The sequence below is a fragment of the Pan troglodytes genome, chromosome 11 (assembly GCF_028858775.2).
Source record: "Pan troglodytes isolate AG18354 chromosome 11, NHGRI_mPanTro3-v2.0_pri, whole genome shotgun sequence".
NCBI lineage: Eukaryota > Metazoa > Chordata > Mammalia > Primates > Hominidae > Pan > Pan troglodytes.
In genome coordinates, this window is record NC_072409.2 from 69343851 (window position 1) to 69415939 (window position 72089).

Below are 72089 nucleotides of genomic sequence, written 5' to 3' on the forward strand. Positions count from 1 at the left end.
TTATGTTTTTCAATTCACTCTGTCAATCTCTGTCTTTTAATTGTATGTAGACCTTTTACATTTAATATAATTATTGATATGCTAAAGCTTAAGTGTGCCTTATTGTTGTTGTTGTAGTTTTCTGCTTGTTCTTGGTGTTTCTTTTTTCTTTTTGCTTGTTTCTCCTCTTTCTGTTTCCTAACTTCTTGTGGTTTATTAAATATATTTTTTAGAATTCCATCCATTTTGATTTATTGATACTGTGTTGGAGTATACCTTTTGGTACAGTTTTTTGTTTTGTTTTGTTTTGTGACTGCTCTAGGTAGTATGTGATATATATGATTTATCCCTGTCTACTAGTTTTTAACATTTTATTAGTTTGAGTGAAGTGCAGAAGTTTTACCTCCTTTTGTATCCTTTAACTCTCTCATATTTATGATATGATTGTCTTAATTTAAAACCATATTATACAGTATTATCATTTTTGCTTCAGTCATCAAAGATACTTTAGAAAACTCAAGAGGAGATGAAAAGTCTTTTGTATTTACCCATAATGTTTGCTTATTGTGTTCTTTCTTCTTTCCTGACATTCCAAAGTTTCTTGTTGTATCATTTTCTCTCTTTGGAGAACTTCATGTACCTATTCCTGTAGGGTTTGCCTAATGATGACAAATTCTCTTAGTTTTTCTTCATCTGAAAGTGTTTTGATTTCTCCTTTATTCCTGAGGGATATTCAGTATGGGATTCTGGATTGGCAGTTCTTTTAGCATTTAAAAAATGTTTTGCCACTTCCTTCTGGCTTTCATAGTTTCTGATATTATTCAAAATTTTCTTCTGTAAGTAGGGTATTAATTTTCTCTGGTTGCTTTCAAGATTGTTTCTTAGTCTTTAGTTTGTAGATGTTCAATTATGATGTGTCTTGGCATGGCTTTCTTTTGATTTATCCTGTTTGGATTTGGTAAGCTTCTTGTATCTGTAGATCTGTGTCTCTTCAAAAATTTGAAAAGTTTTAGCTATTATTTCTTTGAGTATATTTTTATCCCTGCCCTCTTTTTCTTATTCTAGAACTTGCTGGCATGAATGTTAGATCTTCTGTTATAACCTCACGGGTGCCTGAGCCTCTGTTCATGTTTTCCTCCAGTCTGCTCTCTCCATTGTTTAGATTGGATAATTTCTCTTTTCCGTCTTCCAATTCAATGATACTCGCTTCTATTTCTTTTATTCTGTTCTTCAGCCCATCCATTGAGCTGTTTATTTTGGTTATTTTGTTCCTTAGTTCTAACATTTCCATTTGATTCTTCTTTATATCTTTTAATTTTTTACTAATAGGTTTATCCCTTGGTATTCATGAGGGATTGATTCCAGGACCACCTTCATATACCAATATCTGTGGATGTTTAAAACCCTTATTCGAAATGGTATAGTATTTGCATATAACCTGTGCAAATCCTCCCATGTATTTTAAATCATCTCTAGATTACTTATAATACCTAATACAGTGTAAATACTATGTAAATAGTTCTTATACTATATTTTTAAACTTGTATTATTTTTATTGTTGTATTTTATATTTTATTGTTTTTTTTCCAAATATTTTTGATCTGTGGTTGGTCAAATCTATAGATGCAGCACCCACAGATACACAAGATTTGTTAAGGCTTTCTAATTTTTCTGTTATTTCCTTTTAATTGCTTATTAAAGCATTTTTATAATGACTTCTTTAAAATCTCTGATGATTCTAACATCTCTATCTTCTCAGTGTTGGAATCTATTTTTTTAAATTCAGTTTGAGATCTTCCTGGCACTTGGAATGAGTAGTGATTTTTTTAATGGAAACCTAGATATTTTCATATTACATGATGACACTTTAGATCTTATTTAAGCTTTCTGTTTTAGGTAGCTTTCTCTGACACTGGTATGGCCTGGGAAACAGGAACATCACTTTGTTACTTCCAGGTGGAGGTAGAAGTCCAAGTTCCCCACTCAGAGTCTGTTAACACCTGAGGGGTGGGGACGGGGCTTCTTATTTCTTCTAGGTAGGAGTGGGTGTTTTGTCTCCTATGTGGTATTTACAGAGACTGTTGTGAGAGTGGCCCTATTAACAACAGGAGATGGGAAAATATTTAGGTCTCTTCTAGGCCCCCTGTGATACCACCTGAGTGGGGAGGTAGCCATGTGCCTTGTTACTAACAGATGAGAGTTAAAGTCCAGGCACTGAAGGTGGTCTCCACTGTCACCATGGTGGGGATGGTTTGTTACCAGCTGGTAGTGATCAAAGTCTTGACTTTCTACTTGGCCTCTCAAACTATCCTAGTAGGGGTGTTAAGGCTTATTGTGAAAGCCTTGCAAGGGTGGTTGTCTTCTCATTTGGCCTTTGTTAGTATAGATGAAAGATGGGACTACAGTTGTTTTTGTTTTTTACCCTGTGATGTTTGGCTGGTATAGAGTAATTATTGTCTCAAAGTTTTCTGTCTTGTTAGGATGTCCCTTTCTTGGTCTTTTGGCTGGAACCAGCAGGTTTTCATTGAGTCTTTCATTTTGTCTGCTTCCTTTGGCATTTCTGGGTTGATAGCTTCTTCTGCTTCAAGTCCTGGATATATGGGACAAAGAAAAGCAAACCCAGGGAACTCACCACCATGTTGTTACTCAGGCGCTGAGTAACAGTTTACCTTGTCTCCAACTTTCATAGTCTTCTTCTGTTTGTTTTATATGTAATTTCCAGGGTTTTTAGTTGTACTTGGTAGAAGATATGGGCCAAAGTATACCTACTATATCTTCCTAGAAGTGAGCATTTCTGAAACTCTGGCAAACATTTTTTTTCATCGTCCTATAGTTCATATAGAATCTTGGACTAATTTTTGAAAAAGTTTTTTTTCAATAACTCTTCCTCATTTATTTTGAAAGCTCAGTGTTTTCAGATGGAAGGATACAGCTTTCTTGAACAATGTTAGTAGTATTGTGATGTACCACCTTCAACTCACAGTTTCCTTAAAAGAGATATCTCTTGATTAAAACCACTGATGAGTGGAGGCGTTGATGTGGTAGAATCAATGTCATGGCCAGCCCAACAGGCTGGGATTAGATCCTGAAATGTATTCAAAGATATTTTTATAAGCATATTTATTGTATTGGTTTCAAAATAATGGAATCTTTAAGTTTCAAGGAACTTTGGCAATTGTCTAACTGGATGTCCCACTTATTTTACATCCTGGGCAGGTGAAGATTCATGTATTGCTTGGACACTTTAGAGTATTCTTTTGTCATCCATATGAGTAACAAGGACCTACAGGAATCAGGTAGGTCAAAGTGGTTAGGTGGGAATAGTTGCAGATTGGTCTGGGATAAAGAATATGCAGTGGTAATCCACACACAGGTGAAGACCATGTAATCTAATAGCTATAGATATGATTGGTAGTACTTTATACACCGTTTACTATTTTACTATTCAATTATTTGTATGTTACACGATTTGTTGGCTAGAGGCCTGAATATACTGTAACTCCGTTCACCAATGTTGCCTACCTTCTTCATATTTTTTAATACTCACAGTTGACAGTAATGAAACATCAAGTATATTACATAGAAACAGCTGGCATACTATATAATTAATTATATGACTTACTGGGGGATAATTCTTGCCAACAGTGACCTGATAGAAAAGCTGAGGACTTTAATGTAATATTAATGTAGTATTAAATAGTCATGCTTGTTTAAGGTGAACAAAAAATGGCATACTAGAATCATTATAAATCAGCCACTACTAAGGAATCTTTGATGGCATGTATTTTTTTTTTTTTTTTTTTTTTTTTTTTGAGACGGAGTCTGGGTCTGTCACCCAGGCTGGAGTGCAGTGGCGCGATCTCGGCTCACTGCAAGCTCCGCCTCCTGGGTTCATGCCATTCTCCTGTCTCAGCCTCCCGAGTAGCTGGGACTACAGGCGCCTGCCACCACGCCTGGCTAATTTTTTTGTATTTTTAGTAGAGAAGGGGTTTCACTGTGTTAGCCAGGATGGTTTGATCTCCTGAACTCGTGATCCGCCTGCCTCAGCCTCCCAAAGTGCTGGGATTACAGGCATGAGCCACCATGCCCGGCCTTGATGGCATGTATTTTAAAATATCCTGTGTAACTCCCTCTGAATTGAGGTGAATTAATGGGTATGTTCAGCTGGACTAGATTAAAATGTAGCTACTGGAGTCTAAGACATAGATACTATTCTCCGTCTTCTTGACTCCACCTAACTCAGATCTGGAATCCTGCAACTAAGATTTATTCACTTGAGAGCTCTGCAGGGGTAAACAGAAGACTTTTCCCACTTCTTTTCTTAATATATTTTATGATGAGTGAGACTGGCTGAATGACTCAAAGATGGAAATAGGCAAAAAAAAGTTATTAGTACTACATGAAATTAAATTATTGTTAGGGTGACTAGGCATACCTCACGGTTCACAGAGACAGTTCCAGTTTACAACTATTGTCTTGGCAAATTATTAATAGTGTCCTTTTCACTCTCAACGTTCCTGGTTTAGAGAATAAATTTTATGGTCACCCTAGTTATTATACTTTGTTGGTGTGTTTTTTGTGTGTGTTTTGTGTTTGGTTTTGACAGCCACAGATCCCATGAAAAACATTCAACATTTGGATAATGAGACTTATAATGAGCTTCTCATCATTCTAGCACTGATATGTACCATGAGATGCAAAAAAAAAATCTGCTTTAATCTTTTGGCTGGTATGTGGAATGAGAAGAGTTTGTAAAGCACATTTATAGATGAAGAGTGCCTAGAATCTATCTCTCCTACTAACTAAATGAAATGGAAGACAGGCTAATACCAGAATTTATTTACTACCAGTATTCTTAACTAGTTCATTGGTGTCGTTAACCCATTTAACAGTCTACAGAGCCCATGGAGCCCTTTTAAAAATGGAGCTATAAATATACATAGGAAAATATATAGGACTTCAAAGGAAATCAATTATACTGAAATGCCATTATGAATATTAAAATTGTGTGATATAGTAATAATGTGTGTCCTTCTCTATGCATCTAATAGCAAAATCTAATAGCAGCTTTAATAACAGCTATAATTTGAAAGAAGAGATAACATAACATAAAATAACATAAATGATGAGATATCTAGAATAACTGTAATGTGATGTGAGAACACCTGTAGTATCTATTGGTGACAAAGTCACAGATAGTGACAAAGCTAGTGTACTTTGTGGTCTACATTCATAACTGAATGAAATGTTAAATTGCAGCTGGAGAGTAGTGAAAATGAAAATGTATTGCTTTTCTACTCAAATTCTCAGACCCTCTGAATTATGTCAAAGAACCTCTGGGTGGGTGGGGTGTCTATGAGTCTCAGAGTAAGTATCCCTACTCTAAAATAATAGTAACTGAATTTGAGAAACGTAGATCATTTTTTATACATTTTAAAGGCTGTCACAGTAAAACAGCCCAAATAAAGTAGAAGCATGCCTCTCGATAGAGTATATAAAATCAGATAGTGTTATTTAAAAAAAGCTTTTCTTCATATGCATTCAAATTTACAAATTTATGTTTTTATATCACATACATTGCAGCTTATGTAAAATGTCCTCCACTTCTATACAGAGCTATGATCTCAGCAAAAGAAAATATGTAAGACCATCCTCTTTTCATTTTACTCAATGACGCTATTCTTTCCATTTATATCTCATTGGATTCACAAACTTGACAGACCTTCTATTGTCACGTGGTAACAGATTACATCACTCAGCTAATCATTTTGGTCATTTATTGGATCAATGGTTCATAGAGGTTTGTTTATAAACTTATGTATATTTTTCCCATTCTCAGAGTCAGGGTTACCCCTAGAGTGAATAGTAGCCACACTGCTCAGCACTAGAGGGGTATGTTCTCAAGTTCCTGAGGAACCAGAAGTAGCAATGGTAGATATTCTATGTTACCAAAAGAAGAGAGCCTCTGGTCCACATTAAATGTGGAATTAAAAATGTAAGGCAAAGTATCTGGACGAATGCAATTATAGGTTGGAAAGTGAAGCCTAATGCAGGAACCAGGGGACAGGCTCCACGCTTGATAACAAATGTGGCTGCAGGTATACGGGGTTCATCATGATTGGTTCCTAAAGACAGTGGTTCCAGGATCCAGTACTATTTCAAGCCAGACTTGCACAAGTCTTTCCTATCAGTTTTCTGTATCCAAAATGATCATTAGCAGGTCCATGTTCTTGCCTTTCTCTTTGGAATGTGTTCATTCCTTAATGGGACAGCTGAAGGTGGGTGGGAATTCAGCAAAATAAGTGAAACAACATCAGGATTCCTTCCCATTTGCCTCCCTTTTTTCAAGCCTGCCCGACTTTTAGGTTTGCTTGTAAATCTGATCCTCTCTGATGCTAGAATGAGACTGGGAAAAATCTGGCCAGGGCATGAACTCTATAACTGTGCATCATTTCAAATGGTTCATCTTCCCTCCCACCCCAGCATAAACAGAAGAGATTGTTCACTGCTTTGGCTGCCCAGCTTACCACTGTGAGGACCGGATACACCTCCAAAATATTCTCTTTGTGGCTGGCCACTCCCTGGTCCAGACCCAGGCTCCGTTCCCAGAGAAAAAAGAAAGAAAGTCATTTTGGGGCTCAGGATGTGGAAGTATGAGGATGTGAGAGTGAGTAAGAGCATGAGGGTGGATACAAAGGCTCACAGTTAAATCATTGCAATCAGCCATCTCTGCCATGACACACAGCTCCTTTGTAAGTTTCTCCAAAGGCTTCTTATTTGACTGTTCTCCCTCACCACATGCATCAAAAAAAGACAGGAATGACGATAAAAAAGGTGCTATCATAAGGCGTTTCTGCCATAAGTGAAAAGGCAGAGAAATCACCTTGCATATTCTGTGGTGCCAGGAGACGTTGCTTTCAGTAGCCAAGGCAAGAAAAGACGGCAAAGGGGCTGCAGGTAGCATGAGGCCAGGCATATCAGGAGTGAGGAGACATGCTCCTTCTGCCACTGCTGCAGAGAGAGGGAAGGGCCCCGCCCAGTGTCTACCTTTTGCTTCCTTGGGCTTGGGGACAATGTGGGAAGGCAAAAGGAGAAGCAAAGTAGTGAAGTGGTACAGCCCAGAGGGAGGGCTAAAAGCATTTCCCAGCCCGATAGATTTCAGTTCATCATTGTTGATTTTGGACTAAAACCTTCTTTCCAGCCAAGCAGGCAAGCAGAAGTGAATTTATCAGATGTGATTTTTATCAGAACCCACCGTATGTGGCGGCCGGCAGTCACCACGGGACCCCGGAGCCTGTGATTGGCTCTGACACATCCGACCGAAAGGGCTCTTATTCCAAGAATGATCTTCTTTTTCAGATGGTATTGAGTTGGGACTGATTTTGATAGCCAGTTTCACTCAAGAATCATAAAGTTATTGCACATTTAAAACCGTCGGTATGAGAATCATTCTCTCCCTCTTTTCTCTCTCATCATTTCGCTGGGCTGCAAGGTTACAGAAAGGTCTAATCAATTGTCAAACTCTCTTTTATCACCGAGAAGGTGGTAAGAAAAAAAAAAAACACCTCTAACTGCCCTACTGTAGGGGGTTCTTTGACTACACAGCACCCTTTTCCACATACAATGCTGCCGTGATTAATGTCCTCCCACCTCAGACCTTGTTAAAACCTGTTCTCTCAAGCAGCCAGTGGAGCACAGTGAGAGGAGGGCCGAGGTTGCATAAATCAACGTGTTCTCACAGCCCCCAGGATATCCATTATAGATGCCAGCTGGATGGCTGGAAGATAGAGAAAAATGAATATTGTATCCTGTGGCCTTTTGCCTCTAATGACCACTTTTCAACATTTTTGAAGGCATGATTAAATTTTGATAACTGGGGAAGTCACTCTGAGCAGGCTGAAATAGAGATAAATTGACGGAGGGTCTGACATCTCAGTGGAGAGCAGGCAACTAATTAGTGTGTGAAGCGCACTCTGAAAGAGATGTAAAAGGGAGGCAGGTTTAATCAGAGGAGCTGCTGAGGTACAGGAATAGTCAGAGATAATTGCGGCCTAGGTAGAAATCACAGGCTCAATGAGCGGCTTTTTCTGTCTGCTTGATTGGCAGCCGCTGACCTAGTGGCCGGCACCCTTGAACCCTTACAACAGCAACGGCCTTGTCAAAGCAATTTGCTTGCCGCTCTCCGTGACCAGTTATTTCAGCGGCAGAGCTGGGACACCCCGCTGGAGAGGGCACTCCGCTCGCCTGGCTGGCAGGGAGCTGGGCGGAACAGCCTCATTATTTCTGATGACTTTACTTTTGAACCCAGTCGCCCTTTCTTGCTCCCCAACTCTCCATAGCCCACTCACACAGAGGCGTGCTCCTGGGAGGGACAGCTTCTACAAAGACACAGTGTCAGGGCAATTTGGTTGTTCATTTGAGGAGTGGGGATTTCGGGTCACGAGGTGATGTGCCTATGGGAATTAGGTGGAAGAGGAGGGCCAGGCAGGGCAGAGGCCAAACCACAGGAGGATTGGCTGCTCCTGGCAATGGCTCTCTATAGTTGCCTGTGTTTCATGCCACAGGCAAGCCAGGCAAAGCTCGTGTGGGTACCAGGGTTTTCCCTGATGTATGGGAGCTCAGAGGCGGCCAATTGGACCCTCTTTCTTCTCCCCATCCCAACATCTTTTCCTGACTGGCTAGAAGGAATGTGCCCTCAGGCTAGAGCACAAGTGCATTCATTCCATCTTGTTTGATTAACTGTGTGGCATTTTGTTGATTGTAGAGAGTTTTTGGACTTAAAATTGTGGTTAGGGAGATAAGCTTTTCTATCTCTAAAAGCTGCATTAGCAACTAACATATGACTTTTTCCCTTTATTGTATTGTTTTTGGGGAAAATAAGGCTAGATGGAAGGGAGAAAGATTGTAGAGAGATGGGTCAGAAGCAGCCAGGAGACTGGTGTATAGGGTTTGTTCTTTTAAAGAAGGTAAATTAGTGTTTCTGCTCCTCCACCTCTTCCTCCTTCTACACCTGGAGCTTACCTTCTCTTTTTAAACTTATCAGCCACCTGCACCTGGAATAATACCAAAACCTAGAATACCTGATGTGTTTTATGTTTATAGCTATTACTTATAGTTTAAGAGAAGCCTAAATGTAGCTATACTTTTTTTCTATTTGTTTTGTTTCTTTTTTTAATAATATGGCATTTTTCCCCCATATAAGAATGAGGCCTTGTTGTTACTCATAGGACTTAAGTACATGCTTTGAGTGCCCTGGTCCTTCCATGTTTGCTATGTGGCTTGGCCAAAGGAAGCTTCTGTGGCTTGTACCACATGTATACTACCTGCCTGGTGAAAATGGATATTGCCTCAAATTCTTGCCCATTTCCTTGAACACACCTACTTTCCACTATAGAGTGTGTTAGATGTAGAGGATACACCGTTCTAACTTATGAGGCCTCCTTCCCAAACCCATTGTTCTCAGAGACTGGCTGCTCTAAGTGAAGACTGGGAATATTCTCCAGTTGCCTGGCCTAAGAGTTCCTCAGGAAGCTGCAAGGTTAGGGACATATGTACCTGCATCCAAAAGTGGCCTGGGCTTCTGAGGGGCCTAATCCCTGGGAGATGGGCATCTGCTATTTTCAACATTGTACTCCCCTTGAATACAATAATAATAGCAAAACAATTTACTTTTCCTCCCTTCTCCGTATCTCAGTTGGGATATGTCATGTTGAATGATAGAGAAAACAAAAACACGACAGTATCCAGATTGCAGACTTTCCCATCTTTGAGATTGATAATTACAATTACATCAAGATCAATAATAAATAAGGTAGTAAGAACCCTTAGGGGTGCTGTGGGAACAGAAGAAGGAATCTGAATTCTGCTTTGATAGCTGAGGAATGCTATCATCCCTGCATCCCTGATGAATGAGGAGGTATTTACCAGATGAAGATGGGATGGAAGGGAATTCTTGGCAGAGGAAAGAGTATGTGCAAAGCCATGGAAGTGAGAGGGTACTCCTTTTTTAGTGAGCACCTGGACATGGCTCAGGCATCCTGAGGAGGAAGTAATTCCATCACTAGTGAGGAAGATGGCAGTTAGTCTAGAAGAGATCTTGCATGAGGTCCCGGACATGGCTGCATCCACTTGACCACCAAAACTTGTATCATAACTGGCATATGATAGTGGCTTAAGAAATGAATGTTTAATGAATGAGTGGAAAAACAAAGGAATGAGGATACTAGACATTACTAGAAAATGTTATAAAGAGATTATATAAGAAAAGGAACGTAACTGTGGAGAATGGTCTAGATACTAATGGCAAGGAGACCAGGTGAAATAGACCAGGAAAAGGATGACAGGAAGGACTGAAGCAAAAATGTATCCTCAGGAATGCAAAAGAGCACACAGACTCCAGAGACCACTCTGGGGTGAACCCATGTGCTCAATTGGATGTGGAGGCTAAGTGGAGTGAGAGAGACTGAGAATGCATGAATGCATTGGGGGTGTGACTTGGGTAAAGTAGAAATGGCATGGCATGTCTAGAGGGAAATTGTGACAGCTGAAATCAAACGTAAATGAGGCATCAAACAGTCCAGCCAGATATTAGTACTGGAGAAACCTTGTGGGACTTACCAGAATTATCTCCCCTAAATACTCCACTGTGGACTTGTCAGTCTGTGTCCAGCTCAGCTGGCATCTCAAACTTTATGGTTTGCTATGGAATTTTGATAAATATATAAAATTATTTTCCCCTCCCTCGGAGTTTTAATACCATTGCTATGATGTCTGTTCTGCCAGGGGAAAATGTTGAGTTCAATAGATTGTCTTTACATTGTATGGATTCTGTGAGGTGGGATATAATTGATCAAGAGTAATAAATGAATAGCATCATATCAAGCTGATACGAAAGAAGATGGTACATATATTACAACACTAAAAAAATATTGCTTACCATGTACCAGGCATTTATCTAAATGCTTTACAAACATTAATTAATTAATTCCAGTATTCCCATAGGGAAGGTGTTATAATTAAGTATGTTTTGCTGATGTGGAAATTGAAGAACAGAGAGATTAGGTTACTTCTGTGAGATCATATAGCAGATAACTACAGAAGCCCAGATTTGAACCCAGCATTCTCACCAAAGTCCCTGCTCCTCCTCACCCTGAGGGTTGGCTTCTCTTGTTAAACTCTGTCCTGGGTGGCTGACAGCCAATTCAGGAAATGAGAGGCCCAACCTGAAGGTGAACCATGTGCAAATGAATCATTTCACATATGCTAACAACATGTTTAATATTTTGCAAGTACAAAATAGTTGAGAGCCTCTGAACAGAACCTTCCATTTATCTTGTTCACAAGTCAAGAAGTCACTTAATCCCATCCTGCTACTCAGGCTCCAGGCATTAGATACTGGGGGCTGGAGTCTGAGGAGGGTATATCTGTGAAATTGAGGAGGAACCTCAAAAGTAGTTCAAGAACTCTTCAAGTTTGCCTGGTGGTTGTTGCCTCTGCCTGAAGACTTTGGAGACACCTAATGGTGAAGCAAGAGAGATTCTGGAGTCAGACTGCTTGGGTTCAAACCTTGCCTATAGCACTTGCTAGCTATGTGGCCTTGGGAAAGTTACAGCTTCTTAACCTCTTTGTGTCTCAGTTTCCTCAACTGTAAAATGGGCAAATAATGGTCCCTGCCTTAAGGGGTTTATGCAAGGCTTGAGTTAGTTCACACTTATGATAAGCACTCAATATGAATCTGCTTGTATTGACAGTCTGCCAATAGCATCCCAGAAATCAATCTACCTTCCTCCCCAAAAATCACCTGATTCTCTCTCTGTCCACATCTATATAAATTGTTAATACAACAAAGATAAGTTATTTAGGGAGGGGGCCCATGACTTATTCCTCAAATGAGACTCCATACATAAATACAGTGGGGCATTCTGATGGAGACTTTTACCTGACCTACTCCTTTCCAAGTATGCTCATCGTGTCTATAATTAAAAAAAGAGAGAAAATGATTGGTATAGGAGACCTTTGTAAAATACCAGTATAGCTTTAATCTCCTGGTTTTCAAAAAATCTATAAGCAGTTTACTATTTAAAATACATACAGTATGTCTTCCAATGATCATAACTCCTTAAGTTAGTAATATTTTATTTATTTTGTTTCTCAGTTGTACTTCACATGCACAAAACTAGAGAAATCATGATCCTGGGCTCCTGACACACTGTAATTTTTAATCCATCCATAGGTGACTTCTCTTTTTACATTTTGTTGTTGTTAAAGCCGCATGCCTACAGTAAATTGCCCCAGTGATGTGCCTAAAACAGGGCAGAGGGAAATGTCTGGGCTTCAGTAGATACGCATTGTATCACTGGCATTGTTTGGAATTACAAAGACATGGTGATTAATAAAAAGAAGACTTGACTTTTGGCTGGTCTTATTACCTGGGTCCCATATTGCCTAGGTCTAGGCCCTGCCCTTGGTACACCACTAACGTGTACAAATCATAAGTGTAGACTTGATTAACTTTATATATGTATACACTCTTAGAACCACCATACAAATCAAGATGCAGAATGTTTCTAAACACCTCATAACGTTCCTTCATGCCTTTCTCCATCAATACTCAGGAATAACCACTGTTCTGACTTCTATCAACACACATTAGTCTCAAGTTTTCTTAAACTTTGTATAAATTGAATTATATAGTACATACTCTTTTGAGCCAGGCTTTTTTTTTGCTTAACTTATGTGCATACAATTCACATTTTTTGTGAATTAAACTTTGTATACAATTAAATTGTGAATTAAACTTTGTATAAGTGTTTAATTAATATGTATAATTTGTATAATTGTTTATTATATAATCAAACTTTGTATAATTGTATACAAAGTTTAATTGTGAATTAATGTTTGTATACAATTAAACTTTGTATAAATTGAATTATATAGTAAATACTCTTACGAGCCAGGCTTTTTTTTTGCTTAACTTATGTGCACAATCCAAGTCATTGCATGGAGCGGGGGTGTGTTTTATTTTACTACTGTGTGGTAACATTTGGATACTGGTGGGCGTTGGGTTGTTTCCATTGTTTTGGCTACTGTGAATGAAGCATCTGTGGAGGTTCTTGAACATGATAAGCACTCACTTTTTCTTAAGAATATACACAGGGGTGGAGTTCTTGGGGCATATGGCATGAGGCACAGGTTTAGCTTTCATAGATACTGTCTCTTTTTTTTTTTTTTTTTGAGGCAGAGTCTCAGTCTGTTACCCAGGCTGGAGTGCAGTGGCGCCATCTCGGCTCGCTGCAGCCTCTGCCTCCTGGGTTCAAGTGATTCTCCTGCCTCAGCTTCCCAAGTAGCTGGGATTACAGGCACCTGCCACTACCCCTGGCTAATTTTTGTATTTTCAGTAGAGACAGAATTTCACCATGTTGGCCAGGCTAGTCTTGAACTCCTGACCTCAGGTGATCCACCCGCCTTGGCCTCCTAAAGTGCTGGGAATGCAGGAGTGAGCCACCGTACCTGGCCCATAGATACTGTCAAAATGTTTCCCCAAGTGGCTTTGTCCACGTGGCACACTTTTATTTAATTAATTAATTTTTAATAATGTAAAAAGTATCCACAAACCTACCACTAAATGAAATAAGGTTTCTCACTCCAACTTTACAAATGAAGAAACTGATTCCAGAGAGGTTTGGTGCAAGTATGTATTGCACAGTTAGAAAATGTCATAAATGAGAGGGAGACCTAGGTCTTTTGACCTCAAGGAGAGTACTTTCTCTGTTATAGCTTCTTTATATAATAACTAATTTTAAAATATTGTGTTATCTGTAAGCAGAAAAGGGACTTGTAAGGCATTCCCGGGGACAAAAATAAAGAGAACAAATCTCAAATTCTGGCCAGAAAAATGTGCATCTCCCATTTCAGCCAAGGAACTTGCTGGCAGAGAGCAAAATGTCTGTCGGACAGGGAGGCTGGCATGATTCCCAGCACAACCCACCTGTACCTTGTTTGGCAACAGAGATTCAAGATTTTACGTGTCCACTGGGCCAATGCATGGCATCCCTTCACAGTTCTTCTGGTATTCATCACTAGAGGTTTTCCTTTATTAATAAAAGCTAACCTATACCCTTGCTAAGCAAAGTGTGGTCTAGGGACCAGCAGCAAGACATCACCGGGGAATGCAAAATCTCAGGCCCCGCCCCAGACTTTCAAAATCTGCCTTTCAACAAAATCTCCAGCTGATTCCTATGCTCATTATATTTTGAGAAGCGCTGATTTGTGCAGTTGTAGATTAAAGATCATTTCCTCCTGCTTTAGAGTATTTGGGAAAATGATCTTTCATCTCTGAGTCTCAGTTTCCCAATCTGAAAAATGAGGTTAACAATATGTACTTTGCAAGGTTGTAATAAGGATTAAAATATACAATATAAATAAAACAACTACAGTGATTCTAGATGAATGATTGCTGTCCAGCCAAGTGATAGCTGCTATCCGTTGGTGGGACTGTAAACTAGTTCAACCATTGTGGAAGTCAGTGTGGCGATTCCTCAGGGATCTAGAACTAGAAATACCATTTGACCCAGCCATCCCATTACTGTGTATATACCCAAAGGACTATAAATCATGCTGCTATAAAGACACATGCACACGTATGTTTATTGCGGCACTATTCACAGTAGCAAAGACGTGGAACCAACCCAAATGTCCAACAATCATAGACTGGATTAAGAAAATGTGGCACATACACACCATGGAATACTATGCAGCCATAAAAAATGATGAGTTCGTGTCCTTTGTAGGGACATGGATGAAATTGGAAATCATCATTCTCAGTAAACTATTGCAAGAACAAAAGACCAAACACCGCATATTCTCACTCATAGGTGGGAATTGAACAATGAGATCACATGGACACAGGAAGGGGAATATCACACTCTGGGGACTGTGGTGGGGTGGGGGGAGGTGGGAGGGATAGCATTGGGAGATATACCTAATGCTAGATGACGAGTTAGTGGGTGCAGCGCACCAGCATGGCACATGTATACATATGTAACTAACCTGCACAATGTGCAGATGTACCCTAAAACTTAAAGTATAAAAAATATATATATATTAGCTTAAAAAAAAAAAAGAAGTATTCTCAAGCAATGGGACAGTCTAATTTTTTTCAGTGGCAAAATGCAAGCCATTAACAATCCTAAACACTCTGCAAGTAGAACCCAGCCCTCCCATAACTGCACCAACACTGCAAGGAGATTGTTTGTAAATGTCAGGCCGGAGTTGGAGCTATGTCTGCAAGTTACCCAAGCATGAGGACCAAGTTCTAGGCCTGCCTCAGCTGATGTTCTTTGCTGACTGCTGCCTGCAAGCCATAGAACTTAGCTTAAAAAATGGAGAGTTGAAGTCATGGACTATGAAGAACAAAACACCTGCCAGGATAATAAGCAGGGTTTACAGTAGAAGTTTGTTAAATCATAGGATGGAGACATCCATGCAAGAGAAAGAAGGACAGATAATTGGGAGATGGGAGACGTGACATGTCAGAAATGCTATATGTATAAATATTACTCGTAAGTAAATTAAGTATTTTTTAAAACAGACAAGGAAAGGTTTTCCCACCTGAGCTGTCCTGAAATATGAGATATCTCTGAAGTACAAGTTGGTATATTTTTCCCAGTTGAATAGGAAAAAAATGTTTGATTGGACAAATGTCTTCAGCAATGATAATTACATGGGTACCTGAAACATTACCTGCCTGGTCATTTTCTGCAGGGTTAATAGTAGCGTAATACAAGTTTTATTTAATGACCTTTTCTCTCTTTTCCTGGTACTAGTTTTCCCTGTGTGATTTCTGACTTGGGTGTCAGATTGTAGAGGAAAGCATTTGAGAAAGTATGGGTGATAAAAACAGCCCTAATCAATTTTTATAGGGCCAGTAGTGGTGATGACTTAATTGCTACCTTGGTGAAAAGGCTGTGATTCTTATGCTAAATTATTTTAAAAATAGCTTTCAATGTAAGTGTTCAGAACTTTGTCCAATCTCTCAGCATTTGAAATAGTACCAACACAATGCAAATGCAGCAACGCTTAAGAAGAGCAAGTTCACAGCTAATTTGAAATACAGGATTTCAACAGCTCAGTGGAGCTGGGCGCTGGAGAGGGTGGAGCAGGCAAAGGGAAATGCAGGCTATGTACATAATGAGGGCAATCAATCCAACTTGGTAGCCAGCAAGCAACTGTTGTGTTTAAAATGGAGTATTGTGCCTCCTGTCATGGTGACATATTCAATTAAGCGATATCCTATTATTATTTCTCACCCTGTGTGATTTAACAAAAACATTATTGAAATTAGAAGAAATCATTCTACACATAAGCAAAAGAAAATTCTTTGATTGGAATTATAATGAAGTCTTTCACAATCTCTGACAGGTAAATTATGAACAGTTGCAGTAAAACTTTGCTGTATAATATTAATTTGAAATAAGTTCGGACTGTCTCCAGGGCTTTTATTTTTATAAATAAGTGTTGAGCTATTGGGAGGGAGGGAAACTACTGCTTCTTCTGAAAGGTGATGACTTTAGCATTTATCTTGTAGGTAGTGATAAGTAATACAAAGTAGAGAATGTCAGATTAGGACATAGTGCTGCCTGGAGAAAGCCCTATATGAACAGCCTTTCTCAGAACTCTATCTCCCCTAAAGCTTTCAAGGTGGGGTGGATGATTTTCACTTACTTAACTTACTCTGTACATCACTTTCCAAGCATGACATTTCCAACTGATAAGATTTTCTAACCTATTAGTCAATAATTCAGCATAAAGTTAGAGCAGTTGCTTCAAATTATTACTGTACCAAACTTGGGAGATTTTGAATTTCACTTGCTGGGTAAAAAAAAATGCCCAATGATGCAAACTGCAATATCAAAAATTGCCCAGTAATGCAAACTTCAATATTAAAACTTGAAAACAGTCATTGGAAATATTTTGCAAGGGAAAAGATGGGCTCAAAGGCAATGTCTTGGAATGCATCATTTCTGTCGCTTGCTTTACAAAGCCAAGAAGCTCAGACTCTTCCCAGGAATTTCTTATCTACAGAGCACGCAAGGAAGGCTTAAGTCTGGTGTCACTGTAGCTATTCCTCATTGAAATGAGTCACTGAGCAAATTTAAAAAGAGGTTCTTTGGAATGTTAGCAATGTTTTAATATGTTTAAACATTGAACAGAGTAGAGGATGGATGAAAAAATTCTATATCCAATAGAACAGTGAAAACATGCACTATTGTAAAATATGTAACCCGGGAGGCGGAGGTTGCAATGAGCCGAGATTGCGGCATGGCGCTCCAGCCTGCGAGACAGAGCAAGACTCTGTCTCAAAAAAAAAAAAAAAAAAAAAAAATATATATATATATATATATATATATATATATATAAAATATATATATGGTATCTAAAAACTCTAAATAGAGTCATATACTGATTAAAGATAAAAGAGCATTTGATGTTACATAATCCAACCCTAAAGCTCTATAGCACCTCAACAATTTTATTGTTCAATCTCTGCTTGAACACACAAAATAAAGGGAACTCATAGAAAGCCCACTCTATTTTGAATATATACCAATTTTTAGAAAATTTTATTGAACCAACCTCCTTTTCTCTATTGATTTACTTTATGGTCAGGGATCTCCCTCTACAGTCTCATGGAAACATTCTGATCTCTTTGCTACAGGACATAATTTTATAAATACATAAAAACTTCCATATTACCCTGAAGACTTTCTCTTTCTCCTTCAAGCTATTCATACAGTTATTTATTCATGCAGTCACTCATGCAGCCAGCCGTTTAGTAACATTTACTTAGTGCATATGTATACAATGGCCATAAACTGTATTGGACACAAGAAATACAATATTAAATAGAATACGTAAGAACATTAAAGTAAACTCACAATGATTTAGAATTTACCATATGTCAGGCATTGTTATTGGCATTTTATATGCAGTATGCCATATAAGTCTCAATAATCTTATCAGTGAAGTACAATTATTCCACCCACTTTACATATGTAAAAACTGAAGATAGGAGAAAGTAAATTCTAATATCCATAGTCTAAACTGGGAGATAGACATATAAAAAATTATAATATAATTTAGTACATACTATATAATGGAGATAATTAAGGAAACATAGAAAAAGATGGCTGTACGTCTGACTCCTGGTTTCAAGAGCAGAGAATTCTTTGAAGAATATACCCATGAAAAAAAAGTAGGACAGCCAGAGAGAGGAGCACGTAATATACAAAATAGATGAGCATGAAAACTTAAGGTAATGACACTAATGGAATAAAAGGTACAGGGAGAAATGGCTGGAGATGTCAGGAAATCATTAGGAAACCAGGGCTCAGAATATGGTAAGCTGCAAACACCAAAGAGGTTAGAAAGCAACCCTTGGAAAGTGACGGGAAAGTGATAACAAGAAGTTGATAATTAGATCCGCATTTTAGGAAATTCTTTCTCGCAGCATTTTCAAAGTTGAAAGGGAGGAGGCTAGACTGGAGACTTGGAAAACAATCATTCTGGGGGGATATGATACAAAGGAATACTCTTGAGTCCATCTACCACTGCTATTACCATAGGAGGAAATACCATCCTCCAGGTGTGCTCAAAGCAGCTTTGCATCACAGACTATGGACTTTTGGGCCTATTTGTGTTTATCTTTAAAACTGTGCTTTTTAATGTCATGGGGCAAGGACATGAGTATCCTAAATGAATGGCCTGCCTTTGTTGCTGGCCAGTATGGCTGGCCCACTTTGCTGCTTGGCAGCCATTAATGGATATTTTCTATTTCATGAGAGCCTTGCTGTGCTGGCTACCCCTTGTGTATTATCAACTGCCCGTTTATGTTTCTACCAATTAAGCCCCAAAGATAACAGGAGCAAACTAATATGTGATTCAATAGAATCTTTGCAATATTTAAAAGGTCTAATATTAAGTGCTATATTGGGTTATTGAGCATTCAATTAAAAAGTCTCAAGTGTTTAATTTAGGATTTTCCATAGGACAGGTATTGTTTGTTAATTAGTTAATTAAATAACAAATGATTATTGAAAACATGCATTAGGATTAAGCAAGCTGCAAGAGAGATAAAGATATCTCCAAGGCAATTAGCTCACTGTAATTTTAATGATAAATGTGTAATTAGACTCTTATTCTAAAGAGATTGTTTGGAATGGTTTTCACAAGCATTAAACAAGCATGTAACATGATATTTACTTATACAACAAGCAAAATGTAGTTCTAATTCTTATTAAGCATCAGCCAGTGTATTCAAATGATACCTAATTTGCTAAAAGCAAAAATTTTACAAGTATTGGTACTTATAAAAATATAATCCATTAAAAGCTTATATAACTAACTTAATTATATTACAACTAGATGTATCCCCAAGCCTATTTATTTCACTTCCTAGAAACTTACCTGAGAATTTCCAGTGTGACATAATTTAACAACCAGCATTTATACTTTTATGTATCCAATACTTGAGGGAGTTACTATTACATCACAAAATGAACCCCCCTTGCAAAGAATAAAATACATTTCCTCTTGGATATCTAGAACCTACCACAGTTCCTGGCACATGGAACTCTGTAAACGTCTACAAAATTTATTTGAATGAGCAGAAAACATCCAGAAATATCCAGACTTCCTGATTCTGCTCATTCGAATTCTGTTTCTCCCCATTCTATCGCAAGCTCCTGGCTGCCATCTCTAAAAATGCAGCTCTTCTATTATTCTCAGCAGCCAGCAGCCTAGTTGAATTGAGCTGGAGAAATCATGTCTCCAGAGGACTAGCATGGGTTGTGGGTGTCTTGGGAATTATAGTAATGATGATAATCATAAAAATACCGGAAAACACTTATTAAGTGCTTCCTATTTGCCAAGCACTGAGAGAAGCTTTTTCCATTGATAACCACTGTTTATATTTTCAGCAACCTTGTAAGAGAGATCCTACTATTATGTGTGTATTTCAAATGAGGGCATTGAGGCTTACAGCAGGTATATAATTTTTCCCAGGTCATATGGTTGATAAGTAGTGGAACGAGGTTAGAATCCTAGGTATCCTGAAGTTAGAGCCCATTCTTGCTTTAGGTAAGTTTCTCTTGAAGCAGATCCCCAGATGCAGTTGCTTGTGCAGCTGGTTTATGAAGCCGTGTGCTCAGGAGAGACCTGTGAGGGAGTGAGCCAAGAAAGGTAAAGAAATGGAATAAATTAGGCAATTATTCAGTTGAAGTTCAATTAAAGTCTTGCCTCAGTCTGATCCTACAAGGAGCTCTGGAATGTAAGTAACCGTACAGAGTAGTCCCACCTTAAGGCATGGGGGCAGAAATTTGTACCCTAGAATCTATCTCTGGTGGGCCGTTGACTGCCCCTGAAGTAGAAGACATAATCTCACAGGTATGTTCCGGTGGGAGGTAGCTTACTTTGTGGAGACCTGTTACCTGGACAAGGTTTTGAGCTGTTGCAGCCAACCCTCACAGAAGGAGAGAGAGTGGGGATGCCAGCCAGGTACAATAAATCAAACCAAGGCATCAGTAGCATGTACTACAGAACCTGGTTCCATAATGTTGATCTTCACTTCTAAGCTACCATGAAGAACAGAGGATTTTTGTCAAACAGGCTGGATTTTTATCCTGTTCTGCCACTTCCTAGCCTAGTGGCTTTGGGAAAATTGCTTCTATGTTCTAAGTCTAATTATCATAATCTATAAAATGGAAGTCTTAATACTACTGGTCCCATGGGATTATTATGTTGACCAAATGAGAATGTATGTGAATGCATTTTATAAGCTAAAACAGAACATGAATGGTGTATGTGGGGTTGTTATTGCCATGTCTAACTTTCCAGGCTCAGGGGCTTCCAGGGGGTGGTGGCCCATGAATCTATGGAAGCCCTGGTCCAGATGACACTTATGATGAACATAAGTATAAGGTCACTGGTGTCAAAATAGGAGATAAAAGGGATACAGACAAAACAGAACTTGAATGGAAGATGATTGACCGTCTAGGCTGTCTCATGATCCTGCTGAATATTGATAATCTTAATTAACACTTTCAAAGACTGAGGGTCAGGAAAAGTAATGTACCTAAGTTGCACAACCAGTAAATGGCATACCTAGGACTCTGCCTCAGGTCATTTGAAGCCTAATTTCACAGTATTTTTCAGTTATACCATACAGCTCTTCTGCCTTCAATATTGGTAAATCCCAGTGATTTTTTTCAAAGGCATCTCCTGTTCTCTCCATCCCAGGGATAATGTTCCCTCTCCTGTATCAAGACGTTCCCATCCTGACCATCTTGTGCCCTGGCCTTTTCTCCTGAATCCTGGATTGCAACTAATAATCACAAAGTCTGAATGTAGCGTAGAGAACCATTTCTATTTCTGATTTCTGTTTGGCTCACAACCAGCACTTAGCCCCAAGAGGCATTTGGAGCCTTATCTGAAGCTTAAAAAGGCAGCAAGTTCACCTTAACAACATACTCAGTGGAAGTTGGTGTGGAAAACTGGCTTCAGTTTCAATAGTTGCACAGCACTGAAGTCTTAATGGAGGACCATAAAGCCAGTTGATGTAGAAACTATGGATTTTGCTAGCAAAGGAAAGATAGATAACTGAACAAAACTGGGGTTCTGTTAGGAAGAATGAAGACAATAGATAATGGATTCGCACTTGGCAATGTAAACAACAGATAATGAAGATGATGTTATATCTTAATCCTCCTATTAATTGTTTAGAACACTTAGAAGAGGAAGAATATAAGTTCTGTAAGTAGCACCCACAAATCCCCCACACCAACTTACAGAGATCTCTTTCTTCCTAATGAGAGTGAATGTGTCCTAAAGCTTGAGGCCATGGAAGCAAATGTGGAACCACCTTGCTGGGAAATTTCCATATGGCGTGAGATCCCCTGTGAGTAATTCTGCAAGTGTTGTAAACATTTCTTTGGCAAAGGGAAGATAATAAGCTTCTTTCCATAGCCTGGCGAGGGAGCACAGGTTTTGAATCAGGCAAATATTTGAATTCTTGCCCAGTAATTTTTAATCACATTAGGTTATTCTACACTTCACACTCAGTCAGCTCACTTATAAGAAGGGGATCATAATTCCTACTATAGAGTTTTTTGGTGATTCAGTGAGGTAAAATATGAAAAAAAAAATCTTGATCCTTTTGTGCTGATAGGATGATAATACTGTCAGTTCTTTTTTATTGTAGGCATGAGAATGGGGTGAGCATCGTGGGCACCACTGGTTAGTACGTAGGAGAAATGCTACCCACCTTAAATACCTAAGATTTTATCTCAGGTCCCCAGCAGTAACACAGGGTGGGCAAAAGAAAACTGAGGTTTGAGGCAAAGTCAATTGTGTTATGATTTTGCTGTGAGATCTGGGAACAATTGACCTCAAAATTTCATCATCTCAGCCATGTTATTTACTTCTTGGCTTTACAAAATAATATGTGAAGACATCCAATGAGAAAATTTCCAAGTGCTTTGAGCTTTCACATGGTCTTTACACTGAAACAGACATCATATAAAAATATATGCAGGTTGGGCGCAGTGCCTCTCACCTGTAATCCCAGCACTTTGGGGGGCCAAGGCAGGTGGATCACAAGGTCAGGAGTTCCAGACCAGCCTGGCCAACATGGTGAAACCCCGTCTCTACTAAAAATACAAAGATTAGCCGGGCGTGGTGGCAGGCGCCTGTAATCCCAGCTACTTGGGAGGCTGAGGCTGGAGAATCGCTTGAACCCAGGAGGCAGAAGTTGCAGTGAGCCGAGTTAGCACCATTGCACTCCAGCCTGGGGGACAAAAGAAAGAAATATGTTAAAAATAAGGCTTAGAGTCATTTGACACATGACATATTATTTTGGAAAAAAATGATATTTTGACCCTGGGCAAATTTTTTTTATTTCCATTACACAACTGGCTTAATTATTTTAAAATTCATCTTCTTAAGGGATTTTCCTCTAGAGACCATTGCCATGCTTGGAGTGACAGCAATACTTATTTTAGTTTCTTCCAGGCATACTTAACTGACTCTCCAAATCAAACTTTTGGTGTGGCAGCTCCAAAGGAACTCTCCTTACAAAGCATTTTAAATAGCATTTGTGAAAATCTCTTCTCTCTGAAAGTCAAAATGTTCTGCATAAACAGTAAAACAAAATGGAGGCATGGTCTATTAAACAAACAACAGTGATAGACTCCAATATTTCACAATATTACTACTTGCTTAATAGGGTGCAAGCAACTTAAAAAATATCTGAAGTCATTTCCTAATTATTTCCATTAACTGTTCAAATTTGAGCTTTTTCACGATGTTGGTTATGAACAGTAAAAGTAAATCAAGTGATACTAATAATAATTTTCAATTAAAAAACACAAGATAGAAATGAGCTGCTGGCTCGGCCCACTTATTTGAGAAGATAGACTCCCTTTCGGTTAAGGCAAGACCTACTTAAATAAATGGGGGTAATTTTATTCTTGAATATAAAGGCGAGTTTTCCCAAGACTCAAAAATTTCCAGGCTGGACTTTCTCAGTACTGACCTCTTGTCCCAGCCTCCTTGTTCCTTTATTCCTTCCCTATTGAACCCTCACCATTTTTGTGTGTGTGTGATTTTTGGGCTTTGCAGGGGGAAAATCAAAGGTAGTGATACGGTTTGAATATTTGTCTCTTCCAAATCTCTTGTTGAAATTTGACCCCTAATGTGGGAGGTGGAGCCCAGTGGGAGGGGTTCAGGCCATGGGGGCAGATCCCTCATGAATCCCTTAGTGCTCTCCCTGTGGTAATGAGTGCATTGTTACTCTATTAATTCATGGGAGAGCTGGTTGTTTAAAAGAGCTTAAGGCCAGGCATGGTGGCTCACGCCTGTCATCCCAGCATTTTGGGAGGCGGAGGTGGGTGGATCACCTGAGGTCAGGAGTTCAAGACCGGCCTGGCCAACATGGTGAAACCCTGGCTCTACTGAATATACAAAAAATTAGCCAGACGTGGTGGCACACACCTGTAGTCTCAGCTACTTGGGAGGCTGAGGCACAAGAATGTCTTGAACTTTGGAGGCAGAGGTTGCAATGAGCCGACACGGCACCACTGCACTCCAGCCTGGGTGACAGAGCAAGACTCTGTCTAAAAAAAAAAACCATAAAATATAAATAAATAAATAAATAAATAAATAGCTTGTCACCTCCTCCTCTCTCTTGCTTCCTCCCACCTCACCATATGACACATCTGCTCGCCCTTCCCCTTCCACCATGATTTAAAGCTTCCTGAGGTCCTGACCAGGAGCAGATGCTGGCGCCATACTTCTTGTACAACCTACAAAACCATGAACCAAATAAATCTCTTTTCTTCATAAATTACCCAGCCTCAGGTATTTCTTCATTAGTGATGCAAAACTGGCTAATTACAGTAGGTTAGGAAGAGGGAGGGAATTGCTTTCAGCAAAGTAGGCATTCCAGAACAGTATGTGCTCAGAGCTCAGGAATGAATAAATCCCCCAGAAGGGAAAACTGAATATTCCTGGTCCAGTATTATTCCTCTATATGTAAAGAAGAAAAATTGGCAGGACAAACAGGGAAAAGCTGTCTGGCACCTATTTTTTAGCCAGGCTATGCCTTTTGGAGTTGCTTTCTTCAAATGTCTATCTGCTTCTTGAATTCAACTAAGGGAGAAAGGGCCATGGAGATATTTTGTACCAAGGCTTGAAAGCCAATGATTATAGGCTCATTAAGGGTTCCACATGCCAAAATGTAAAGACCATCGAGAATAGGAAGAAACTGCATCAACTAACGAGCAAAATAACCAGCTAACATCATAATGACAGGATCAAATTCACACATAACAATATTAACTTTAAATGTAAATGGACTAAATGCTCCAATTAAAAGACACAGACTGGCAAATTGGATGAAGAGTCAAGATCCATCAGTGTGCTGTATTCAGGAAACCCATCTCACGTGCAGAGACACACATAGGCTCAAAATAAAAGGATGGAGGAAGATCTACCAAGCAAATGGAAAACAAAAAAAGGCAGGGGTTGCAATCCTAGTCTCTGATAAAACAGACTTTAAACCAACAAAGATCAAAAGAGACAAAGAAGGCCATTACATAATGGTAAAGGGATCAATTCAACAAGAAGAGCTAACTATCCTAAATATATATGCACCCAATACAGGAGCACCCAGATTCTTAAAGCAAGTCCTGAGTGACCTACAAAGAGACTTAGACTCCCACACATTAATAATGGGAGACTTTAACACCCCACTGTCAATATTAGACAGATCAACGAGACAGAAAGTCAACAAGGATACCCAGGAATTGAACTCAGCTCTGCACCAAGCTGACCTAATAGACGTCTACAGAACTCTCCACCCCAAATCAACAGAATATACATTTTTTTCAGCACCACACCACACCTATTCCAAAATTGACCACATAGTTGGAAGTAAAGCTCTCCTCAGCAAATGTAAAAGAACAGAAATTATAACAAACTATCTCTCAGACCACAGTGCAATCAAACTAGAACTCCGGATTAAGAATCTCACTCAAAACTGCTCAACTACATGGAAACTGAACAACCTGCTCCTGAATGACTACTGGATACATAACGAAATGAAGGCAGAAATAAAGATGTTCTTTGAAACCAACGAGAAGAAAGACACAACATATCAGAATCTCTGTGACGCATTCAAAGCAGTGTGTAGAGGGAAATTTATAGCACTAAATGCCCATAAGAGAAAGCAGGAAAGATCCAAAATTGACACCCTAACATCACAATTAAAAGAACTAGAAAAGCAAGAGCAAACACATTCAAAAGCTAGCAGAAGGCAAGAAATAACTAAAATCAGAGCAGAACTGAAGGAAATAGAGACACAAAAAACCCTTCAAAAAATTAATGAATCCAGGAGCTGGTTTTTTGAAAGGATCAACAAAATTGATAGACCGCTAGCAAGACTAATAAAGAAAAAAAGAGAGAAGAATCAAATAGACACAATAAAAAATGATAAAGGGGATATCACCACCGATCCCACAGAAATACAAACTACCATCAGAGAATACTACAAACACCTCTATGCAAATAAACTAGAAAATCTAGAAGAAATGGATAAATTCCTGGACACATACACTCTCCCAAGACTAAACCAGGAAGAAGTTGAATCTCTGAATAGACCAATAACAGGAGCTGAAATTCTGGCAATAATCAATAGTTTACCAACCAAAAAGAGTCCAGGACCAGATGGATTCACAGCTGAATTCTATCAGAGGTACATGGAAGAACTGGTACCATTCCTTCTGAAACTATTCCAATCAATAGAAAAAGAGGGAATCCTCCCTAACTCATTTTATGAGGCCAGCATCATTCTGATACCAAAGCCGGGCAGAGACACAACCAAAAAAGAGAATTTCAGACCAATATCCTTGATGAACATTGATGCAAAAATCCTCAATAAAATACTGGCAAACCGAATCCAGCAGCACATCAAAAAGCTTATCCACCATGATCAAGTGGGCTTCATCCCTGGGATGCAAGGCTGGTTCAATATATGCAAATCAATAAATGTAATCCAGCATATAAACAGAACCAAAGACAAAAACCACATGATTATCTCAATAGATGCAGAAAAAGCCTTTGACAAAATTCAACAACCCTTCATGCTAAAAACTCTCAATAAATAAGGTATTGGTGGGACGTATTTCAAAATAATAAGAGCTATCTATGACAAACCCACAGCCAATATCATACTGAATGGGCAAAAACTGGAAGCATTCCCTTTGAAAACTGGCACAAGACAGGGATGCCCTCTCTCACCATTCCTATTCAACATAGTGTTGGAAGTTCTGGCCAGGGCAATTAGGCAGGAGAAGGAAATAAAGGGTATTCAATTAGGAAAAGAGGAAGTCAAATTGTCCCTGTTTGCAGACGACATGATTGTATGTCTAGAAAACCCCATTGTCTCAGCCCAAAATCTCCTTAAGCTGATAAGCAACTTCAGCAAAGTCTCAGGATACAAAATCAATGTACAAAAATCACAAGCATTCTTATACACCAACAACAGACAAACAGAGAGCCAAATCATGAGTGAACTCCCATTCACAATTGCTTCAAAGAGAATAAAATACCTAGGAATCCAACTTACAAGGGATGTGAAGGACCTCTTCAAGGAGAACTACAAACCACTGCTCAAGGAAATAAAAGAGGATACAAACAAATGGAAGAACATTCCATGCTCATGGGTAGGAAGAATCAATATTTTGAAAATGACCATACTGCCCAAGGTAATTTAGAGATTCAATGCCATCCCCATCAAGCTACCAATGCCTTTCTTCACAGAATTGGAAAAAACTACTTCAAAGTTCATATGGAACCAAAAAAGAGCCCGCATCGCCAAGGCAATCCTAAGCCAAAAGAACAAAGCTGGAGGCATCACACTACCTGACTTCAAACTATACTACAAGGCTACAGTAACCAAAACAGCATGGTACTGGTACCAAAACAGAGATATAGATCAATGGAACAGAACAGAGCCCTCAGAAATAACGCCACATATCTACAACTATCTGATCTTTGACAAACCTGAGAAAAACAAGCAATGGGGAAAGGATTCCCTATTTAATAAATGGTGCTGGGAAAACTGGCTAGCCATATATAGAAAGCTGAAACTGGATCCCTTCCTTACATCTTATACAAAAATCAATTCAAGATGGATTAAAGACTTAAACGTTAGACCTAAAACCATAAAAACCCTAGAAGAAAACCTAGGCATCACCATTCAGGACATAGGCATGGGCAAGGACTTCATGTCCCAAACACCAAAAGCAATGGCAACAAAAGACAAAATTGACAAATGGGATCTTATTAATCTAAAGAGCTTCTGCACAGCAAAAGAAACTACCATCAGAGTGAACAGGCAACCTACAAAATAGGAGAAAATTTTCGCAACCTACTCATCTGACAAAGGGCTAATATCCAGAATCTACAATGAACTCCAACAAATTTACAAGAAAAAAACAAACAACCCCATCAAGAAGTGGGCGAAGGACATGAACAGACACTTCTCAAAAGAAGACATTTATGCAGCCAAAAGACAGATGAAAAACTGCTCATCATCACTGGCCATCAGAGAAATGCAAATCAAAACCACAATGAGATACCATCTCACACCAGTTAGAATGGCAATCATTAAAAAGTTAGGAAACAACAGATGCTGGAAAGGATGTGGAGAAATAGGAACACTTTTACACTGTTGGTGGGACTGTAAACTAGTTCAACCATTGTGGAAGTCAGTGTGGCGATTCCTCAGGGATCTAGAACTAGAAATACCATTTGACCCAGCCATCCCATTACTGGGTATATACCCAGAGGACTATAAATCATGCTGCTATAAAGACACATGCACACGTATGTTTATTGCGGCATTATTCACAATAGCAAAGACTTGGAACCAACCCAAATGTCCAACAATGATAGACTGGATTAAGAAAATGTGGCACATATACACCATGGAATACTATGCAGCCATAAAAAATGATGAGTTCATGTCCTTTGTAGGGACATGGATGAAATTGGAAATCATCATTCTCAGTAAACTATAGCAAGAACGAAAAACCAAACACCGCATATTCTCACTCATAGGTGGGAATTGAACAGTGAGATCACATGGACACAGGAAGGGGAATATCACACTCTGGGGACTGTGGTGGGGTGGGGGGAGGTGGGAGGGATAGCATAGGGAGATATACCTAATGCTAGATGACGAGTTAGTGGGTGCAGCGCACCAGCATGGCACATGTATACATATGTAACTAACCTGCACAATATGCACATGTACCCTAAAACTTAAAGTATAATTAAAAAAAAGCAAAAAAGCAAAAAAAAAAAAAAAAGAATAAGGGTTCCAGTATATTATCATACCAAGCCTACAAAATTTAGGGGCCATTGTTGAGATTTCAGTGTTAAGCTTCCATGTTTTTGCATAGTCTAGAAATGCCCTTAAATATATATCTGCATATTGGATACAATTTTATATAATTTATGTAATTACTATAATGTAAAATTATACATGCATATGAAAAGTAATGATAAGGCAGGTACCAAAATGATGATAAATGTTTTGTTTGTTGAAAATGGAAGAAAAAATTTCACATTTTCCCCCAGTTACTCAACTTTTAACAATATTTTATAATAAAAAGAACTAGGAAGACAAATATGTATGAATGTCTGAAGAATAAAGTCTAAAGGTGAGATGAGCTGCATCTTAGCTCCACATGGCTTAGCTCACAAGAAAACAGAGTCAACATTTGGCAGAATATTCAGCGAACATAAAAACTGTAGTAGGAACCCACCAGGGGTTAAAATCCTACTGAGGGTGTATGATGTCACTATCCTTTCTTCCTATACTGGGAAGGGTGGCTATAGTTTACAGCAATATATTGTACATTTCTAAATAACTGAAGGGGAGTACCTGAATGTTTGTAGTATAAAGAAAAGATAAATATTTAAGGTGAAGAATATCTCAATTACCTTGATTTGATCTTTACACATTATATAAATATATAAAATTATCATACACCCATTATGTATCAATAAAGAATAAATTTTTAAAAAGTTATTGATGTTGTAGAAGCAAGACCATTGGAAATATGAATTCTTGTCCTGAGTTCTAGCAAGTCTTCTCAACCTGGCTCAGTGCTAGGTCACTTAAGAGTAAAGATACAAACAGACTAAATCCAGTATCTAAATGATCTTACTCTACTTAATTCAGAATGACTCACACTTCTCAGGGGATCTTGATCTGTAAAATGCCTGAATAATAACCTAATTTCAATTTTACAGCATTTTTGTTTTTGTCTAATCTACTTAGGATCATGAATTTCTTAAAACGTAACTGCTGCTTGGTTGAACTTCATTGTACTCAGGGAAGGCAAATATTTGCCATCATCACCCTTACTTCAAACATAGCATCATTGCTTGTTTATTTCAGCATATTTTCCAAGTAAGTCTGGATTCTACCCCAAATCCTTTTTGACTTTGAAAAGATTGGAAAAGGCAAGCGGGTCCATCCCAGTCCTCCAAGCCCTTTCTGCAACTAATTTCTCACACAAGCAGTTCTATCCTGAAAAAAGGAGGTATGCAGTAACAAAATATGAGCACATATTTTTACAGCATTCCAGGGGGTAGTGTTGTTTTCCACCAAGACACGTGTTTTGATCTTCATGGTTTAGCATGTAATTTATCTCACATATTCAGAGATCATCTGCATTGATGATTAAATGACAAGTGGTCTGCTGTATTTCTTTGGATGAAGAAAAGAAATTTGCATTCAATATTCTAAAAGCGCAGCCAACTATTTGGTCTGTAAAGCAATGTGGACCATTGAGTACGTGCACAGTTTAAAAAATTCCATCCTCTGAAATCTTAGTTGAAAATATCGGAGTTGAGTTGCAATGAGCCTCATCTGAACAGAGAAAGCCCCCAACCTCACTAATAAAAGTTTCAGATTTTTTGATTGAATGCCATTTGAAATTACCTTCATCACGTTAACGTGCAGTAGATAGTATGCAGTCGGGTTGCCTCTCGACATGACCCTATTAGAGATTGCCACTTGTAAGGAAATCTATTCAAAAGCAGAGGCTGTATTAAGCTGGATACCAGGTCAAATGACACTATTTGGGGGAAAAATGGAGAGGTACTTCAGCCTAACGATTTGTGAAAAGTTAAGTAACAACAAATTCCATGAATATGAAATTGTGGAAAGAATGCTCTCATCACAGCTTTTATCCCTCAGCACTCTATGCAGACGGTAGCCAGGAGGAATTAGAAATGGCACCTGCTGGTATGCCTGTCTCTCTCTGAAATGATGCTTTTTCAGACTATGATTTTAGAGCTTGTGAGATGGAAAGGGGAAAATTCAGTTTGGGGTTCTGAAAGTTCAGTAAAACGGGAAGGTAGGAAGCGCAATATGAGTATTCTGACATTTCCTGCCTATTTTTGCTTTCAAGAACCTTGTATATTCATGTGGTTGGCTGTAGAGAACTTTGACAGTTTTAGTTGGAAGCTTTGGAAATATCAGGGAGAAGCAAACTCAGTTTCTGCGTTAATAAGTGGTGGAAATAGATCTGGGATTCTATACTAATTTATATTTGTTTTTTGGAATTTTAATTTTTATAAACATTTCACTGGAATATAATAAAATATATGTTAATATAGTGAAATATATAATACAATGTAAAGTATTATACAGAGAAGTATGTCTGTCATAAATGTACAACTCACTGAATTTTTACAAACTGAATGCATACCTGAGTAAAAGCCCTAAGATCAAGAAGTAAAACCCGTATGCCTCTCTCATGACCCCTTTCAGCCTCTAGTCACTCTCCTGTCTTCTAGATTTGTTTTGCCTTTTATGCAGTTTGCAAATAGGGAATTATACTATTAGTGCTCATTTGAGTCTGGCATCCCAGACTGAACATCATGTTTATAAGGTCCACTCATAACTATTATATTTCAGTTTAATTCATTCATCCTCACTGTTGAATGTTTTTTCATTATGGGAACTTAGGCTGTTTTTTTTTGTTTTTGTTTTTGTTTTTTGTTTTTTTTAATGGGAACTTAGGCTGTTTTTCACTACTATGAGTAATGTTATTTTGAACACTCACGTGTGGATCATTTGAAGAAACATACATACATATTTTGGTTGGGTACATACTTTGGAGTGGAATTGCTAGGTCAAAGGGTATGGAAAAGTTCATCTTGAGTAAACATTCCCAAACAGATATCCAGAGTGGTGGTTATTTCCACCCCTGCCAGCACTAAATGAAGTTCCAGTTGTTTTACATCTCACCAGATTCATATGCCCCTCCTTTGCCTTTGTGTCATTCTGGTGGGTGTGTAGCTGCTGGCAATTTTTGAGGTCCTTGGGAACATTGTTGTTTCCTTGTTTACCTCGACGTTCAGAGCACTGAGCACAATGATGGCTTTTGATTAGGTTTCCAGATTACTTTCAGGTGTAATAGCACAAATGGATCAGTGAGCAGAGGTATAGTAGAAACAAAACTAAGGTGTACCTTGAGTCTGGAAGTCTGATCCTTAGGGGAAGGAACTCGATGGCACTCTGGTAAGCTTCCCTTCAGTGGCTTTTGTTGGGCATACATGGATTCTAGAAGACCTTCTATTATGACATATAGCATGAAAATTGTTTCAGACTATACAAGTTTTTTCTCACTGCCTATGTGTATAGAATTTTATATTATAGTTGCTTAAATTTTATAATATCAACCCAGATGTGCAAAAAGGCAATTTTCTCTACTAGTCTATATTTGCTCTCAACATGTACACTGTTGTTGAAAAACTGTTTCCACTATCTGTTTAGTTTTAAACCCCTGTCTCTTTTGTGTAAATGTTCAGTTAATTTAAAAACTTGCCCCTCCATTTCAGCATTTTTCTTTGTCCCAAGACATGATCAGTTACCTCACAGGGCATTGAATGAAAGGGTAGGGTCTGGTTGCTTCTTGGGTTGCCTCTGACCCCAGTAGCTTCCAGGGCAGGATGGCTTGATCTGCCTGAACTCCGCTGTGGCTCTGGCTGTGAGGCCCATATGCTTTGCATTTTGTTGTTCAAACCCAGGACTTTCCTAGTTGGTGGTCCTCGGAGCCCCTTATCTGGAGGGTCAGGATTCTCAGCTACTGTCCTGTGCATCTCTGGGGTATGAAGGACTTTCTGGAGTTTCTTTCCCTTCAAGAGCATCTGCTGGAACACTTGCTTCAGTCATTACCAAGTTGCTCCCTGTACATTCAGTTGCCTCCAGCACTATGCACAATCTCAGGGATTTGCTTGCAGATATGAAATCTGCCTGAGATAAGCTTTGGGGAAATCAGCAGTAACTCCACTGTTCTGGGATGTCTCATACCCACACTGGATTTCTCTCTCATTTCGCCATCTTTGATTTATGGGTCTAAGAAGAGTTTGGGTAAGGAACTGATCTGTGGCTCATAATACAAGCACGAGTTGCTTTATTTCAGCCTCCCCACTGAAGTTTTCTTTTGAAGTCTACCGGTTGAGCACTTATTACCTTTTGGGGTGGGGGAGATAATTTCTCCATTCACTGTGCACTCTTCTGTATGGTTTCTAGTGTGCACTGTCTGCTCAGTATTCTAAGCTTGGTTATTGATATTTAATACCATCTTTGGAAACTCTGAGAAACCATAAGTCCTCCTTTTCTCTCAGTAAAGTCCAGCTATTACCCAGACGACGTGTATACTCTTCACACTTTATCTGCTATGGTTTTAAGAAATATATTTAAGAACTGAACTTGGATTTTGGTCCTTGGTGTGGTGTCTGCCCTCCCTCAGAGGACAATACTTACATGAAGCTAACATCACTGCTTGAATGGGAAGGAGAAAGATAGGAGTGAAGGCAATGGAAACACATAGCTTTATAGCAAAGCATTATCTCTATTACCTTATGTAGCTGCTTTCAGTGTGTGTATTTAGGAGGTGAAACTTGAAGAAATCAGAGGATTTGTTTGCCCAGGGAAGGTTTTTAACATCACCATGTTACAATCTCTCTTCATTTTTCTTAAGAATATAAAAATAACAAACTGAGTATTAAGCAACTTTGCTAAGATATTTGGGCCTCTTTCCAAGAAGATAAATTATACATAATATAATAAGAGAAAAGAAAATGTCATGTTAGTGAAACTTCCATGAAAATTCTCATTTTGCAAAAAAAAATTGTTTTTATTTTTTGTTGTTGTTTTTTTTTTTTTGCCAGATCCCCAAATGAGGTAATAATATCGTGGCTGGATGTGGCAGTTCATGCCCCAGAGGAGGTAATACAATGGCTAAGAATATCTTCTCCTTTTTGAAGCAGCCTCCTTGTTATGCCAGGAAGTTAGTCTAAAACTAGCCCCTTCGTTGTTCACATAGAGAGTCAAGTGAGGAAAGTCAGCCTACATTTCCTACTTTGTTTGGATGTTAGAAGGAATTCTCTTTCAGCAGAAAGGTGTCATGCAGGACTAACAAAAACCATTTTGATTGGTCGCTTTTTTCTTGAAGTTCTAAAATTTCCATCTCATGATGATCAAAGAATGCAACTACGTTTGAGTATATCTTGCCCAAAGGATGGCAGTCCTAATTTTGAATTTTCTGTATTCTAGCTATGGATTAAACCCACTTATCTATAGAGCTTTTCTTGCACTTCATAAGTGTGAAGACCCTTCTGAATGGGTATCACAAGAATTTTTTGGAGATATTTACCAGATATTTACCAGAAATACTTTCACTCACTTAGCCCAAAGCTACATGTTCATTTATCCAGTTATTCTTTCATTCATCTTATGTATTCTATACACATTATGTGAGCACATGAGAATATAGAGATGAATAAAACATGATCCCTGATCTTTTTTGTTTGTTTGTTTTTTGTTTTTTGTTTTTTGAGATGGAATCTTGCTCTGTTGCCAGGCTGGAGTGCAGTGAGCAATCTCAGCTCACTGCAACCTCTCCCTCTTGGTTTCAAGTGATTCCCCTGCCTCAGCCTCCTAAGTAGCTGGGACTACAGGCGCTTGCCACCATGCCCAGCTAATTTTTGTATTTTTAGTAGAGACGGGGTTTCACCATGTTGGCCAGGATGGTCTTGATCTCTTGACCTCGTGACCTGCCCACCTCGGTCTCCCAAAGTGCTGGGATTACAGGCGAGAGCCCCTGTGCCTGGCCCAATCCCTGATCTTAAGGAGGCCACTGTCTAGTGGTAAAGGTAGCCATGTAAACACAAAGTACAATAAAATGTTTCTGGGGCTGGGGTAGATGAAGTACAATAAGGCAAAAATGTGAGAGTAGTTTTCCATGCTGGAAGTGATTAAATATTTTTTATTTAAAAAATTGCATAATTGGGGTTAGAAATAGAAGTAGATATACAAAAGGTGAGTAATGCAGAAGAGATATTCCCATCAGGAAATGAAACAGACACTGAACTATGGAACCACAGAATCACATAACATTCTAGAGACCTGTGACTAGGGTGAGAGTGTGGCGTACAAGAGCTGGAAGCATGAGAAGAGTGGTAGAGGTTCAGAAGGTCAGATGGTGGAGGTGTTGGTGTGCCAAGCTAAGGAGATATTTTAGCCCCTAGCTGGAGATTGCAATGGAAGCAAGCATGCAATCACATTCTTCATCCACATGCACAGCCTGCATGTCAATCATTATGGCATTCTTCTTGCCAAGTCCAATGGTGTTCTCTGAATCCTCTGAGCATGGGTATCTTGGCACCACTACCAAGTGATGTTTGCATATCTGATGAAACTTGACATCACTGTTCTAAGAACTTGGGAGTCTTTGGAGGGTTTTAAGCTTGGATGTGGAGCTGCCAGGTATGAAGTTTAGACAGGAAAAAAAAAAAAAACAAAACCAAACACCTCACTATTTTTGTGCTGTGGAGGGAAAACTAGAGGGAGGCAAACTAGCACCAAAGAGAATAGTTGCAACATGTGTTAGTTTGCTGGGGCTGCCATAGCAAAATTCCAGAGTCTGGGTGGCTTACACTGAAATTTATTTCTCACAGTTGTGACTGTAAGTTTGAGGCTAAGGTGTTGGCAGGTTTGGTTTCTCCTGAGGCCTCTCACCTTGGCTTACACATGCCCCCCTTCTTGCTGTGACCTCACATGTCCCTTTGTATGTCCTAATATCTCCTTGTTAGGACATCAGTCATATTGAATTAGGGCCAACCTCAAAGACCTTATTTTAACTTAATTACCTCTTTACAGGCCGTATTCCAAATACAGTCACATTCCAAGTACTAGGGGTTTGGGGCTTCAAAGTAGGAATTTGGGGGAAACACAATTAAGCCCATAAAAGGACACTATTAATTTCTTTTAATATTACAGAAATGGAATATGAGGCCTGCACAAGGGTCATGGCAGTGAGATGAAAAAAATGAATATGAGAAACTCACTGGGTCTATATAATTTTGAGGTTTTCAGATAGTGTAAGAAGAAATAAGTGATGCATTCGCTGAGACAGATAATTTTTGTTTGCGGCGAGGAGACATATTATTAATTCAGCTTTAGCTAGATTGAGTTTTAGACACTGTAAGATTTTTGAGTTTATCTAGTGAGTAGTTGGCTATGTGAATGTGAAACTATGCAATACTTTAGCACTTATATTTAGTATTTTAAATAATTCCATTGAGTTTCTTCTTGTAAGTGGACATCAATCAATTATGCATAGAAAGAAAAGAGTTTCTTGGAGGATAAACAGTCACGAATCTTTATGATGTTTCGGAAAATATTTGCTTCTTCCAATTCTTGTTTCTTTCGAGAAGCTCTTGAAATGTCTTTGCCTCAGTTTCTCATGATGTGTTTTATCAAAAATGCTTGAAATAAGTGTTGCCTTGTTAGTAGAAACTATGTTGGAATGAATGAAACTAACATACAATGATGGGGGGTTTTGATATCAGAGAAGTTTTTAAGATTTGACAAGCTAAACCTTTTGAAATAGCAAACATTAACAAAAGTCCTGACTGCTTGTTACAGATGGATGACTTTCCAAATGTGACTTTGGTAAACAAAGCTGCATTTGAACTGCAAGAGAGAACAAGGGTCAAAGAAACAGCATTACTTCCAAGAAATAGGGATGGGGCTGGCAGAAAATCTCTGTTTTGTTCAAGGGCAAAGATACCTTATGCGATGAATAATAATTGTAGCTAAGTGTGTAAGCTATCACAGAACGGTTGCAATGTGATTTTTATATAAGTACTTCAGTGTTTATTAAATTTCTCCCATCTAGTTCATATACCTTCAGTTTACATCAGTTGTTCTGAACAGGGGTGATTTTACCCCTGGGGGACATTTGGCAACGTCTGAAGACTTTTTTTTTTTTTTTTGGTTGTCACAATGTGGGATTGGGGGTGGTTATTTCTGGTGTCTAGTAGATGGAGACCAGGGATGCTGGTAAACATCCTATAATGTACAGGCAGCCCCTCACAACAAAGAATTATCCAGCCAAAATGTCAACAATGCAGAGGTTGAGAAATCCTGGTATCTAACAAAATAAGTGCCATTTGCTTTAAAAAGCAGAGAACCAATCTTATGAGTCGATTTTCAAGTTTGAATATAATTCTTCGCTAAACAATTACATGATGGGGTGGTAGTCGTGGTGGCACTGGTGGTGTGTGTGCATGTGTGTGCGTGTTTGTTTTTGCTTGGGAAGGTTGTTCTCTTTCATTAACTGCATTTCATACCTTACACTTCTGTGTTTAAATGGAATTAAGCTATATCAGTATTTTATTTTTAACCTTGTTTTTCACATATATAAATTGCTGGACCTCACTATAACCTCGAGCTCCTGGGTTCAAGCAATCCTTCCACCTCAGCCTCCTGAGTAACTGGGACTACAGGTGTGAGCCACCATGCTCAGTTAATTTTTTGTCTGCGTGGAGATGGGATCTCACTATGTTGTCCAGGCTGCTTTCAAACTCCTGGCCGAAAGCATTCCTCCCCGTCAGCCTCCCAAAGTGTTGGTATTATAGGCATGAGCCACAATACCTGGCTACAATCAGTGTTTTATAAGATGTAAGCAAATAACACAAGGGTTCCTGGGCATGTTTAGTAGGAAGTGGTAGGAGATAAACATTTTTACTAAAACATCTCCCATATATAGGAGCTATGCTTTCAGTAATGAACAAAAATTATAAATTCAACATGTTCCAACAACGCTAAAAATAAAATTTCAGTCTATTAATATGCACATCTTTGAGATGATTGGATCTATTTACCAAGATAACTTGAATTAATCCCCAGACATAATTTGTAAAATTCTACCTTGAGTCTCTAAGTGCCTAGAAAAGAGACAGATTTTTTACTGCAATATGAAAGAATTTCATCTTCTTCATTAACAGCAGCAATCTTAGAAGTAACACACAAGAATCCTAAGAATGTTCACTTCACAATGAGATGCCACTTCACAGACGATAGAATGGCTATAATTTAAAAAGACAATAACAATTCTTGGTAAAGATATGGAGAAATTTGAACTCTCATATATTGCTGCTGGAATTGTGAAATGGCTCGGCTGCTTTGGCAAATTGTTAGGCAGTTTCTTAAAATGTGAACTATATTTATATATTTGTAGATATTTTATATCATCTAGCAATTCTATTCCTAGATGTTTGACCAAGAGAAATTAAGATGTTTATCTACATGAAGACTAGAACATGCATGTTCATAGCAATGTTGTTCAGAATATCTAAAAGGTGGAAATGACACATATGTCCATCAGCTAGTGAATGATAAACAAAATGTGGTATATCCATACAATGGAATATAGTTGGCAATAAAAGGGATTGAAATATTAGTACATTATATGATATTGTTGAACCTGAAAAAGATTTAATTGAGAAACTAAACATAAGAGATTACATTTATCCTGTTTATATTTAATAAATTTATTTATTAAGCCATGTAATCCCATTTATATCAAATGTCCAGAAAAGGTGAAACTAGAGAGTCAGAAAGTAGATTGCTGGTTGCCTGAAGCTGGAGATGTGAATGTGGAGTGACTGCAAGTGCATACAGCATGTCTTTTTAGGTGATGGAAATGTTCTAAAATTAGATTGTGGTGATAGTTGCCCAACTCTGCAAATGTATTAAAAATGGTTAAAGTGTGCTCTTAAAACAGTTGAATTCTATGGCGTGGAACAAAAACAGTATGCCTCATATAGCTACTTTTTAAAAAAGAAGGTGCTTTTCCCTCTGTTTACTTTCCTTGAAACAATATAGAGGCAAAAAGGACAGCTTAGCTTAAAAGACCAATACAGTGTGAGATTGTGAATGGAGAGACTTCATGATGTCCTTGTTTCTTTCCTCGTGGTTGTAATTCATAAAAAGAATCAAACCTGTGCTAATTTATAGAAATTCCCCACCAGTGCAATTTGTATTGCATCCATTCCCTCTGTCCACAGGCCAGCTCTCTTGGTTCTTTCTCTCTTATTTTATCATCAGGTTATCATTTGGTGGCATTTAGAGCAAGAGTGCAAATGCATTTTCTGAGATCAGATTAGATCAGGCGTGTTCAGGGTGGTATGGCTGTAGACAAATGCATTTTCTGTATGTAAGTTTTAAGAGTTTGGGGCCTCTGCACAATGAAAGAACAAAAATTGAGGAAGATCCTTATAATAAGATTCATGGAATCTTATCACCCAGGCATAATGGCCTCCCATTTCTTCTGCTCCCTTCAGTGAAATCACCTGCAATGAGGGAGAGCAGAGGCTGGATTCCACTGTCAGACTCCAGCTAAATAGAAGTGAGTGGTACTAGCCCACCTGCCACAGGCAGAACATGAGCAAAGGAGGAAAGAGATTTAGAGCAGACAGTTGAAAAGGGCAAGAGAGGCTGACCAGTTTCAGTTATTTTCCTGAGGTTGCTTAAGATGCCAGTCTGCTTATAAATTCCTTTTTTTTTTTGAGATGGAGTTTTACTCTTGTCACCCAGGCTGGGGTGCAATGAGGCGATCTTGGCTCACTGCAACCTCTACCTCCCAGGTTCAATCGATTCTCATGCCTCAGCCTCCAGAGTATCTGGGATTACAGGTACCTGCCACCATGCCCAGCTAATTTTTGTATTTTTAGTAGAGACGGGGTTACGCCATGTTGGCCAGGCTGGTCTCGAACTCCTGACCTCAAGTGATTCACCCGCCTTGGCCTCCCAAAGTGCTGGGATTACAGGCATGAGCCATCACACCCAGCCTATAACTTCTCATTTGAAGCGAGACCAACCTGACTCTCACATTATGCTTTTCCTCCCCTGCCCCTGCCATGTGGACCCCTGCCCATGCCCCAGCCTGTTTTCCCTTGCAATACCCAGAAGTCTGCCCTTTGTATAAGTGAGGGACCAAATCAAAGCCAGGAAATGGAATGTGTAGGTTATTTACGGATTGTTGCTGAGCAAATGTAATCACCAGCCTGCTGTACCTCTATCATCATTTCCCTTGACGAGAACATCACAGACTTAAATTTTGCAAAGGAGGGAGAAGTGGCCATAATCCAGCTATAACAGTAACAGCCAATTCTGCTGTGATGGGAAGAGGTGCTGTATTAGTGCCAATACATTAACCAACTTTTCAATTGCAGCAGGGAAGCTGATTGCCATTATAATTCCCATGGCACTTCTCCACAGAGGTAACAGAACTGCTTGAATAAGCATTCATTTCCAGCTCTGCTGGTGTGTGCGTGCGTGTGTGTGTGTGTGTGTGTGTGACAGAGAGAGAGAGAGAGAGAGACTGTCTAATGCAAATGACTGGCTAAGACTTGAGAGTATGCATGGTGCCAGACCTTTCTGAAAGATTATTCTACCACTAGATGTATGATCTTGGGTAAGTCACCATGCTATTATGAATCATGGATTGCATTTGCCAAATGCAATGTCTGGATACAGGCCTTAAGGAACTGGAAGCTTTTAATTCCTGACTAGGATGCAGATTGCTCTAACTTTCACCAAATGGTAACCTTGTGATGAGACTAAGAGAGAAAGAACAAAGAGAGTTGGACTGTTGGAAGAGGGAATTGATGCCATCCAAATTGCACTGGCAGATAACGTCTGTAAATTAGAACAGCTTTGATTCTTTTCCCAAAATAACCACAAGAAAAGAAACAAGAACTTCATAAAGTCCCTCAACGTACCATCCCATATTGTACTGGTCTTTTAAGTTTCCTGCTCAAGAGTTCTAAGTGGCCACTTAAGAAGGCTGACTATGCTAAAACTACAAAGCTGGAGAGGCTATGTCAGCATTTCAACTGACTTCCTTAGCAGGGCACATTCTTCCGGCCATCCCTGGCACCACACCAGACACAGTAATGAAGACATCTTTAATCCTCCAAATAAGCCTACCCAGCAGCTGAATGTCCCACGTGACTTCAGCTGATACACGTGGAGCAGAAGAACTTCCCTGCTGAGCCCTGTTCAAATTTCTTACCCACAAATCCATGAGGTATACTCAGTTAGTTGCTATTTTATTTTATTTTATTTTTTTGAGATGGAGTCTCGCTCTGTCTCCCAGGCTGGAGTGCAGTGGCACGATGTCGGCTCGCTGCAAGCTCCGCCTCCTGGGTTCACGCCATTCTCCTGCCTCAGCCTCCCGAGTAGCTGGGACTACAGGTGCCTGCCACCATGCCTGGCTAATTTTTTGTATTTTTTTTTTTTAGTAGAGACAGGGTTTCACCGTGTTAGCCAGGATGGTCTTGATCTCCTGAACTTGTGATCCACCTGCCTCGGCCTCCCAAAGTTCTGGGATTACAGGTGTGAGCCACTGCACCCGGCCCAGTTAGTTGCTATTTTAAGCTGCTAGGCTTTGGAGTAATTCCAACAAATAACAAAAACACCTAGAGCAAAGCTGTTGAAAAGATTGAGTGGAATAATAAAAGTGCTCATTAAATAGTAGCTTTTAATGCTGCTTTAATAATAATGATGATAATACTAATAAAAATAAACATACTGTAGTTTCGTCTAATGGGAAATCTGACCTCTCTTAAGTAATTTAGAGATCTAAAATCCTTGCTGATCTGCAGTTTTTATCTTTAACAACAGATGAGATGAGTACTTGACTTGAAGACTTGGAGAGTCACATATATTAAGCTAAAGAAAGTATTTAGTGGATACCTCCAATATGCCAAGCACCAATAAACGTTTTTCTCATTTAATCCTCACAGCAGCATTACAAGGTGAGCATTATGGATCCACAACTTACAATGGTCAGAGACGTTGAGTAACTTGTCCAGTTTTACACCTAGGAACTGATAGAGCCAAAATCTGAACTGTCTGCCTCTATGGCAGAGAAGAGGCCTGAGTTGAGTTGGGTCTTGAAGGATATGTAGGTATAAGAAGATGAGGAGAAAGGCCTGGAGATATTGTAAGGCATGGTGAGAAGATGAGCTGTGGTCTTCTGTGAAAAGTAGGGAATAATGAGTTCCTATCTGAAGAATCTTATTCTCAGAGCTGAAAGCAATCTCCAACTCTCTACTTCTCACCTCCAGCTTGGCCCTGATGAAGAAGGGTCTGCTAATGGGCCCTAGACAACCAGGGTCCATGCTAGAAATCTGGAAGAGGATGATTGAAAGTTCAAATGTTGTTTCAGGGCTCTGTGTCTGCTTTCTTTTCCTCTCTTGGCTTGCAGAAAAACAAATGCTAACAGAAAACAAAGAATGCTTCCTTTATTGCTTGGGTGATGAAAGCCAACATCAAAGTTGATAAAGAAACAGATTGGACTTGTTTAGGTATATTCTGAATTTCTTGCTAAATCATTTTCTAATATAACCCCCCCATTGAAACTTCTAGTAATCCTTGCTTTCAATCTTCTGTGAACAATAAGACTTCCCGCATGCTCTAGCAGTTCTGGATTGGGCATGTGGAGTAGGAGGTTCTGGGCTGACAAGAACTAAATTCCAGGATCACTAGTAGGTTTTTGTTTCCCTTTTGTAACACAGAGCCCCGTGGTGTCCTTGGTTCCTCAGATTATTCACCTTATCTGTGATATCTTGACTTTCTACCTTCCCTAAGTGCCTTGACCTTAAAAGTAGTCTATGGACCTTATCAAACTTTCTTCTCTAACCTAACTATTGGGCTGTTTCCTTTGTTTCACTTCCAGGACAAAAGGGGAACATACCCCAGACCCTCAGACAGGCTGGGGATAATGTTACAAATGTGCAAAAACTAGGAAGTACTCATGCTAGCTTCTCCCCGTTTCCAGCTTTGGGGCAATAAGTAGGAATAGCAACTAAAATGAATGCACAAGCCATCCAGTGCAATTGTGTTAACACCAACAAAAGTCTAGCTGAATTAAATAAGTACTCCTAGAGTAAAAGCAACTTTCCTTCCTCTGGAAGCCCTCCTAGATTATTACAAAGAGAATTTTGAAGGAGATGGACTTGGCAATGCTGTTCATCTCATACGTTTGTTGGCAAAATAAATCCACAACACATAACATTGTTGTTAAATAGAATGAATATTACAAAGCCAATTTAAATCTGGAATAAAAGCTATTTAAAAGGATGATCATTTAATAGCTCTTGAAAGCAAGTAACTACTTTCTCTGTGGCATAGTAGAAGAACTCGTTTGAGGGAAGTGAAGACTGTGTTAGAATATCTGGGCCTTCCTCAGAATTTCTGAGGAAATGCTATGTGCAGTTATTTAGCCATATTGTTCCTCAGTTACTCATTTGAAAACTGGTATGAAAATAACAGTAGCTATCTCACAGGGTTTCTGGGAGGACTAAAGTTACCAATGTGTGAAAAGTTCTTAAAATACCTAGAATTTATTAAATAAACATGTAATAAATGGTAGCAATACATATAATTATTAAGTAATACTGAGGATTGGTAATTTGGAGATAAATATCTAAATATCTATGGATCAGATACTTTAGGGTTAGGATGATGGGGATCACAAATGCAAGGTGGGACCATGAGTTGATCCTAGGCCTTATGGAATCTGGGCGTGTAACCTTAAACACTGTGTTGTTTTCCTTCAGGAACTCAGGAGGGGGAACCTGCTTTGTTCCATCAAATACTGCCATTACCAAGCATGTATCTTCATGTTGGTGCCTAGCTTTATGCAAACCTGGTACTTATAGTACCTATTATTCACTTTAAGTGCTTAGAAGTTGCATTAGGGCTAGATTTACACATGCAGTAGCAGAATCATTCCAGAGACTTTCAATATCTTGTTTCATGACTGGAATGAGCCATACTTCTGGGTCTTAGGAAGGAAGTCTGCATCGATAGCAAGACTTTGTCTTTTGTTCTTTAAAAATTATAATACCCCACTGTCATCTACCAAATGAAGATAGCCATTATTTATTTAAATTTGCAATGCTTTCTCTCCCCAGTTGCTTTGGAGTATAGAAGCATCTTATTGTCCTTGGTTCATTGCTTTTCCCATTTTGTTTTTCCCTGGTACAACACATATTCCTCATTCTGCTGAATTCCTCCTTACAGACCAGAGATAAGTTATTCTTTAATGAATAAATGGAAGAAGACAGACACAACTGACAGCAAACAGCAGAGATAACTGGTGTCTGTTTTCCCCTATAGTCTTCTTAGGACATCATTTTGGACCTTTCGCTAGAGCTGTAGAAAAAAATGAAAACATGAGTGAGCATTTGAGTCATTCTTCTAAATAAGTAATTGTTTCCATTCCTTCTTCCAACCTATATGTCAGCATAAAGTCTCCCTTGACCCAGGAATGAAGAATTATATTAGTGATCAGTAAATGCATCACCATTTAGAGGGGAAAAAATGATTTAATGTGCCAGAGAGAAGAAAAGTCATCTGAGAATTGAGGAGGGTCAAGGGACTGACTGATTTCATCGGACCAATACTTATTTCCTGGGCTGATTCACACTCTCTGCTGGGCATCTCAGTACTAGAAAGACAGGCTTTTATTAGTAACAGTGTTTCAGGGCCCGGGGAAGAAAGAAGCCAAGATAATTTTGCTACAGAATGAGTCCTGTCTAGCTTCTGAAGTGGTTGTACAATATTATTTAATGAAGAGTGAAATAAGAGAAAAATATGTGTTGCCCTTCCATGTCTTACACAGGTAAAGAAAAGAAAAACTGAACCATGGGTGCTTAAGAGAGCTAATGCTAGATGATGAGTTAGTGGGTGCAGCACACCAGCATGGCATATGTATACATATGTAACTAACCTGCACAATGTGCACATGTACCCTAAAACTTAAAGTATAATAAAAAAAAAAAAAGAGATCTAGATATAAGAGTCTCTCGACTCTGAGTAAGAGAGCACAACTTCTAGACTGGCTAGGTTGTAGGAAACAATGATTTTATACTGCCTATATTTGGATAGGTATATTTCCATCCAAGAAAACACGTATGTAGAGTTTATATGTAGTACTGTTTAGGTTGCAGAAGCAAGGCATGCAGTTTTGAAGCATACAGGTGCTGGTGCTCAGCTGTGATTATGCACTCAGCTTGGCTTCTTACTGTGTAATTCCGAGTTGCTGGCTTAAGTTCTCTGAATTTCTTTAGCATTACAACGGAGATATTAACAGTTATTCATAGAGCTGTTGGAAGGATTCAATAAGTTAATAAAGTATCTGGAGTAGTAATAGTGTCCGGCACGTAATGAGCAGTCACTGTTAGAGCCAATAATTATCATCATTGTTACTGTCCCATACATACGAGCCCCCACTCTGAGATGTCAGTCCTACAGAGAATAGGCCATACAGAAGCAATCACCATTATCCACTGTGTGTGTCACTTTATTCTTTGCCAAGTACTTTCTCCTCCAGTTCATGATTATGCCCTGTGCTCGGGTCTAGTATGTCATAACCCCAGCTGTGAATCCTTGCTAAAGTATTTAACCTCTCAGAGCCTCAGTTCATTCATCTGTAAAATTTACCCAATGCCCATTCCATCTTTACAAATTTAAAAGAGGCTCACATCTTATGTTGCCCTGGAGTCAAATCTAATTTTGTTTTTAAAGAAAGTAACAAATTGGCCGGGCGTGTTGTCTCACGCCTGTAATCCCAGCACTTTGGGAGGCCAAGGCGGGCGGATCACGAGGTCAGGAGTTCAAGACCAGTCTGACCAACATGATGAAACCCTGTCTCTACTAAAAATACAAAAATTAGCTGGGCATGGTGGCGGGTGCCTGTAGTCCCAGCTACTCAGGAGGCTGAGGCAGGAGAATCGCTTGAACCCAGGATGCAGAGGTTGCAGTGAGCCAAGATTGTGCCATTGCACTCCAGCCTGGGTGACAGAACGAGACACCGTCTAAAAAAAAAAGAAAGAAAAGAAAAAAGAAAAGAAAGTAACAAATAAACAATCTCTAGTGGAAAGAATACCCTCAAAGTGTCACCACTCCATTGCTCCAGAACCACACCTCCGCCTGAAGGGAGGGAAAAGGGTTACTAGGACAGTCTTATACAAAGGAGTCTTCAATAAATTTCATGGAACAAATGATGTATGCAGTGCACACCTGCCTCTTAGGATTAATTCTCAGGTTACAGTGAAGCTCAGAAAATTGCTATTTCTTGACCTAAAAGGAGGTTAAAACACTTTCAGTAGAAATCGATTCACTTTAAGGTATTTAGCACTGTTCATATTTTGTAAAAGTCTCTATGACAAGGCTGGTTTCAATTGACACTTTATGTAGCAGTTGTAGGAAGCCCATCACATAGAGAGTGGAATTTGAATGAGTGTTTTACAAGATGGGCTGTTTCCTTTGTTTCACTTCCAGGATAAAAGAGGAACATGGCCCAGACCCTCAGACAGGCTGGGAATATTGGGATTCTTATCTGTGTTTGCAACATAGGAAGTTGCAAAGTGATTGCTGGAAAAATAAAATTAATTTTTTCTGATTCTTCTATTTTTCTTTTGCAAGGGGAATTTATGTTACACTTGGTCAAATAACACTATGTACAATGAAGGAAATGAGGTGTGAGGGAATCATCCAATAAAAAATGATAAATCATAAAAGATCATTTAGAGAAAATGCCGTTAGGAAGAGTTTGAGAAGCATGAAGATCTTTTTTTCATAGGATTTTAGGAAATGCTGTCACAGGAAATTGCACAATTTATACAGTTGTTCTTCTCTTCCTTGAAAAGATAGTAATAAATTTCAAATAGAATTAAGAAATAATGCAGGCTGTCAGTCATGGCCTGAGACTGGTTGGGGAAAATTGCTTTCTGAGGAGACAAATTATAATTATAGTCATAGTCATGACCAACAAATCAGAAAACAAAACCCAAGTTATGCAAATGATTTCAAGGACTAATATGTGACCAAGGGGAGAGAAAGAATATCCGGATAAGATAAACCAAGGGGTCAGGAGGATATGGAGAAAAAGAAACCTTTATGCACATCTGTAGAAGGGAAAATGGTGCAGCTATTTTGGAGAACAATTTGGCAGGATTGAGGGAAATTGAATATGTGCATATTGTAACACCCAGCAACTGTACCTTTAAGTGTGCACTTCAGAAAATGTCTTGCCCAGATACTGAAAGAAACACATATGAGAATGTTAATAATAGCATTGTTTGAAGTAGCAAAGACTTGAAAACAAACTAGAAATCCATAAATGGGAAAACAAAGTGTAAAATTTTCATATGAGGGCCTACTACACTGGACCCAAAATAAATGAACTAGTTGTACATGTAATAATATGAATAGATCAAAATGCTATTAACAATAAGCTGAAGGGTCATATAGCTTAATGCTATTTACGCAAATAAATAAAATATATTAAAAGTGTTGCTAGGTATTGTATGTTGACATACATATACATAAAAAGTAAAATTTGTGAGAGGTGGATTGGGAGCAGAAGCATGCAAAAAGGCTGACTTTGAAGGGGGAATATCTGATACAATAAAACATGAAAAGAAGACATGTTTGAACCAATGATAATATAGTAATAACACAATGTTACAGATGAAGAAGATAAATCCTGTTCTATGTACCAGAAGTCAAATGTTATATCTACATTGCTTCAAAAAGGATCTCTCTCAATAAACTCTCTGTATATATTATACACATATATGTATATATCTTAACATATATATCAGCATACCTAGTATATTAATTAGGAAGCTTTTGGAAGACATTGACCAAAATGCTACTTAATCTGGTTTAAACAGGAAAGAAGACAGATGTGTTTTTGTAACTGAGAGGCTAACAGAGCAAGACTAACTTCAGCCAGAACTTCAAATACTGATCATTGGAACATTGTTTCACTCAGTCTCTTCTCTATTTCTCGATGGTAATGGTTTCATTCTCAAGCAGGCTGTCCCAAAGAGGGCCAGCTCCAGGCTTCTGATCTGCCAGCTTAAAGAGAATGCCAGGACAATTCTCAGGTTTTCATTTCATTGACCTGGTTTGACTCTGATGTGAACTTCTCAATCTATTTGACCAGACCTTATCTGAACAGTATTGAGTTACAGTGTGATTGTGTTACATCGCCAAGGGACAATTGGAAAAATCAAAATGGTTATTCCCCAAATTATGGTAAAGATTCTAGGGAGTGCCAGAAAAATGAGTGTCTACTTTACATACACTTTGGAAAAATAAGACAAAATGATGAGATAAACTGGAGTTGGCTTCTGAGAAACTAAATTTTTGGAAAAAGTTTTTCCCAAGGGTCATTTTATTTAGTTAAATAGTTATTAGTTGAAATTAAAAAAAAAAAGCATTCTCAGGCTGATTATGGCTACCATATGAGTCTCATGAGCAGTTAAAGAAGCAGAACATTTGCCTTGGAGAAGAAAAGGTTTAAGGAAGACAAGACACCAATCATGTAATGAAAGGGTTGAGTTGGTTTTGTTTCAGAAGACACATTATGATAGTAGATAATAGAATGTATCAGATACTAGTAAGATAAATTGTCTATTTGCCTTTTCTAACATAATAGATTGAGGGCTTCAGACTGTGATCTCTCCATTGTTTAAAACTTACCAGGGATGTTATTGAAAGTCTTCTGAATATGAGACACAGGATGGACAAAGTAGCACAATAAAATCTTCCATTTTTAGTAATCCATGACTCTATACAAGTTAAGTTGTGCACATTTTAAAAGTTGCTGAATGCGATCTGGCTCTCTTGGTGGTAGTGAAATTTTTATATTGTGAGATCTTTTTTTAGTTGATAAAAATTTAAGTCCCAAAAGTATTATTCATTGAGTGATCTTGAATGTGACATTTTTCTTGGTTCCTGATGAATCATCTTTGCAATACTTACCCAAGTAATTCAGATAAGTGGAAAGAAAAAAAAACTGTACTGTTGATACCAATATTAATCTTATCCTTCTATGATCACCCCATACTAGAAAAAGAGATAATAACCTCTTCTAACCCTGACTTTTTTTTAATTTTAAAAGTGTTTTTTAATTACCAATTCAGACTTGGTATTTTGCTAATTACATCAAGAAAACACCAACACTATTATGCAAAAATTATTTTGAGGGACAGTTGTGGAACTATTTTACTGATCTCCAAGGAGTATGAAAGTGGAAAAGAATTATTTGTGTTTCAGAAAAATTAGGCATGCTGTTTGACATCCTGAGGAAACACCTAAAAACATGTATTAGTCTTAAAGACAATTACCAAATGATGAGGAAGCCAGAATTGACATGACAAAAGAGGGAGCAGATTCAAGAACAATAATTTTAGAGGAATAGTAGTTCTTAAAAGTGAAAAATCTATTGTTATAATTGTTGACATTGTTGAACTGAATCACCTATTTCTAAATGCCTGTACACTACATCTTTATATATCTGCAAAAAGGGCCTATGCTTTATGTCATCTCCGTCCATTGGCTGGAACAAAGATATTAGCATTATATAGACATTTCCTAATTACCTTAGCTCTGGCTGTGCCATTAGCCCCTATCTTCGATCTAGCATGGCGAAGATGACACAATGTAACTGACTTCCTATTTCGATTAGCTCTTTAAAGGGAGATGGCTTCAAGTACCAAGGTCATGGTGATAAGGAACCAAGATGTTATCACTGGGAGACAAGCTCCTGACTATGACTTCCTATGGAAGGATGATCAGAGCCTGTGTGCAAGTGTGCCATGGCTGAGTGAACAGCCTGTCAAGGAATGTGTTATCATCAGCGTAGAACCCAGACTTGACTGGATGTAAACTTACACACAGATTTAAACATGAAATTTTTCTAGCAAATATGCTCTTGTGGTGTAGGATACTTTAATAAAGATTAATAATAAATCAGATACTCCTGGCATGGGCCGCTTGTTTTTCACTCCTGATGTCACCTTCCATGGGAATGAGCTCCACTTGTATAACACTCCTGAGCTGCCTTCACCTCCTTCACTCACTGTGCCCCAAGGAAGGTATGATCATTTCTCAAATTGGTAATAATGAGAAGAAAAAGTGGAACATGCTTGACCCAGCTCCCCTTTCCCTCTCATGATCAGATCTGGTCCTAGGAGTCATACATTCTCAGCCCCTTGGTGCTGTGGGTCTTCCCTCTAGAGTCTTCCTAGGTCCAGAATTGCTGCTGACAGGGTAGGAAAGTCTATTTGATTCTAGAGTTTAATATTAGGAAGCACATATGGCCTCATCCTGAGTTATATCTTCCCACATAGTCTTTAGCAGAAATAATGTCATAGTCGGGTCCACTTTTTGTTCTGTTTCTCATTTTACTCAAAACCTAGGTGAGTATGAGTGGTATTACTACTGAAGCCTTTAAAAGTCCCCATGTTTCAGCATACAGGATTATAGTGATTCTGTGAGCACATACTAGATGGTATGTTCAAATGTAGCCATTCCCACTTTCCCAGTGGAGGAGTTGCTCTTGAGTTTGACTTCAATAGGAAAGAAAGATTTTTATTCCTAGCAGGATGAGTGCAACTTTCTCTGGGCCCCAAGCTTTCTATATGCTGAGTAGCCAGTCTTATCAGCAACACTAAGGCTGCCACACACCCAAATACTCTGCTGCTTCCCCACTGACGTGTGTGTGTTGTCGTGCCTGCCCTATAAGAAGGGAGGAGAACAGGGGACATAGTCTTCCTGTTAGAACATACCAAACTCCAAAAAGTTCCAAACAATTTACTGTTTTCCATATGCATGTGACAAAAAGAATTTGATCCTGATTTGAATAAGATCCAAGCTTACTATAAATCCTTTGAACCTTCCTTGAAAGATAAATCCCAGGATCGCAGGCATCATGATCTGTAGTCCATAGAAGAGAGCAACAAACTATATGGATTTTCTGCCAAAGTCACTATTGTTCTATTTGCTAATAAAAGGGGAAACATATTTTTATCCTGCAGTCCTTATGTAGTCATGATACCAGATAATCAGCTCCAGAGATAACGTCAAAAAAGAGCAGCTGGACAAATTTCAGGAGATATTTTATCTGTACCACTGCATACAATCATGCAAATATTTACCCCAAGAGGCTGGACCAAAGGAAAGCGATTTCTAAAATCAAGAAGATGATTTCATCATACAAGAAGAAAACAAATTGTGACTTACTAACCTCAGAAAGATAAACATGATTTATATGTAATTTGAGTGCCTTCATGGTATGGTTTGTTTATGGTGTGGTATGGAAACTAACATAATATATGCCATCTTGCTTTATTAATAACAGCACCAAACTCATGAGTTGGCAGCCATGTATGTGTGAAAAGTGACTGGTGTAGCATGGTTGGATGTAAAAGTCACCAAAAGCCTGGCTTTGCCTACTGACTCTGTCACTACTCATCTGTGTGACAGTGAACAAATGTCATCCTTTCTAGACCTCAGATTCTTTATCTGCATAACGACTTGGTTGGTCAAAATCAACTGCTTGCAAATGCTTAGGTGATAAAGGTAAGAAGTGGTTCAAATCACAGTTGATGATAGGCTCCTTTTAAATAGGGCAGTCTGATGCTGTTCATGTCCATGTTCTGGGAATAGTTAGTTGCAGTTAGGTGTGCTCATGACTTAGTTCATCATTAGCTCAGAACTTCTGCCACTGCATATGTGACATCTGAGTACTGATTTATCTATAGCTACAAGTTTTGGTATGTTGTGCTTTTATTTTCTTTCATCTCAAGGTATTTTCTAATTACCCTTGTGATTTCTTCCTGACCCACTGGTTATTAGGAATGCATCATTTAATTTCTAAATAATTGTGACTTTCTAAAATCCTTGTGTTATTTCATTTTTAATTTTATTGTGGTCTTACTTAGTATGATTTTAATTATTTTATGTATATTAGGGCTCGTCTTATGGCCTAACTATGGCCAGTCTTTGTAAATGCTCTATGTGTATCTGAGAAGAATGTGTATTCAAGAATGTGTATTCTGATGTTCTTGGGCCTCTATGATATATTGTTAACACTATTGATTTATATATTAAGTAAAACAACTTTTACTGATCTACAAAGTGAAATTTCTAACCTAAATTTGCATCTTTTTGGATACAAAAACATTGAAATAACTTAAAATTCATGTTTTGAAAGGTTATGTGAATGGGGTTTGCAGGTTAAAAATGTCCAGAAAATACTGGGCCAGGCAGCCTCTAAGTCTTTATGTGGGTGTGTATACTTAGGGCCAGTTTTTGGCTCAGCAGAAAACTTAGCCTAAGTTCCAGGAGGTAAAAGGAAGATGAGCAATACACAAAATTATAGCCATTTTTACTCTCTTAGGAAAAGGAGGATATAAAACTATTTATTCACAAACGTCTATCAAACTTCTGTCTTATGTAAATTTTTGCAAAGATTTATGTTAAATATTTTAATCTATTATTTCAGAATGTGATGTTAATTTCTCAAATTCAAATTCTGCTGTCTGACTCAGGTTTGCTGTGCTAACCAAAAATTACCGAATCTTGCCTCCAGTTGGATTTAGAATAAGACCTTATTGTGGGCACTATAGGGCAGAAAAGAAACAAATAATTCAGGGCTCAGCAATTGTAATAGAGACTTAACTTCTGCTGCTCATAATTTCTGTGACTCTAGACAATTCATTACACTGCTCTATGCCTTAGTTTTCTATTTTGTTGAACTGAGAAAAGACCACCTGTTATGTCAAGGAGATTGATGACTCTTTCTTCTAGATCTCTCCATCCTACATGTGGGAGGTATTATCACAGATCTCCAAGGTAAAAGTATATCCTGTTCATATTTTGAAATACGAAATAGTTCATATTCATACTTCAAGAAAGTTCATATTTCACTTTCTTTTCTGTGAGTTTACAGACTCTTCCCTTAGTTTACAATTTAGGGAAATCTCTATTTTCCTTAACCACGTATTTTTCAGTGCCAATAATGCAAGCATGACAGATTTTCAAATCAGTGGGAGATCAAGAGTCATGGGAGGAAAATGAAGAGAAGAAAGAATAAATTTAGGTCCAAATATTGTCTTCATTATATTGTGTCCTCTTAAATATTGATCCTCTCACAAACCTGAATAAGTTATAGGGAAAATTAGGAAAAAGAAAAACTTCCTTTTTGTTTTTGCTAAATTCCTTTTCATCTTTCTCTTTTTCCTTTTCTTCTTTTCCTCCAAAAAATCTGAGGCTCTTCCTGGTATGTTGTGTCCCAGTCAGTGCTTTGCTGCCCTGGAACCAGTATTGTGTTCATTGATTTATTCATTTCTCCCTCCAGGAAGTATTCATTGAGCAACTAGTAGTACTAGGCTCTTAAGATCTTCCAGTGAATAAAATAGATAAAAGTAATTTTTAAGAACGTTGTATTTTAAAAAGACTGGGTGCAGCTGGAGCAGAGAGGAGGGGAAAGGATGGGAGATGCAGCCAAAAGGTAGCAGGAGGCCAGATGATGGAGGGCTGTGAAGGGCCATTGTTTGAACTTTGGCTCTTTTGCTGAGTGGTATGGGAAGCAACTGGAGGTGCTCTGAATGGCACAATCTGACATGATTTACTTGGGTCATTCTAGCAATAGTGTGGAGACAAGATTTGTCCTCAGTAGTGCTGTTCGGCTAATGGTAGGATTGTGTTGCCTGACCCTCCTGTAGGTGGGACTGTGTGACTGATATTGGCCAAGGGGTTGCAAAAGATAGGAACCCCATTCACTTTCAGATGGAGAATCTAATTTCTGTTGTGAAACAGAAATGAAAAGCTGCACTTTTACTTCACCACAGCAACTTACAATAATTCAGATAGTGACTCCTCTATCGTCAGGAGTAAAGACCACATAGAGCAGAGGCCCTGGCTGACCTGCAATGGACATAAAATGTGAGTGAGAAATAAACCATACTACTTTAAGCCACTGAGTATTTAAGGTGGTTAATTGGTAACTCACAGTAAGTTGCTGCCATGACAAAAAACGTAAATATATGGCATTGCCTTAAAAAACTGGATGCAGACAGCAAGCCTATTATCAGAATTTAGAGGGATGATATTCCATTACTTTTCAATGAAAGTTATTTGGTAAAATCTTTGATAACATGGAAAGCAGATCAGGTAACTAATGAACATATGGTCCCAGGGAAATACATTGGAAATATAAATATTAGCAGTGTGTGTTGGGTGATGTTGGCTACATTTCACAATGTATTAGTCAAAGAGATGACCTCAGAAGAGAACACCCTGATTTGCAACATGAATGAAAGGGATTAGAAAATACCCACAAATTTGGCAATATGTAGAGTGGAAAGGCACTCTTCTTTACAACAAATAAAAAATATAAGATCTAGAAATTCTTTGAGGTACCAAGTGGATTAAAGTTAATACTTATAGTAGTCATCAAAGCAAGAGTACAGCTGTCCCATTCAAAACTCTAAGTGGGTTAAGTGATGACCCACAAATGATATCAATTGGACAAAACCACTTAGGAAAAAAGGCTGGAAGTACAGGTCTACCCAGGAAGCCAGATGAGCCCAAGTTATTCATCACTAAGTCTAGAAATAAGGGATTGAAAGAGTGAAGAAATGCAGCAGATCAAGAACTCTCTCTAGAAAAAAACAGTAAATGGCTATGACTTTTGGCTTATGAGTTGACTGCCATCAAAGAGGTAAGAAGTCTACTAAATGTTTGAGACTGTTGTGTTGTCAAAGAAACCATGAGCCAGGACTCAGTGTCTCAGGCCAATGGAAACTTAAAATGACCGATGAGCCGCAACATCCTACGGGCAAGAAACAGGTTATAAAATTTGCTTAGTTCCCAAGGATACCAACATCTATTTCAAATGTAGCAAAGAAGAAAATTGGAAAATGTAGCTCCTTCCAGAGAGAGTAGCCATGAACCACACGGGGTTATTTTGAGTTTCTGAGTTCAAAGCACCTAGAACAGTGCCTGGCACAGAGTTTCTGTTTGCTGCTGTTATTAATATATTTCCTCTTCCTCTTCCTGTTTCTCCTCCTGCTCTTTCTCTTCCTCCTACTTCTCTTTCCCTTTCTTCTTCCTCCTCCTCTTCCTCCTCTTTTTTCTCCTTTTTTTACTTATGTATTTAATTGATAAATAAAAATTGCATAGATATAGTATACAACTGTTTTGCAATATGTATACATTCTGGAATGGCTAAATTGAGCTAATTAACATGCATTACTTCACAGACATAATTTTTTTGTGCATTGAGAACACTCAATATCTAATCTTAGCAATTTTCAAGAATACAATACATTGTTATTAACTCTATCACCATGTTATACAACTCCTTCTTCTTGTCCTTTCTTGCCCAGTGCCTAGTTGTGAAATCAAATGTGTTTGATTAGAGCTGATATCATGAAGTATTTGTTGCTACTTTCTCCCCCCTCAAGTTAGGTTCCAGAGAATGGCTGAGAATTTAGTTGTCAAGTCCCATTATTAGCTTTTGGGAAGGTCTGTCTTATCTCTAACTGAGTATTTCTCAAACATTAGCTATACATTAGAATTACCTGAATCCTTAAAAACAAATACTGACACTTGGGCCTCACATGATTTTGTAGCCTTCTAACTTCTGAACTTCAGGTTCTTGACATTTTCCACTCTTTGATCCTACTTGTATTGATAACCCTGCTTGTTATAAGTAAGAAATGCCTACTTAGGTCCTTTGTTGGACCCTGCCAGGGAAGAGAGGAGTGATTTTGGACGCTGAGCTGCAGTTGGTGAGAGATTTTTGTCAACTGCCTAATCTCAAACTTTTGATAAACTTTGTTGGAAATGAAATAAATGAGCAAAAATGGAATAAATGAGCCAAATACACCTCATTTTGTTGAATTAATTTGAATGTTTTTTCATCCAAAATATAGATTTTTATAAGCAAGTGGCCAAATCCCTTTAGTCTTTATTATGGGTATTTTCACATCTGCTTTGGCTAACATCTGTTCACTTTCTTATAAGCTTGAATATTGACTAAGTAGTAATCAGATGTCAAGCTGGTTCCCCATTCTTTTTTCAATTTCATATTAGTCACAATTACCATATTTCTCCAAACTTATTTGGTGTGTATCTGGAGAGCACAGACTGTTCTTTCCTGCTAGGCTGCTGCCAACATTCGCCTATATGATTTGATTCTGTGTGTGCAACCCTCTCATAGCTACAGCCCCAACTCAATTACTAAAAGTCCCTAGATTCTTTGTTTTATTTCCAAGTCCTTCAAAGTATAGAATGCCTTATAATACATATTTCGTCACCAACATGTTACTTACTTTGCTTCTCAGTGCTCCTCAATTCAACTAACATTTATTGAGCACTTACTATGCTCACAGGATGTGTGCTGAAAATCGGAAGTGTGAAAAGATAAGAAAGATGTGATCAAGGATTAAAAGCCACTTTCAATCTGGGAAGGCAAAAGATGTGTGCATGGATAGCAAGACATGAGACAGGTTTTTTGTAAGACTTAATTAATAGTAAGGCAAACAGAATAGAAGTTGAGAGCAGCTTGCTCAGCGCTGGAACACTGACATTTGAGATATTCGAAATCTCCTGTCTGTGGGGGTAGAGACACTAATCAAAATGGATAGATTCCCACTCACTTGCTGATTTACAAACTTAATATATTCGTGAGAGATTGCATTCCCCAGGGCTAGTCTGTAAATAAAAATGACCCTAAGACATCCCTTTATGTTTGAGACATCCCATATGTTTCTGTTCTTCTCATGAGAATATACCCTCAACTCTATAGTAGGCTCTATCAATTCTGAGCACTTGAGCATGGTTTTTTAGCTTGACAACTTTAGTCTAATCCAAGCCTCATAACAGTATGTATGGAAGGTATCATTATTCCTGTGTGAAAACTGGGTAAAAAGATCAGAGAGTTTAAATAAGTTTTGTAATATCTAGCCTATGGCCAAACCATGTTTTGAGCACAAATGTTTTAACTAAATACCCAATGAACACATCATAGATGCCATGTAAATAAATGAGCTATCATGAGTGTAGCAGAGAGAAAGTTTTCCTTTCTCGGTCCATCTTACCACAGTGCTCAATGCTGGCCTTAAGCTTGACACTGATGGACTATACAACTCTGAGGAGCACCATTCACAAAGAATATGATAAGAATGATACTTCTTGCACTCTGACCTGTCTATACCACAGAATAAAGGGAGCAATGAAAGAAAAAGAACTCAAACAAACAAAAACAAAACAAAACAAAAACCAAAAAACAATAACAAAAAAGGGAGCAGTGGAGAGTGACCTAATCAAACTGTAAGCTATTTATTGGTATACATTTTGACTTTATAGAGTATGTTAACATAAATGAACATGTATTTTGGTAATCTTCAAATCATAAATATTCAAAATGTCCATTCACAGTTTTCATAGATGTGTTATGAATGAGCATGTGTACATTTTTAGTTAGAAGGTATATATACACACACATATATATACATACATATATACACATATATGTGAGTGCATATATATACACATATATGTGTGTATATGTACATGTATATATACGTGTGTGTGTGTATGTATATATATATTTGGAGTATCTACCCCTCACAGCTAAACTATATATTCGAAGGCAAAGAGTATGTTTAACTCATTTTATGTGATGATGTATTTAGTCAATACTTTGCCTGCTACATATCTGAATTAATTTTAAAGCTGCCCGTGATGCCTAAAATGTAGGTTAAAAATTGGCTTCTCCCTTCTGCATGTTTTCTAGAAGTTATACTTCATCTCAGATTGAAGAAATACATATGTTCCCAGAGAAGTGCTCAATTCATTTTCTGCTTGGACATTTTTTATGGTGCCTGCATACCTGAAAAAGTATGAACAGATGAGAGCTTAGATTTGTGCTCCCAAATTGGGCACAAATCTAGAGTAATTGTACACAATGACATTCTATTTTTGTAACTTGCATTTAGGTATGAAACAATTACAAAAACCTTTATTTTTTTATTCTACTGTTGTCTTTTGTGCTAATAAGTTCAGTTTGTAGAAGATTCATGTTTCTCCTCCAGAATTAGAATAAAGTCAGATGGGCAAAAGCTTTAAGTCTGGTCACTCCTTCATTACATGTTAGAAATCTTGATTTATCTCCATATGGCAGAATGGGCAGGCTTTTGCATACCCTTTGGATAGAAAAAATCAGAACCCTGATAGTAAAATTTAGATAACATAGATTCTACTATGACTTCATGATGCATTTGGCACTGGAAAATCATAAGTGGTGCAAGAAAAACCTTAGAACTAGAAGAAGAAATTAAAGATAGACTGGGAGTATATTTTTCGATCTCCTTGTTCACAGACTAGGAATACCTGATCCTTCAGTAATGGACTGTGGGCCATCATACGATGAAGAGTATGAACTGCATGAAATTAAGATAAGATATTGGATTGTCAGGTCTTTGTAAAAATGTCTTGCTCTAAATCAGCCTTGGGGCAATGTATTTATAGAATGCAGTTGAGAGTGAATGTCAGGGGTCATATGGAATATGACTGACAGATCCAAGAGCTTTTATGGACTAATTGGTGTGTTACTGAAAAAAATGTATATTTCTTCTTGTGGGTCTCTCTGACTTTGGCTTATTCCTTACTTTTTAAATTTGCTTTAAATTTGGCACTGGCACTATTGTACTCCACAGCGTAGAAATGTCCTGGGGAGCAGCTTTCCATCCAAGGACTTCAATTCTCAGCACCTCTTGCATTTTAAGTATGGGCATGTGTCTAGTTCTTACCAATGGAATGAGAACAGAAGTGAGTTTTCCACTTTTGAGCCAGGCGATGCTAATAGTTCTGAGGTGTGTTTTTTCAAGACAGAAGGAAATTGAATTCTTGAATTAGACTGGCACTATCTAGTAGAAACATATTAATAGTCTTCTAGATAAGAAAAAAAAACAAAAACATGTACTGCATTAGCCACTAAATTTGCAGGTTGGTTTGTGATAGCAGCTGGCTGTAACAAACGCAATTACATGTTTATCTCCTCTGTAGATACAACTTTATCTCTTCTGTCTATCAAATCTTTTACATCTTTAGCCCTTCGCTCTATCAAATCTCCTTATGTTTTCTCTTTCAAGGGAGCCTTGGGTCAATATATTTACAGAATGCAATGGAGAGTGAATGTCAGGGGTCATATGGAATAAGACTGGCAGATCCAAGAGCTTTTATGAACTAATTGTGTTACTGCAAAAATTGTATATTTCTTCTTGTGGGTCTCTCTGACATTGGCTTCTTCCTTACTGGTTCTTGTTTGTTTTAAATTTGGCAAGGGAGACATAAGGAGATTTGATAGAACAGATAAAGACCATGTGACAGAAACAACGGAAGCAGAGTCAGAGAGAAAAATTTTATGCCACTAGCTTTGAAGATGGTGGAAGGGGCCATGAGCCAAGGGATGCAAGGAACTCAGCTCTAAACTCTGGAAAGGGCAAGAAAACATTCTCCCTAAACCCTCCACTGGAGCGTGGCTCTGCATCATTTTAACCCTTTAAGACTCCTTTTGGACTTCTGGATTTTTAGAACTGGAAGAACATTGCTGTGTTTGTTTGTTGTAAGCCACTGAGTTTGTGGTAATTTGTTACAGCAGCCACAGGAAACGGATACAATTCTCAAGTGTTTATCTGGGCCCTTTGCAGTTGATCCCTGCTGTCATCCCTGGGTGTCAGACAACCAGTGATCTGCTTTCAATTTCTATTATGTTGCTTTTTCTACAGTTTTATGTAACAGAAACAATATAGTTTATAGTGGCTAATATCTGACTTTTTAAATGGAGTATAATATTTTTAAATGGAGTATAATATTTTTGAGGTTCATCTGTGTTGTTTTGTGTGTCATAGTTTCTTTCTTTTGCTGAGCAGTTTGCTATCTTATGCATAATATATAGATAGAAGAAAGTGGAATTCTTGAATTAGACTGACACTATCTAGTAGAAACATATTAATAGTCTTGAATGAATGAATGAATGAATGAATATATATATATAACAGAATGAATATATATATATATATATATATATATATATATATATATTCATTCATTCATTTACTACCTTACGGGCATTTGGATTGATTCCAGTTTCAGGCTACCATGATTAATGCACTTTGAACTTCCATGTAAATATCTTTTTGTGGGCATACATTTTTATTTTTCTTGGGTAGATGCCTAGGATGGAATTCCCAGGCTGGGTAGTAAGCATACGTTTAGCTTTTAAAGAAACTGACAAACTGTTTCCCAAAGTGGTTGAATCACTTTAACTACCAATTATGTATGAGTTTTTGAAATGATTTCTGAAGAAGGGAAGACAGAGACAGAGAGAGAGACGGGAGAGGGGAAGAGTAGAAATTAAAAGAAAACTAGCTAAAGATATTAAGAGTTAAGGATTGTTCTGCCCAAGACTGACCTCCTGTAGACCAGCCTCCTGGAAAAGAGGTAGTTTCCTGAAAAGTCTCTGGAAACTGGTGACAACCAAGTGCATAAGGCAATTAATCCTGGTCAACCTGATCATTTGAACTCGGCCTTTTCAGTCAAGCCAGAATATGGCCTAATCCACCATGAACTTCCCCATTGAGAATGCAGAATAAAGGGGTCATGTTACCCACTTGCCACATCCTAGAGACAAAATTATAAAGCTTTGCTGCTAGCACTCTCATCACACCAGGGAAAAAGCTGCTATCTTTTAAGCTAGTGTAGAGCTGAAAAAACAGGCTAGAGTCGAGTTTTCACCATGTGATATTGCGAACATACCATGCCCAACCACTAATATGTAAGGACTCATTTCAAGATGTTTATTACAGTATTATTTATCTTGGCACAAAACAGAACACAAAGAAAATGCTTAACTAAGAAAATAGTTCAATAATGTATTGTTCTCTCCTCTATGGAATATAATGCAGACATTAAAAGGAATGAAATAGAGCCAGACCAACTCATTTTAAAGGATTATTACAAGATATGAATAGGGGGAAGAAAGTTGAGATTAAGAGAGGTATGCATAAAATGACTCCGTTTTGAAATACTGTAAACAATTATGTATGAGATTCCATATATTAATATTTTAAGTGTTTCCTTTTTTAAAATAGAAAGAAGAAATAAAGATTTTTCTCAGAATTTAAGGTTGAATTGTAGGCTATTCTTTCAGCCTACAGATTATTTCCACCTAATCTCACTCATTCATTGAGTTCTATTATCAGACGTACAACGATGACCCCCAAATTTTTATCTCTTACCTAGACCTTTTCTCTCTTTCTTCCCCTTTAAAAAAATACAATAAAATAGCCAGATTTATTTTTCTTTATTGAAACTTGTGTTTTCTACTGCCTCCTTATCATCTCAGTTTAGAGATTTATAGGCATTGGAAACTACCTGTCTCAACTCTCTCCTCCCTCCACCTTTGCTCCACCTTCTTCCTCCTTATCTCAGTGGATGGCATCAACTGTTGCTCAAGCCAGGATCCCCAGTGTCATCTTTTATTACTCCCTCTCCTTCATTAGCCGATACTACTGACAGGATATATATCTCATAAATGTATCCATATTTCTCTATATCCACAGTCCTTTATTTCAGGATACCATGATCTCTTGCCTGGATTACTCTACATATTCCTAACAAGTCTCTCTGCCCTTCTGAACTGCCTTCTTCACATGGAAATTAGAAAGGCTTCCTATAGTAAAAATATGATTGGTTCTGCTCATAGTTAAACTCAGTTGTGGGTTTCTTAATTACTCCCAGGTTAATGATCAAGCCTACGAGGTGAGTGTGTGTGTGTGTGTGTTCACAATTGCAATGACATATAATTGTGTGATCTACCTTTGGAAATCACAAATGAAAAAAATAATCACAACAATAAAAAACAACCATTTAGAAATAAAAGTTACTACCCAGATTAACTCTTAAAATGACATCAAAATTGTAATTGTACACTGTTAAAAAAGGAATAACAACACATTAAGCTATACTCAGTGGTAAATCCATAGTCTGAAATTGTTTTATTATAAAACAGGAGAAAATAAAACATTCAAGTGCAAGTGGCAGAAAAAGAATACCTAAAATTTTAAAACATTAAAAAGGAAAAGAAAAAATTGGCAAAACTAAAACCAGAAGTTAATGATTAAGGAAACCAAGAAAATAGATTGATAAATAATTGAAAAGTTAATAAAAATACTCAACCTCACAGGAGGTTTGCTTGGGGAAACAGTGAGAAAACAAAAATATATTAAAGTGGGGGGAAGATAGAGCCACATGTAGGAAATACATTGAAATACTTGTAGGAAGGTGTCTTTTAAAGCTGATATCAATAAGTTCAACAGTTTTGACAAAATGGAAAAATTTAAGAATAATATAAAGTAAACCAAACTGTCTCAACAAGAAGTTGATAAAAGAAACAGAACAATAAGAGACTGAAAAGGTTAGCAATAAATAGCTCCCCTCAAAGGCTGTAGCCCATGTGATTTTATAGGTGAGATTTACACCCCCACCACTATACAAACACATTTAAAAAGGCTTAATTCTTCTCTGTAGAAGAAGATGACATGATTCTGAATTCAATCTGTAAAGCTAATATAACCCTATTCAAACCAGACAAAGACAGCTTGAAAGGTGCATAGGCTGGGCACATGGTTGCTCACATCTGTAATCCCAGCATTTTCGGAGGCCAAGGCAGGAGGATTGCTTGACGCCAGGAGTTCAAGACCAGCCTGGGCAAGACAGTGAGACCCACCCCCCCATCTCTATAAATAAAATAATTCTTAAAAATTAACTGGGGCATGCCTGTAGTCCCAACTACTTGAGAGGCTGAGGCAGGAGGATCCCTTGAGCCCAGGAATTCAAGGATGAAGTGAGTTGTGATCATGCCATTGCACTCCAGCATGGGCAAGAGAGCAAGACGCCATCTCTAAATAAATAAATAAATAAATAAAAGATTCACTTATCAATCGACTTGCATGCATAAAAAATCCTAAATTGAATCGATTTAGGCATGTTGGTACAAGAAAACTATACAGTGACCAAGAAAGACTTAATCCAGTTATTAAAATTCAACCCATTAATAAATTAAAAGGACATGATCATCACTGAAACAATGCCCTTTAATAAAATTCAGCTGTGTCTAATAAAATTCTTAGAAAACTAAGAATAGAATATTTATTGAATATAATAAAGATTATTTGTCTTCACTTAATAGCATTATATTTTAAAGTACGTCGGAAATATTGTCTTTAAAAGCTAGAAGGTTGACAAGAGTGCTATCTTTTAACATTGTTCTGAAAGTTTTATTTTAATAATTTGAAATTTAAAAGAAATGAGTTTTAATATTGGAAAGGAAGACTAAAACTAGCATGTGAATTATGTGAAGAAAATGATTGTCAACAAAAAAAACCCAAAAGAATTAACAAAACTGTAAGAACTAATAGTCCTTATACTTTTTTATCTAGTTTGATAATAGATCTTATAGTTTCAAAAGTTCAATAAGTATACTGAAATTCAGTAAGTTATAAAAATCAAACAAACATAAAGCCTCATGGCATTTTCATCCTATGTATGACCACTGATTAGCTAGTAAGCATCTTTTGAGAAATACATTTTAAATTTTAAGAATGCAGTTGCCATTTTTACTGAAATGGGGAGGCCTAAAGAGGAATAGGTTTGAACTGGGGAGAAGCAGGATGTCGGTCTGAGCATGCAGAATTAGAGACACCTATGAGAGTCAAATGCAGTTGAATTGATCCTATGTTAGTATAAAATTCAGTGGGCTGAAGATACATGTTGCGAGTTGTTGGTATGTGGATAATACATAAAACCATAAAACTTGAATTAACCTTAGGAGTAAGTGTAGTGAAAAAAGAAAAAAATTAAATTAAAAAATTTTAAAGTTAGATATTGGTGAAATAGGCTACATTTAGAAGTGAATCAGGGGTGAGCACTCTTCTGGAGGGCAAGTAAAATATATGCTCCAAGAGCAAGAGAGTGAGCTATTGCACCATGCTGTCCACTACTCAAGTAAGATGAGAACACAGAATTGGCCATTGGACTTGACAGTGGGGTCAGGGAGACTATTAACAATCTTGACAAGAGGTATTTTCATGAAGTGATATGAATGTCAAGCCTGATTATAATGGGTTCAAGAAAGAATAGAAGAGGAGGAATTAGAGATGGTGAGCGCAAAAACATTTCCTGAGTATTTCATAAGGGGAAACAGAAAAATAGGACAGGAGTTAAATAAGAGTGCTATCAAGAGCTTTTACATTTTTTAAAAGATGGAAGAAAAAACATCATTTTTGTATGTGGCTGGGAATAATTCAGGAGAAAGTTGGAAATTGAGAGAGAGATAGCATTGCTGGAACTAAATCACTGAATGAGCAAGAAATTTTAGATCTAGTTAGCATGTAAGTGGAGTAATTTACATTGGGGTAGAGAAAGTGAGTGTACAAATACAGATGCAAATATGTTGGTAAATGTGATAGTTGGAATGCAGAGAAATTTTCTTTATCTTCTTCTATAATGATTATAATTCTGTCTTTTTTGTACTTCATTTGTCTAGTTTGGTAATAAATCATAAGAGCTTCATGATATAAATTGAAGGACCATTTATGTTTTAGAAATCTTAAGTAATTTCTGCAGAGTCTGTCATTTAAAGGCCGTAGTATATTTCATTGTGAAACTAGTTCACTTGGGAATGCAGTTTTGAACGTTTTTGTACTACGCTTGTTTTCACTTTAATATCTTTATTTTTGCTGCTTCCTCTGGTTGGATCATCTTTCTCCTGGATGAACACATGCCTGGCTCCTTGTTACTACTTCAATCTCTAATTATATCACTTCCTCTGATAAAGCTTAACTCTCCTGCCGAAAAGAGCCCATATCCCCCAGTTATTTTTATTTCTATTCTCCTTATTTCTTTTTTCGTAGAATTTATCACTTTCTGCAATGATCTCATATACAGTTTAGTTACACTTATTTTCTGTCTCTCTCCACTAGACTGTAAGTTCCAAGAGGTTAGCAATATTGTTGTTCTCATTCACCACTGTGTGGCCAACATATTGGTATTTGTTGTATTCCAGAAAATATTTGTTGAATGAATAAATGCATGAATTATCAGGGAATGGTGGAGTAAAGGCATTAAAATATTAAACCACATCGTATATTTAATCATTTTTAGGAATTCCTAAACATACGAAAAAATAAAGTTACAATCATTCTGGAAGAATTGTATAGGAAAATGTTGGAGATCCACTGAAGGAAGGAATTATTGTATTTTGCTTTGTATTTTTCACATTGATTAGTGCTGAGTTTTATAAATAGAAGCCTTTTGGTTAATATTCACTGAATGAATTAATGAATCAATTACTGAATTAATGAAATATGCTAAAACTGAGAAATTCTTTAGGTTTGTTACCTTATTTTTCTAAACCAGTATTTTGTTATGGGCACTACTTTAAAAAAAAACAAAAATTCAAACGTGTGACTGAATATGCCTGATTTCTTAAATGCAACTTTCAGATTTGAAGACATTAGCATTCCCTCCTAAGTTCTAACTAGATAGTTGAGGAGCATATAATTAGCTTTATAGCAAGCTGATTATAAAGTAACACCAGTGTGAAGAAACAAGTCATGTTATTGTCTGAAATACTGCATGAGGCTCAAGGAGAGAAACACTATTTATTATATTAAAAAAATTACATTGCCAATTTAGTACAGGAGAACTATATAAAACTGGAGATATTATAGGGAAAAGTGCTTAGACACTATCATCATGTCCAGGGGAATTTTGCTTATATATCAGTATCCTACTGAAGTTCTTAAAGCATAAAGTAGTTATGTTTACTGGCAGGTGTTCATAGGCATATTTTATTATGAGTAGTATAGGGAAAAACTGAAGATGGCCTCATTTCACCAAATCCTGTACAGAAAACTATTCAGTGGGTCTTGGAGTAGTCAAATCTAGCCTCTTAGTCTAGTTATGATGCTATGGTGGCATTTTGACATTTAGGTGGGTAATTTATACATTTCTTAACAGAACAAATTGAAGATTAGTGTATCAACTTTATAAAAACCTGGAACTCACTCACTCTCTCCTTCAATAATTCATCAATTAATTCATTTAAATTACAAACTGCATACTGTGAGTTAGACTACCCTAAGCATTTAAGACAAATAAGTAAGCTGGCATGGAACCTGCCCTCCCTGGGTGGATAAGGGGCCAACAGTCTTAAGTGAATATAAGAAAGTAGAAAGCTAACATATTATAGAAGTGTTTCTTATATTTTAAGGAGCATATGAGTCACTTTGTTGGTGGTCTTGGTAAAATAATTGATTAAATATGTCTGGAATGGGGACTAAGCTTCTGCCGTTCTAACAAGCTCCCAGGTGATACTGATGATTCTTGGAACACAACACAAAAAACATGGCCGTACAGAACAGAAAAAGGGAGGCCTGTGGGTTTCCAAATCGAACTTCTCAGTTGTTTGAATGTACCTGATAAAGTTTGGCTTTGTGTCCCGTCCCAAATCTCATTTTGAGTTTTAATCCCCATGTGTCCAGGAAAGGGCGTGGTGGGAGGTGATTTTATCATGGGGGCAGTTTCCCTCATGCTGTTCTCATTATAGTGAGTGAGTTCTCACAAGATCTGATGGTTTAAAAGTGTTTGGTAGTTCCTCCCTCACTCTCTGTCCTGCTGCCATGGAAGATGTGCCTTGCTTCCCCTTTGCCTTCTACCATGATTTTAAGTTTCCTGAGGCTTCCCCAGCCATGCAGAACTGTGAGTCAGTTAAACCTTTTTTCTTTATAAATTACCCAGTCTCAGGTAGTTCTTTATAGCAGTATGAACACTGATTAATACAGAAAATTGGTACAGGAATAATGGGTTACTACTGTAAAGATAACCTAAAAATGTAGAAGCAACCAGGGACCTGGGTAATGGGCAGAGGTTGGAATAGTTTGAAGAGCTCAGAAGAAGACAAGAAGATGTAGGAAAGTTTTGAACTTCCTAAAGACTTGTTGAATGGTTTTCACCAAAATTCTGTTCAAGATATGGACAATAAGTCCAGGCAGAAGTGGTCTCAGATGGAGATGAGGAACTTATTGGGAACTGGAGTAAAAGTCACTCTTGCTATGCTTTGGCAAAGAGACTAAACGGCAACATTTTGCCCTTGCCATAGAGATCTATGGAACTTTGAACTTGAGAGTTCAAATGATTTAGGGTGTCTGGTGAAGAAAATTTCTAAGCAGCAAAGCATTCAAGGTTTGACCTGGCTGTTTCTAAAAGCATATAGTCATATGCATTCACAGAAAGATGATCTGAAATTGGAACTTACGTTTAAAAGGGAAGCAGAGTGTAAAAGTGTGGAAAATTTGCAGCCTGACCGTGTGCTAGAAAAGAAAAACCCATTTTCTGGGGAGAAATTCAAGCTGGCTGCAGAAATTTGCATAAGTAACAAGGAGCCAAATGTTAATAGCCAAGACAATGGGGAGAATGTCTCCAGGGCGTTTCAGAGATCATCATGGCAGCCCCCCCCCATCACAGGCCCAGAGGTTTAGGAGGGAAAAATGGTTTCATGGGCCAGGCACAGGGTCCTGCTGCTCTGTGCAGCTTTGGGACATAGTGCCCTGTATCCCAGCCACTCCAGCTCCAACTGTGGCTAAGAGGGGGCCACTGTACAGCTTGGACCATTGCTTCAGAGGTTGCAAGCCCCAAACCTTGGTGGCTTCCACATGGTGTTGGGTCTCTGGGTATGCAGAAAATAAGAGTTGAGCTTTGGGAGCCTCTACCTAGACTTCAGAGGATATATGGAAATGCCTGAATGTCTAGGCAGAAGTCTTCTGCAGGGGTGGAGCCTCATAAAGAACCTCTACTAGGGCAATGCAGAGGGAAAATGTGGGATTGGAGACACAGAGTCTCCACTGAGGCACTGCCCAGTGGGGCTGTGAGAAGAAGGCCACTGTCCTGCAGACCCCAGAATGGTAGATACACTGAGAGCTTGTTCTGTGTGCCTGGAAAAGCTGCAGGCACACAACGCCAGCCTGTGAAAGCAGCCACAGGGGCTGTACCTTGCAGACCCACATGGGCAGAGCTGTCCAAACCATGGGAGCCTACCTCTTGCATCAGCGTGCCCTGGATGTGAGACATGGGGTCAAAGGAGATTATTTTGGAGGTTTAAGATTTAATGTATGCCCTGCCAGGTTTTGGACTTGCATGGGGCCTGTGGGCCCTTTATTTTGACCAATTTCTCCAATTTGGAGTGGCAGCATTTATCCAATACCTGTACCCCCATTGTACCTAACTTGCTTTTGATTTTACAGGCTCATAGGTGGAAAGGACTTGCCTTGTCTCAGATAAGACTTTGGACTTGGACTTTAGAGTTAATGCTGGAATGAGTTAAGACTTTGGGAGACTGTTGGGAAGGCATGATTGTGTTTTGAAATGTGAGGATATGAGATTTGGAATAAAAATGTTCCAGGGGTGGAACAGTATGTTCTGGCTCTGTGTCCCCACCCAAATCTCATCTCAAATTGTAATCCCCATGTGTCAAGGGAGAGACCTGGTGGGAGGTGATTGGATCATGGGAGTGGTTTTTCCCATGTTGTTCTCATGGTAGTGAGTGAGTTCTCAGAAGATCTGATGGTTTAAAAGTGTTTGGCAGTTCTCTCCTCGCTCTGTCTCTCTTCTGCCACCATGGAAGACGTGCCTTGCCTCCCCTTTACCTTCCGTCATGATTGTAAGTTTCCTGAGGCCTCCCCAACCATGCAGAACTATCAGTCAATTAAACCTTTTTTTCTTCATAAATTACCCAGTTTCAGGTAGTTCTTTATAGAAGTGTAAAAATGGACTAAAACAGTATGTAAGGGACAACAGCAAGACATATTCACACTAACATGCTGAAAAAGCTTTATGTGCACATGTGAGGACATCCTAACCTGCACTTACCATCCCTGTTTTTACCAAATGCAAATACTCTTCTGGCCACCCTTCACACCTGCACCCCGGCCCTCCCTTGAGGGGACTGACCTGGTAACAAAACCTGCTTAGGCTCTTAGAGACATACGTGATATCACTTTGCAAAATAATTCCAGGTGCTTCAAGATAATGACCCCAGTGTGTGGAAGCATGAGATAACATAGATCCAAATAAAATGGAATCTACAGATGTAAAGCTGGAATCAGAATATAAATGAGCCCAAGTCCTTGTGTGTACACACTTGAGTGGAATATTTGAGTTGGGTGCAAGGTCCTCTGAACAAGAATAGAGTGAGAAGGGTAAAGAGTAGGGCTCTTATATATTTCCCACTCTAAGGTATATATGAGTTCCAAAGATTATCTAGTATATGACAGAAAGAGGGTCCATAGAACAAAATAAGGGATAAACCATTAGTAAATCTGTAGTTTTTATTATTTAACTTTAGAATTATTGCTCTCATCACTTTTCCTCTTTTTAGTCAATAGCTACCCATTCTAATAGAAGACAGGCACATACACTGAATGATCTCCTGAGTCTATTGCAATAGAATGATTATCATCCTTTATTCCAACTTCCTGTTCTCATTTCCCCTGCTATCCTAAAAAAGATAAGTAAAGCAAAGATACAAAATTAGATTATAAACCAGATCATATATGACAATAGAACTCGAGTCCAAATCCTCTGTAGCAACTAGCCGATGAATCCAAACCACAACTTCTGTAGCAATCATACCAGAGTACCCAAAACTTGGCTAATGACTACCAGGTTCTCAATTTCTCATTCACTCAACCAGAGGAAGACATGCGTGTTCTTGAAGGCAATCATATAAGATATCCTACCTCTAGTTAGTTCGGCTCTTGCTTCTCCATCCCAACAACCTCTATTAGAGTGTACCTGAATCCTCCCTCCACATTTTTTTTTACTATAAAGCTTTTTCACTCTTTTGCCTGCATTTGAATCTCTGTCAAATTGAAATCATGGTAACTCTGTTGCTATAGAAAGCTCTAAACCATATAGCCTCTGTTTGTTCCCACTTGGGTGGTCTTCCTGTATTTCTACAGTTTTCCTGGAGGATCCACCAACATATAACCTGAACTATTCATCACCATGGATCCCACACTTTGGTGTAAAATTACCCATGGAGTGCCCTGAATCTTGTTGATCACAATGAGTAGATCAATGAGTACATCAGCACCCGGTCTGAACTCTGCTGTGTTTTTGTTGAGCTCTACAGCTATTTATTCTGCTTGGCACCCAGGTTTTGTTATCGCTTCCCGGTTTTTGGTATTCTTGCTAGAATCAGGCCATTCATTTTCATCCTGTTCTGCTCCCTTTTGTGCTTCTGTTTTGTGCTGTCTAAAATTGTTATTAGTCATAAGGAGAATCACTGATTATAACACAACCATGCCTTATAACCCTGTTACATAAGTCAGCCACACAAACAGGTGAGTGTTGTTCTCACTGGATAGGAATCCATTTGGACAAACTTTGCTCTGGGTCACCAGTAATATTAGACAAAGCTCTTTTTCCATCTACATTTTTGGTACTGATGTCTTGGCTTTGACACAGAAAGAACAATCTTTCTGGTTTTCTTTCTGATGTGGAGTGAAGACTGTCTAGTCTGAATTTAAAAATGGCCAACTATTAGATTTGGTGCCTGAGACAGGAAATGAACAAGCATCACTTTTTGACCAGTTATTGCCAAATCTTATGAGACCATCTAAGCCTAAATCCTCTCATCCTCCAGCAGACATTCCTGCCTCTTATATATACATTCTCATTAAAATTTTAATTCTTGTGCATGTCTCCCTGAATGGCATAACTTTCCCCAAGTTATAATCTGGGCTTTCAGTGTCCATGCTGGGGAATATTTAACTGGAATAACATTACTTATTTGAGAAACACCTTAGAAAACAAAGAGAACATGAGCAGCATTTTTTTATTGGTATGTAGAGACCACCACACAAAATTCTAGTTCAAAAATTGCTTCACTAACAGCTTCTTTGGCCAAATCCAATGGGCAATTTGACAAACTTAGGCAGTACAAACTACAGACAGCCTCCAAGTTACAATGGTTTCAACTTAAAAATTTCTGACGTTATGATGGTGTGAAAGTGATTAAGGATTCCGTAGAAAACAAACTTTAAATTTTGAATTTTGATCTTTTCCTGTGCTAGCAATATATAGCACAATACTCTTACATAAGATAGCCAACACTTTATTATAAAGTAAACTTAGTGTTAGATGATACTGCCCAAATGTGGGCTAATGTAAGTGTTCTGAGCACATTTAAGGTAGGCTAGACCTAAATGTGGTAGATTAGGTGTATTAAGTGCTTTCTGGATTTACAATATTTTAAACTCAGGATGGGCTTATCAGGATGTAACCGCATTGTAAAGCAAGGAGCACTTGTAGATTTATTTCTCCAGTAAATCTTCAGACTTCTTGTTCTTCATTTGATTCCTTGCATCTGGCGCTCTTCTTCCCTTTGTCCTTCTAATTTCTCTCCATCTATACCTCCACTGACTCCTTCCCCTTCTTGTCCAGACCCTTTACCTTTTCCCAATGCCTCTTCTAAGACCCAAGAATACCAGTTGCCTCTAAAGATCCATCTCTCCCATGAGCTAAGTTTATAGGCAGCTGTAGAATTTAAGCCTTACCCATGCTAAATAAAAAGCTATATATAAATTTAAAATTTTTCCCTAAACTCAGAGGAAACCATAAATTACTTGTATAAGAACTTAATTTTTTTTTATCCATATGACCCAGAGTTGCCTGACCTGTATCAACTTGTACACATATTGATCAGAAAGTCAGATGTGAAATCTTGGATGGGTGAAGGTGATTGAACTAACCTAGAAATACTTTTTTCTACAATAAACCCAAAAGTTTTTTTAAAGGTCCAAAAGCATGAGAACATTTTCTAAAAGCCATAATTGAAACATTTCCAATAAAAATAAATTAGGCCATAATTCCATCACGCAACTAGAGAAAGGATGAAATATGAATGGGAAGTATCCCTTTTACCTGAACTACAAGTGTTTTAACAGCTTGTAGAACATTTTGCAGTTGTTCTTGAACAATATGACACAGAAATCAAAATAAACTTCTGACCCTGCAGATCAAACAGATGGTGGCATATTTCCCAACAGATCACCATTGACAAAGACACTTATGGCTATATATAGATCTCTCTCTCTGTCTGTCTGTCTCTCTCTCTCTGTGTGTGTATATATATATATATATATATATATATATATACACTCTACTCAGAAAGCTGAGG

The 72089-nt window shown here is 38.1% G+C and overlaps 1 long non-coding RNA gene across 1 annotated transcript; it reads right to left on the minus strand.

Moving 5' to 3' along the window:
• Window positions 1-5740: 5740 nt before the first annotated feature.
• LOC107976863 (uncharacterized) lies at window positions 5741-32167 on the minus strand. Its single transcript, XR_001721148.3, has 4 exons — window positions 32085-32167; window positions 30548-30683; window positions 20018-20193; window positions 5741-7464 (listed from the first exon to the last, which is right to left on the minus strand). It is a non-coding gene; the product is annotated as an uncharacterized LOC107976863 (long non-coding RNA).
• Between the last annotated feature and the right edge of the window lie 39922 nt (window positions 32168-72089).